The 72,089-nt window shown below is 43.7% G+C and overlaps 1 protein-coding gene across 1 annotated transcript; it reads right to left on the bottom strand.

The window, feature by feature from the left end:
* Positions 1-28,311: 28,311 nt before the first annotated feature.
* LOC124596208 (dehydrogenase/reductase SDR family member 11-like) lies at positions 28,312-58,293 on the bottom strand. Its single transcript, XM_047135262.1, has 6 exons — positions 58,148-58,293; positions 46,536-46,698; positions 40,242-40,371; positions 32,053-32,182; positions 28,868-29,014; positions 28,312-28,643 (listed from the first exon to the last, which is right to left on the bottom strand). The coding sequence occupies exons 1-6, from the start codon at positions 58,277-58,279 to the stop codon at positions 28,602-28,604; spliced, it is 744 nt and encodes a 247-aa protein (XP_046991218.1). The 5' UTR covers positions 58,280-58,293; the 3' UTR covers positions 28,312-28,601.
* Between the last annotated feature and the right edge of the window lie 13,796 nt (positions 58,294-72,089).

Below are 72,089 nucleotides of genomic sequence, written 5' to 3'. Positions count from 1 at the left end.
CCGGCGGCGTGCTTGTGCTGTTAGATTTTAAATGGGACAGCCCTTTTAGAACAAAGCGACCACTTCAGTTATACTGCACCTGTCCGTCTTCTGAGCGTTTCTGGAAATTCTCACATTGTCCAGGTGTGGCTTACGTGGAGCGCTTTTGTCCTGAGCGTCTGACAGCTAGTTGCCGGACTTACAGACAAGTGATTTTTTTTTCTCTGTGGTGGCATTTCAACACAGTGGTGTACATGACGTCAGATACTACAAGAGCCGAGCTGACGGCTTTCACGAACAGGATTCTGATTTTAATAAACACTGTTTCTTTTGCAGCATTGTAGTTGTAAGAGTTACTATATTTCATAAATCAGAGAATTGTATACCGGTTCTCTGAAAATGAGGTATCTATAAATTTTTAGAAAACATGCTATATTCAATTATGAAAACAAATAGCCATAACAACTGAGTCAGTAAATATGGAAGAATGCTCGGAATTTTTGGGTATGTGTATTGAACTGGAATTCTCAAACAATTAATTTCAGCTACTTTTTCTCTTTGTATAACTGCCAGTCTTGAAAACAAACGAATCAACTTGCTGACTTACTTTGCATATTTCCATGTCTTCTGGAATAATTTTCTGGGTTAACTGACGACTCAGAAAGAAACTATAGACTGCAAAAACAATAGTAGTAAGAATAATATGTGCTGTTCACCCGCTGTTGTCATGTAGGTACCTCTTCAAGGAATTCGGCATTTCAACTGCACCATCAAAAATATATATATTTGCTAATGAAACTAATAATAAATAATCTATCATAATTTGAGAAGAATAGCGATAGCGAAACCTATAGCACTAGACGAAAAAATGACCTTTATTACCCATTAGTAAATCTGACAGTGGTACTGAAAGAAGTTCAATACACAGCAACGAAAGTTTTTCATCATTTGCCCAATATCGTAAAATGTCTGACTGTAGCAAAAGTAAGTTTTAAATATAACTTAAAATCATTTCCCCTCGACAACTCCATCAATTATATGTACGAAATTCTATTTAAAAATTGGTAGCCTGAAAAAACCACTTGTTTTTGATTGCCCTCATGTCTCAAATCTGCCGCTGGTTGTAAGTCAGAAGGCAAGTGCGTAACGCGCCATCTACCATGAACTGGTGTTATCCTCCGGCTGTATATACGAGCGACGCGCACAGACGGGTGTGGCGTGTGTATGAGTCTAGCGGGGTTCAACGAGTATAATGTGAACTGGAGACAGTGGACTCTTGTTTGCGAAAGGCGAGGTTTTGCTGCTTACCATTATGCAATTCTGTTTTGAGGTTGGCAAGTAAAACTTGAAGAAAATTCAAAACACATTCATAGGACTTATCGACCTGGAAAAAGCGTTCCACGATGCCAAAAGGTGCAAGATGTGCCAAATAGTGAGAAAAACTGGGGTAAGCTACAGGGAAATCCGCGAAACATACAATGTGTACAAAAACCAAGAGGGAACAACGAGACTGGAAGACCAAGAACGAAGTGCACGGATTAAAAAGGGTGTAAGACAGGGATGCAGTCTTTCGCCTCTGCTTTTTAGTCTATGCGTCGAAGAAGCAATGACGGAAATAAAAGAAACGTTCGTGAGTGGGATTAATATTCAAGGTGAAAGGATATCAGTGTTAAGATTCTCGGGTGACATTGCTATCCTCAGTGAAAGTGAAGAAGAATTGCAGGATCTGTTGAATGGAATGAACAATTTAATGAGTGTAGAACATGGAATGAGAGTAAATCGAAGAAAGATGAAAGTAATGAGAAGTAGCAGAAATGAGAACAGCGAGAAACTTACCACATAATTAGCGATCATAAAGCAAATTAAGTTAAGTAATTCCGCTACATAGGCAGCAAAATATCCAAAAAAATGGTTCAAATGGCTCTGAGCACTATGGGACTTAATATCTGTGGTCATCAGTCCCCTAGAACTTAGAACTACTTAAACCTAACTAATCTAAGGACATTACACACATCCATGCCCGAGGCAGGATTGGAACCTGCGACCGTAGCGGTCACGCGGTTCCAGACTGAAGCGCCTAGAACCGCACGGCCACACCGGCCGGCAGCAAAGTAACCGATGACGGCCGGAGCAAGGAGCATACAAAAAGCAGAGTACCTCTGGAAAAAAGGGCATTCAGACCAAGAGAAGTTTAGTAGTATCAAACATAGGCCTCGATTTGAGGAATAAATTTCTGAGAATGTACTCTTGGAGGACGTTATTGCGTGACTGTGAGACATGGACTGTGGGAATACCGGAACGGAAGAGAATGGAAGCAGTTGAGATGTGGTGCTAAAGACGATTGTTGAAGATTAGTTGGACTGGTAAGGCAAGGAAAAGAATATATGGAAAACACTGTCAAGAAGAAGGGACAGCATGATTGGGCATCTGTTAAGACACCTGGGAGTAACTTCCATGGTACTAGAGGAGGGCCGGCCGGAGTGGCCGTGCGGTTCTAGGCGCTACAGTCCGGAACCGCGCGACTGCTATGGTCGCAGGTTCGAATCCTGCCTCGGGCATGGATGTGTATGATGTCCTTAGGTCAGTTAGGTTTAAGTAGTTCTAAGTTCTAGGGGACTGATGACCTCTGATGTTAAGTCTTATGGTGCTCAGAGCCATTTGAACCATTTGAACCAAACCAGACGGAAGACTGGTGACTGAAAAAATGAAACTTTGTACGGCAGGGAACTAAGTCTGTACTGAAGTTTATGAGCTTGGCCAGTGAATGGAAGGAAGAAGCCTTTGGTTAGATAATGATGATGGATGATTCATGGCATTGAGAGCTGGAGCAAGACATTTTGAAAGCCGGCACTTGTTGTGGCTGGTGCCTTCAGGAATGTGGGTCATGTTCTGCGTTCGGTGGCTACGAATTACAAGGTACTGAAGTGTTATGTTACTTTGCTCTCTTTAACGGAAGTCGGTGTCTTGAACGCTGTTTCGAATAACGGATGTCGAAGGCTATCTTTATAAGTCTGATATATCCGCACTCCCGGTAATGAGATGGTAGGACTTGGTATGCACTGCTACCGGTCATTCGGAGGATTTGGTTTCCTTCCTGGACATATATTAAGATTCAGGAGTTATTTCTGCACAGTTGTTATATGTACACTACGTTCTAGATCAACTATTACCACGCTCTCCCCGTTTACTGAATGCATTTGCTCCTATAATCGGGGTTGAACACAGCAGTCATTGCAATACAAATCTGTAATTTATTGTTGATCTAGATAGATTTCAGCTGCAGTATAGCAATCATCAACGCTAAATAGTAAGACACACAGGGATCAAACCTCTTAAGTGGGTACAAGCAGTTGTACAGCTTAAATATTACATGACGAGACAAACACGCCATTTAAGAGCGACAGACGTATCTCAAAACACACTGAGGCTGCTGTTGACTAATTTAACGCAGCCAGCTACAGTGTACCTCAGTGTGAAAATATTTTCGCAACAGAGAAAAAAATTGTAAAATACGCAATCAAAAAAACGTGCAACAGAAAACACAGAGTAGTGCAACAGCCCTCTGGCAGTGGCAAAAGACTCCGATATGGTTGCCGTCGTTGCGAAAACAGCCCAGCGCAGAATTGTTATGCCGTTGCTCCATAGCATTCACTGAAACCACGCACGAGATGCATATCTGCTAGCAGTTCACCACTAAATCTATCATACTGCTGAGTATCAGTGTCCTCTAACTCTGTCGGAAAGAAAGAAATCGGAGACAGAACCAAGCCAGATGCAGTATCAAGACACACTCAATGCAAGTTTGACCGCGACGAATATAGCAGGCATTATTGTTGTAAACAGCAAGTACGGTCAATGAATGGAGCAGTTTTGCTCTCAAGCTAGACACACAGCGTATACTGTTGACGTTCGCTCTGTTATGCAGTTTCTTCAAAGTAAGACAGACACAAAGATAAATTGGGGTAAGAAATCAAACTAAATGCAATTACTCTCTAACGAACCTCTGGGAACCACGAGTACCTTGTATCAAAATACTCAGAAAATATCAATGAACAGTCTCCGACATTTTGTCGTTGGAATTCAGGTTCATCACATAACCCCGTCGATCCCAAAAAGGTTTCGAGACTGGATTTGAAGTTCCTAATATATATATTGCTGAAATAACGCAGAACTTCTTGAGAGTGTTACTTGGCTTTTATTGTTTGACTGCGTCCACAATACACAATCAAATCAGCAATCACACAAAAACTCACAAAATAATTCCAGGAACCAACACAAAGCGATCAAATACAAAAACTAAGAATAATCAAGGAACCAAAGGAGTTCCGTGCGCAGTCATACTCCGCTGCGTTGGAACGTCTCTGCTTTTAGGGCGACCACTCGAAATCACTGTCGGTCGCCATACAGCCTCCCTGCTGAAAGTGCGGAGCACCCGAAACGTATGGGTACTTGAATCGTACCCGCCGACCTGCTCGTGTATGAGATACTTGCACGGGCGATGTTTGCTGACTAGACGGTGGAGGCACAAGAGAAATAGTTTCCTACGATGTGCTCGGTGCTGGCTTGTTTGTTGGGTGAGGTACTTCGTTACCGTCAGCAGGCATGTAAGCTGGCTTGACTCTTTCTATTGACACCACTGATGACTTCCCACTGTAGGAGATTTCAATCGTATGCGCGTTTCGGCGCAAAATTTCGTAAGGCCCCGAATACGGTTGTTGCAATGGAGGTTTGACGATGTCTGATCTCAACATAATGTGGGTACAACTGCTCTAGTCTTTGTGCATGAAAGTTGGCTAATGTTCATGCCTAGTGCCTGGAATTGTCCCCAGACGCGAAACTTGGTTGTCGTAACTGCGCTATGAAGGTAGGTGATGTATCAGACTCTCCTGTCTTAGGACTCCTGTCTTCAATTAAGTCCACTGGGAAGTGGATATTCTGGCCATACACCATTTCTGCGATAGACGTGCCGAAGTCAGGCTAGTAAGCATTGCGCCAACCAAGTAGTACCAAAGGCAGAGCCTGTGTCCATTTATCTTCATGACACACAAGAGCTGCTTTTAAAGTCTGATGCCTTCTTTCAACCATACCGTTGCTCATGGAAGGATAACTGGTTGTTTTGTGGTGGTTCATTCCACACAGCTTGGCTAACTGTTGAAGTAAGGTTGACTCACACTGTCCCCCTCTATCCGTGGTAACATGTATAGGACATCCAAAGCGCGCTATCCACACACCCATGAAGGCCTTTGCAGTCGTTTCTGCTGAAATGTTCGCTATCGGAACGGCTTCCGCCCAACAGGTATATCGATCAATTACCGTAAGAAGGCAGCGGAAACCATCTGAGGGCGGTAATGGACCCACCAAGCCAAAATGGACATAAGCGAATCTTTCGCAACTGTCAGGATAAGTCCCTAACGGAGGATGGGCGCGACGACCCACTTTGTCTCTTTAGCAGGCCAAACATTCTTGCGCCCATCTCCTGCATTCTTTGCTTACTCCGGGCCATAAGAAACGTTCTGTCACCAGGCGGACCGTGCTCCACATGCCAGGAGGGCCAGATCGTGTATCCTACGAAATGCTCGTCTGCAGTAGTCTGTTGGCACAAATGGGCGCTTTCTATCTGTAGAGACGTCGCACCAAACTTTGAGACTCGAATTCGGTAATCTAATTTGCACTAGATGCGGACCCGTATTCTCGTTCAGGAGGAAATGCTAGAACCCTGCATCCTCCTTTTGTGCCACTGCCAATTCGTGAAAGTTAATGGTTTGGGATATGCCATTTATTCGGGAAAGATAATCTGCCGCAAAATTGTCTGTCCTGCCGTATGCCGTATGTCGGTTGTGAATTGAGCTATAGATTCAACCTGTCTGTGTTGCCTCGGAGAACTGCGTTTGCCTCGCTGTCTGAAAAACAAACGTTAAGTGTTTATGGTCCGTGAAAACTTTGAAGTCTTTGACCTCAACTGACGTTTTGAAATATCTGATTGCCACAAAAACCGCCACATCTCACGATCTTATGCACTCCAATTTCTTTGCTGCGCATTTAATTTTTTGGAAAAAAATGCCAAAGGCTGCCACGGAAAAGTATCATATTGTTGCAGGACTGTGGCTATGGCTGCCTGACGTGCATCGACAACAGTTGCCAAAGGTGCGGTCGGATCAGGGTGTGCTAGAAGCGTTGCTTCAACTATACTTTTGTTTCACTGCCTCGAACGAGCGTCGCATTTTCATAGACCACTGTATACTGCGCTTACCTTTAGCGTTGGTACCTGCTAGTGCTGCTGTCAACGGCTCCTGTTTCTCCGTCTGGTTAAGTGCCGCCTGTAGAAATTTACCATTCCTAGAAATCTTCGTAATTTTTGGTATGTGGTCGAGGGTAATACTTGCTGTAGCGCTTGCACCTTCTCCGGCGTTGGAGTAATTCCTGCTGCGGTAACTAAATACCCTAAAAAAGTCACTTGGTTTTGTCCTAGGACACATTTGTTGAAGTTAATGGGCACACAATGATCACTGAGACGTTAAAAACCTGTGTCAGATGATCCTTATGCTCGGTTGTAGTTTTAGAAAATACTAGAATGTCGTCAACGTAAGCTAAACAAAAATGCAGGCCACGCGAAACCTCGCCGATAAACCTTTGCCATGTCTGGGCTGCATTTTTAAGTCAGAAAGGCTTATACTTGTGTTCGAACAGGTCAAACGGGGTAGTTTTAGCTGTCTTTGGAACGTCTTCTGCCGCCGCTGGAATTTGCATATAAGCTCTCACACAGTCCACTACACTAAACACATGTGATCCCGCTAGCAAATTGTTAAACCCTTGCAAATTCGGAACCGGGTACGCATCTGTTATTGTCCTTGCGTTTAGTGCCAGGAAATCACCACAAGGTCTCCATGTTTTATCTTTATTGGGTACTAAACGCAACGGCGAGGCCTATGGGCTGTCAGACGGACGGATAATGTTTTCTTTCAACATTTTCTCAAATTCTTGTTTTGCTATTAGTAAGCGGTCAGGTGGTAATTTTCGTGGCCGTGCAGACACTGGTGGATCTGGTGTGGTTTTGATGAAATGTTGCGTATTATGTTTCACGTCTTTCTTCTCTTATTGTGGTGTAAGAATCTCGGGAAAGTATTGAAACGGCTGCGTAAACTCATTTGGGACGAATGCTTCTCGCACCTGATTCATGGGATAATAAGGTACCTGGGTGCCTCTTGTACTGCAACCGGAAGTATTGTAGATTAGACAGCCGTTTCTTACATCAGGCAACAAGCTGAAATTCGCGAGGAAGTCTGCTCCTATTATTGGTTCTGCTATAACAGCACAATAAACTGACACTGATATCTCTTCCCCAGTCCGAAATCTAACAGCAGAGTTATTTCACCAAATGTCTTAATCACCGAGATGTTTGCTGCAGAAAACTGTAAGAGCAGGGACTTCACACGAACACATAACATCTTGTGTCTATGAGGAATCTGCACCGCGAAAGTTTGTCCGCCACAAAGAGACTGTGCGAGAATGAATTGTTTTGTTGGCGCTGTAAATAACTCTCGCAACCGGTCGCGCCTATTGTCGGTCGCTCGAGAAGTTTGGGTAATTGCACGGTGGTGAGCATCGTGTTGTACTTTCACCAAAACGCTCGTGATACCAACAAAATTAACGTCAATGTGGGCTCGGGCTGTTGCTCCTGGCTGGTGATTGAGAAAATGTTTTCCGACGTCTCTGACTTCTTTTTCTCTTTATCGTCAACTGCCGTTTGCTCATGCAGCACTGTTAACGCCTCTACTTGACATTACAGTTGCTGTACTGCGTTTGACAACTGTTGCAACTCGTCCTGTATATCTGTATGGCACTTCCGCTGTGTTGCTGCTGCCATCTCTGTCGACGCTGCTGTATAATGTCGTGGAAGCTCAGTGATTGGAGGTAGCGGAAGTGGAATTGTTTCCTGTACTCGGTCAGCCATCTCTGCCAGCTTATCTAAATTCAGTTCCATGAGCGGGTGTACGATGACTTGCACTGATACAGGTAGGCGACTTGTGCACAGCACTCGCAGCATTGAGTCTGGCATTTCCGTGTTCGCTGCGAGGCTTCTCAGGCAGTCGGAGAAATTCCGAAGCCGTCTTATCTCCCATCTCTTCACGATGCAATAAATGTAGGATTTGTTGCTCAACCGACTTGGAAACCCGTTCTATTAACGCTGATTTCATGTTTTAGTAAAGTTTGCAGATGGTGGGCTGACAATTATATCTTCCACCACAGATGCGTAGTTTTGCTCCAACTAGCTTACCACATAGGCGAAATTTGTTTTCTCGTTTGTTATTCCACTACACAGTAAATTCGCTTCTGCCTGTGCAAACACAAATTTTCGAGTTCTGTGGCCAAAACGGCGGTAAACGTAGAGCCACCCGCGAGATTAAACATGTATCTGATTCGCCGCTGTAACGAAACGGCATGAATGAATTTTCAATTGGAGTTGCTTGAACTCCGCTGCTTTCGTCTTCCTGCCGTCCAATTTCTGTACGTGATCGAGTCCCTTCCATTCTTGTGGCCACTTTTTCTTGTGAGCTAATTTTCGTGTTCGTAATATCGGGGTCACCACTGAAGTTACTATTATACACTACTGGCCATTAAAATTGCTACACCAAGAAGAAATGCAGATGATGAACGAGTATTCATTGGACAAATATATTATACTAGAACTGACTTGTGATTACATTTTAACGCAATTTGGGTGAAGAGATTCTGAGAAATCACAATCTAGAACAACCACCTCTGGCCGTAATAACGGCCTTGATACGCCTCGGCTTTGAGTCAAACAGAGCTTGGATGGCGTGTACAGGTACAGCTGCCCATGCAGCTTCAACACGATACCACAGTTCATCAAGAGTAGTGACAGGTGTATTGTGACGAGCCAGTTGCTCAGGCACCATTGACCAGACGTTTTCAGTTGGTGAGACATCTGGAGAATGTGCTGGCCAGGGCAGCAGTCGAACATTTTCTGTATACAGAAAGGCCCGTACAGGACCTGCAACATGCGGTAGTCGATTATCCTGCTAAAATGTAGGGTTTTGCAGGGATCGAATGAAGGGTAGAGCCACGAGTCGTAACACATCTGAAATGTAACGTCCACTGTTCAAAGTGCCGTCAATGCGAACAAGAGGTGACCGAGACATGTAACCAACGCCACCCTATACCATCACGCCGGATGATACGCCAGTATGGCGATGACGAATACGCGCTTCTAACTTGCGTTCACCGCGATGTCGCCAAACACGGATGCGACCACCATGATGCTGTAAACAGAACCTGGATTCATCCGAAAAAACTGAAGTTTTGCCATTCGTGCACCCAGGTTCGTCGTTGAGTACACCATCGCAGGCGCTCCTGTCTGTGATGCAGCGTCAAGGGTAACCGCAGCCATGGTCCCCGAGCTGATTGTCCGTGCTGCTGCAAACGTCGTCGAACTGTTCGTGCAGATGGTTGTTGTCTTGCAAACGTCCCCATCTGTTGATTCAGGGATCGAGACGTGGCTGCACGATCCGTTACAGCCATGCGGATAAGATGCCTGTCATCTCGACTGCTAGTGATACGAGGCCATTGGGATCGAGCACGGCCTTCCGTATTACCCTCCTGAACCCACCGAGTCCATATTCTGCTAATAGTCATTGGATCTCGACCAACGCGATACGATAAACCGCAATTGCGATATGCTACAATCCGACCTTTATCAAAGTCAGAAACGTGATGTTACGCATTTCTTCTCCTTAGACGAGGCATCACAACAGCATTTCACCAGGCAGCGCCGGTCAACTGCTGTTTGTGTATGAGAAATCGGTTGGAAACATTCTTCATGTCAGCACGTTGTAGGTGTCGCCACCGGCGCCAACCTTGTGTGAATGCTCTGAAAAGCTAATCATTTGCATATCACAGCATCTTCTTCCTGTCGGTTAAATTTCGCGTCTGTAGCACGTCATCTTCGTGGTGTAGCAATTTTAATGGCCAGTAGTGTATATTGCTGAAATAACTAGTGGTGTACATGTCCCGCTTTTAACCCGCCCATGCTTGCCCGGTGGCCAGGCGGGCAGGCCGCTGCGCGTTGTCAACAGAACGGGCAGGCTGCTTCACTCCCAGCCAAGCCAAGCAGAACCCAACCCGGGCAGGCTGCGGGAAACTTGCTTGCCTGCCCATATTACTGCTGAGCTGCGCTACGCAGCCGTTTAGTCTGCGCGACTCATTGTCGTATTATGAACGTTAATTAAAAGTTTTTATTTTACCTGAGCACCAAAAGACAAACCCCAACATTATATATATATATATATATATATATATATATATATATATATATATATATATTAATTTCAGGTCAAAAAATATTGCGTTTTATTTGTACATTCTTCCTTTACGCTTATATTTCGGGCTTATTATCTATATAAATAAAAATGAATTGCCAAATATGTTGATAAGCATAAAACTCGAGAACGGCTGGACCAATTTGGCAATTTTTTTTGTTGTGTTCGTAATTCTCAGGACAAGGTTTTTATGAAATAAAATTTTTGGAAAATCGACCGAAAAATTCGAAAATTTGAGAAAAACTGAAAGTGCGTTTTCATTGTGTCCGTGTGTTTGTATTGCATACAATCTTGATAAAATTTTGCACACTATACCTTGAAACCAAGAGGAAGGTCACAGTCTACATAAAATTTCGTAGGGTACATGGCAGAGGTTACTTTACCTAACGGAATTCGACAAATTGTACGTTTTTATTCCGACCTTGATGAAATTTGGCACACTTGATATTCAAAGCAGGATGAAGGGCGCTGTCTGCTTAAATTCTCAATGGTGCATGGCACAGGGCACTTTACACACTTCTACACCAACCTACAGTTTTAGTCCAATCTTGAAGAAACTTTGCGGACTTGACCATCAAGAGGAACATCACTGTCTACATAGTATTTCGGACAGTCCATGGAATAGAGTACCTTACAAAAGGTTTTGACATCGTTTGCGGGTTACCATGAAAGTTGGCTCCATGTTTCCATGGAGAAGGTTTTTGAATATTTCATGTGCGTTTATATATATATATATATATATATATATATATATATGTGTATATATATATATATATATATATATATATATATATATATATATATATATGTGTGTGTGTGTGTGTGTGTGTGTGTGTGTGTGTGTGTGTGTGCGTGTGTGTATATATGTATATATACATACATTTTTTAAACCAAATGTCTATGATCTTTTTGAAATTTGAGAGATGTCTGACATATTCACTGTCATCGTGTTTAACAATTCGCGCACAGCAAATGTCGCTTAACAGTTGCAAACCAGTTTTGGTTGAGCAAATGTGTTATATTGGATGCAAAACACCTTGATGTTAACGAAGTGAATTTTCAGATTCAAAATATGATACCTGGCAAATTGATGACATACAAGTCGGTTTATTCCGTTACTAACCAAGATGATGTAGTCAACTATCCTACGGAATTTTTAAATTCGCTGGATCTGCCCGGATTACCGCCTCCCAATCTGCAATTAAGTCGGATCGGCAATCATTATGTTGCGAAAGGTAAACCAGCCACGTCTTTGTAATGTCACCCGACTTGCGGTGAAGAAATTAAAGAACAACGTAATCGAAGCCACAATTTTAAAAGGAAAGTACAAAGGTTAAGACAGTTTGATTCCATGTATTACTATGATTCCTACCGACATGCCACTCGACTTTAAACGGTTATAATTTCCAGTGCAGCTTGCATTTGCCATGTTGATAGATAAATCGCAAGAGCAGTCGTTATATGTTTGTGGCATCAAGCTTGAAAATCATGTTTTTCACATGGCCAATTGTATGTCGCATATTCCCCTGTCGGGACACCTTCAACATCATTTGTTTACGCACCAGAAAACAAAACTATCAATGCTGCGTATCAAAAGTATTACAATAAATGCTGCCTAGCAATAAACTTTGACACTGCTTCACTGATCACCACAAAAGTTGACAGATATATATGAGTTTTCATAGATAGGTGAAGAAGAGATGAACTGAAGTGGCGGAGTCCAACAGAGAGAGGACGAGGAGAAGGATAGAGGGTGGGGGGAGATGGGCCAAGGCATGGGGAGGGAGGGCGGGAGGTGAACATAGAGATAGTGGGAGAGGAATAAATGGATAGAGAGAAAATAGGGGAGGGAAGATGGACTACGAGAGTATGGAATAAATAAATGCCCAGGCAACGCCCGGTTTTCAGCTAGTTGTCAGATATAAAAGGATTTCTTCGAGACTTCACAATCTCCCCCCCCCCCCCCCCCCCCCCCCCCCCCCCGAGCCCATGAACATAGTGTTTTTTGTTTTAGTAGAACGCAATGCAGTCTGTGTTGCAGGTTTCAACACTGAAATGGATGGATATTTGTACTAAAGAAGCGAACCTCCACCCCCCAAAAACATAAAGAAGATTGGTCCCCTCCCCAGAAGAATAAATTATCTACGCCCTTGATAACCATTGTACTGCAATGAGAACCAAATTAAGATTTTGGAAGTCTAGAATCTTTAACTTCAGTATGTTTCAGCGAAGTATTACATCAGTTATACAAATATTTAACTACTTTTCCAGGATGTATTTTACTGGTTCTGTGAATTCATTCAAAGTTGTCAAAATCATTCTAAATTGCCAAAATGCATTTTAACAAAATCGAAGCACTTGTTACGTATCCAGTTCGTCTAAAAACTATAGTACTGGGAATACAATGGCGACTCTGAGCCATTTTTCGCGGCGTCTACGTTTGCGTCATGAGAGACCACACTTGTAGTCTAGGTCTGCGTCATAGGGACCATAGTTCGGACCCTCATGATGCAGACTTAGACGACGAGTGTTTACTTGCATGATGCGAATCTAAACGACGACTGTAGACCCTCATTACACAGACCTAAACGACGAGTCTGAATTCTCATGACGCAGACGTAGACGCTGTGGAGAGTGGCTCCGAGTTTCCATCATATTCCTACTACAACACATTCGTGGAAAATGACGCTCTTCATTTTAAAAGCATTTGTAGTGTCTAGGTCTTCAGCATCTTGACCCTGCTTGTGGGATTCCCCTTAATATAGATTAGAATGGCTAATATATTTGGAACATTTTCTTTCAAAAACTGTTCGCTCAGAACATGTTTCAAGACTGTGTTTATACTATGAGCCATGCATGGAAGACGCTCATATATTTCGAGAGCTTTGACAATGTTCCTGCCCTTGTCTGTGACAAATGTAATTTTGGCAATGTCTTCACGAGAAACACCCATAGTTTCTAAGCGATCTTCTAATTCGTTTCGAATATTCGAGCCAGTTTTTGGGCAGTCAGGAAACGCAGAGCACATCAGTACATAGTTATTCAAACGCCAGTCTGAATTTATGTAATGCATTGTCACGGACATGTAATGCACCCCTTTGTAATTGTCTGTCCATAGATCAATTGTACTGGCACATATACCAGAACGAATCGCATGCACTATATCTGGGAGCATTTTGCTGCGTACTTTATCAGCTGAGATTTGAACTTTCCTAGCTACTGTCACTCGGGAAGGCATAATATTTTTAATATCAACTGAGCCATATTTTTTACCTATGTCGATCAGTGTCTGCCCTAAATTAAGAAATCCTTCTCCCTCTATACTACTAAATGGTCTCAGGTCCTTCACACACATTTCGACGCACTTTTCGGCCACTAAATCTTTGTCCTCTTTCAAGATATTTACGGAGTGAGGGAACTGCTTGTCAAATTTGCACACATGTCGTAACATACTCGAGGTTCCCGAATAAGTACTTAAGAGCTTTTTACATAGTTTGCATTGAGACACACCTACTGATTTATTTGAAGCGGCATCATAAGCACACGAAAACGTTTCCCGTGCGGCACTTGTGCTCTGTTTCGTTACCAGCATGTATTCGCCAGTTGTCAATTTTTTCTCAAACTCACTAAAGTTCGACCTATTCATTGTGTCGCCCCCACCTTTGCGATAAATGAACTGCGGGCTAACTACCTGGCTACCCTACTCACGGTAGCTTGACAGCGCAACCTGTTGTCAGGCGCAGCAAGCTGAGCGGGTCCCGTGTAGCTTGGCAGGCCTGCGGGAACCCAGGTAGCTCGGGCTTGCGGGAGCCCAAGTCGATTGCATTACCCACTACGCCTCAGTACACGCGCACTCTTGTGTTTACGTCGCGGCAGGCTGACCTGCATGAATGGTTGCAGAGGACCTAGGGGCAAGCAGGCTGCAAGGGGAATTTGTACACCTCTGGAAATAACCCAGAACGTCTTGAGACTGTTACTTGGCTTTTATTGTTTGACTGCATCCGCATAACACAATCAAATCAGCAATCACACAAAAACTCACAAAATAATTACAGAAAGCGACACGAAGCGATCAAATACAAAAACTAAGAATAATCAAGGAACCAAAGGGGTTCCGTGTAGAGTCTTACTCCGCTGCGTTAAAACGTGTCTGCTTTTAGCGCGACCACTAGAAATCACTGTCGTTCGCCACAGATCAATAATTATAGAGAACTTTAATGAAGTGGCTTTAATATTTCAGGTGTTCTACGCAGTCTCCTCCCACTTGAGTACAAGGCTCAGAAAGTTCAATCAACCGTGTGAAACTGTCAACAGAGTCCTTTTGGGATGTTGTTCAAGTCGTGTGTCACATTCACACCTTCTTCGGTCTTGGCGAACCATTAGAGAGTTGTTCTGTACTTTGCCTTTTGTGACAAGTTCGTATTGATAGCATGAAGTCTTGTCACCCAAGATGATTTTTTTTCAGAGAAAAATTTGTCCACGTTTTGAACTTCAATCACATCCCAGCAAGCGTCTATGCGTCGTCGATTTTCTTTGGGAGTCAAGGTGTGCGAGGCAAAGTTTTCACAAAATTTTCTCTTCTTCAAAACATTCTGAAGAATATCTTGAACGCTTGATTTATAGATGTTCCGTTGCAATATGTAAGACAACAGCGTTGTAACAGAACGGCCGTAGGTTCATTACTTAACGCTGCCCACTGCAAACTGGCTGGTCGATTGTGCATCTAACTGCGCTGACGCCGTTTATACGTCAGGAATGAATTTAGTGTCGGAACTTTTTATACAGAGAGCATGCTGCATGGGGGCTTAATTAAAATGCAATAATTTTAGTAGCAGTGTGTCTGGTTACGGAGTCTCGTAACCGGTTGGCCCTGAGTAGTATTAGTACGCAATCTGACTGCATAAAACAAAAATAAAGAATGACAAGAAATTTCCGTTAACACAATTGATTAATTAAGTCCCCTGCAACTATAAAAGCTACGAAACAACAAAGCACAAGTGTAACTGTTCTGTGTGTGGTAGTGTGACTCAACGTACATGTATCTGGCACGGTTCTTCCTCAATACGACAAGGTATTTTAAACACCATTTATAATGAACTAATTAAAAAACCAGAAATACTATAATTGCACATAGAAACCAGAATTACAAGTCTACTACATGAACACGAGACAGATGCTTTGTTGACTGAACCTGTGATCAAGAGGCATTGTCATTAAAGAAATGTGAAGTAATTATTTTTTTTCCTCAATATATATTGACGAAAAATACACTGTGATCATTGCAACATCTTCCATCTATACATTACACCATCCGAACAGCATCTACTCTCTCGCCCAACAGAACAACAACTGCACTCGACATCCTCTGAACTAGTACTGCTCTCGATATCCTCTCAACAAGTACTGCCCTCGCAACCTCTGAACTACTACTGCACCAGTGGAGGCGGCGGAATAATAATCTTTGGCGCAATCTCTGGCGCTGTGACTCAGTGTAGCCACCTTTCAATATACACATACACAAATCAGACTGCGTGGAGCCATTTACTGTATTCTGTCAGTCGTTCGTACCTGTTAGTTCCAAAGATAGTAGTTCTAGAAGATTACAAATATGAAATTTTAACGGAAAATTAAAGAGGAAGTAATTTCCAAGAATGATTGCCTATCGAAGTCGCTGGGTCCAAACGATACATATAGAACGTGCGATCGTAAATCGATCATGCGACTCCGGTGGCGGGCGTTGTGATCAATTATTTGTGATCCTCATTTTTATCTCCTTTCCGCCGTTCCCTTACTTGCTCTAAATTACATACCTTCGCGAATTATTTGTGAGTTGCTAGGGGAACCCAGGTGATTTATGTCGTTAGTAAGTGGGATGTCTGGTGTTCTTGACGTTTCTTCGGCGGATTGTCTCACATGGGAGAATCTAATTCAATGTTTAAGCAACGTAGAAAATTGTTCGACTTTTTGTCGCAAATATGGAGTACTACATCTACATTTATACTCCGCAAGCCACCCAACGGTGTGTGGCGGAGGGCACTTTACGTGCCACGGTCATTACCTCCCTTTTCTGTTCCAGTCGCGTATGGTTCGCGGGAAGAACGACTGTCTGAAAGCCTCCGTATGCGCTCGAATCTCTCTTATTTTACATTCGTGATCTCCTCGGGAGGTATAAGTAGGGGGAAGCAATATATTCGATACCTCATCCAGAAACGCACCCTCTCGAAACCTGGCGAGCAAGCTACACCGCGATGCAGAGCGCCTCTCTTGCAGAATCTGCCACTTGAGTTTGCTAAACATCTCCGTAACGCTATCACGCTTACCAAATAACCCTGTGACGAAACTCGCCGCTCTTCTTTGGATCTTCTCTATCTCCTCCGTCAACCCGATATGGTACGGATCCCACACTGATGAGCAATACTCAAGTATACGTCGAATGAGTGTTTTGTAAGCCACCTCCTTTGTTGATGGACTACATTTTCTAAGGACTCTCCCAATGAATCTCAACCTGGCACCCGTCTTACCAACAATTAATTTTATATGATCATTCCACTTCAAATCGTTCCACACGCATACTCCCACATATTTTACAGAAGTAACTGCTACCAGTGTTTGTTCCGCTATCGTATAATCATACAGTAAAGGATCCTTCTTTCTATGTATTCGCAATACATTACATTTGTCTATGTTAAGGGTCAGTTGCCACTCCCTGCACCAAGTGCCTATCCGCTGCAGATCTTCCTGCATTTCGCTACAATTTTCTAATGCTGCAACTTCTCTGTATACTACAGCATCATCCGCGAAAAGCCGCATGGAACTTCCGACACTATCTACTAGGTCATTTATATATATTGTGAAAAGCAATGGTCCCATAACACTCCCCTGTGGCACACCAGAGGTTACTTTAACGTCTGTAGACGTCTCTCCTTTGATAACAACACGCTGTGTTCTGTTTGCTAAAAACTCTTCAATCCAGCCACACAGCTGGTCTGATATTCCGTAGGCTCTTACTTTGTTTATCAGACGACAGTGTGGAACTGTATCGAACGCCTTCCGGAAGTCAAGGAAAATGGCATCTACCTGGGAGCCTGTATCTAATATTTTCTGGGTCTCATGAACAAATAAAGCGAGTTGGGTCTCACACGATCGCTGTTTCCGGAATCCATGTTGATTCCTACAGAGTAGATTCCGGGTTTCCAAAAACGTCATGATACGCGAGCAAAAAACATGTTCTAAAATTCTACAACAGATCGACGTCAGAGATATAGGTCTATAGTTTTGCGCATCTGCTCGACGACCCTTCTTGAAGACTGGGACTACCTGTGCTCTTTTCCAACCATTTGGAACCTTCCGTTCCTCTAGAGACTTGCGGTACACGGCTGTTAGAAGGGGGGCAAGTTCTTTCGCGTACTCTACGTAGAATCGAATTGGTATCCCGTCAGGTCCAGTGGACTTTCCTCTGTTGAGTGATTCCAGTTGCTTTTCTATTCCTTGAACACTTATTTCGATGTCAGCCATTTTTTCGTTTGTGCGAGGATTTAGAGAAGGAACTGCAGTGCGGTCTTCCTCTGTGAAACAGCTTTGGAAAAAGGTGTTTAGTATTTCAGCTTTACGCGTGTCATCCTCTGTTTGAATGTCATCATCATCCCGGAGTGTCTGGATATGCTGTTTCGAGCCACTTACTGATTTAACATAAGAGCAGAACTTCCTAGGATTTTCTGTCAAGTCGGTACATAGAATTTTGTCTTTCGAATTCACTGAACGCTTCACGCATAGCCCTCCTTACGCTAACTTTGACATCGTTTAGCTTCTGTTTGTCTGAGAGGTTTTGGCTGCGTTTACACTTGGAGTGAAGCTCTCTTTGCTTGCGCAGTAGTTTCCTAACTTTGTTGTTGAACCACGGTGGGTTTTTCCCGTCCCTCACACTCTTACTCGGCACGTACCTGTCTAAAACGCATTTTACGATTGCCTTGAACTTTTTCCATAAACACTCAACATTGTCTGTGTCGGAACAGAAATTTTCGTTTTGATCTGTTAGGTAGTATGAAATCTGCCTTCTATTACTCTTGCTAAACAGATAAACCTTCCTCCCTTTTTTTATATTCCTATTAACTTCCATATTCAGGGATGCTGCAACGGCCTTATGATCACTGATTCCCTGTTCTGTACATACAGAGTCGAAATGTTCGGGTCTGTTTGTTATCAGTAGGTCCAAGATGTTATCTCCACGAGTCGGTTCTCTGTTTAATTGCTCGAGGTAATTTTCGGATAGTGCACTCAGTATAATGTCACTCGATGCTCTGTCCCTACCACCCGTCCTAAACATCTGAGTGTCCCAGTCTATATCTGGTAAATTGAAATCTCCACCTAAGACTATAACATGCTGAGAAAATTTATGTGAAATGTATTCCAAATTTTCTCTCAGTTGTTCTGCCACTAATGCTGCTGAGTCGGGAGGTCGGTAAAAGGAGCCAACTATTAACCTAGCTCGGTTGTTGAGTGTAACCTCCACCCATAATAATTCACAGGAACTATCCACTTCTACTTCACTACAGGATAAACTACTACTAACAGCGACAAACACGCCACCACCAGTTGCATGCAATCTATCCTTTCTAAACACCGTCTGTGCCTTTGTAAAAATTTCGGCAGAATTTATCTCTGGCTTCAGCCAGCTTTTTGTACCGATAACGATTTCAGATTCGGTGCTTTCTATCAGCGCTTGAAGTTCCGGTACTTTACCAATGCAGCTTCGACAGTTTACAATTTCAATACCGATTGCTGCTTGGCCCCCGCATGTCCTGACTTTGCCCCGCACCCTTTGAGGCTGCTGCCCTTTCTGTACGTGCCCGAGGCCGTCTAACCTAAAAAACCGCCCAGTCCACTCCACACAACCCCTGCTACCCGTGTAGCCGCTTGCTGCGTGTAGTGGACTCCTGACCTATCCAGCGGAACCCGAAACCCCACCACCCTATGGCGCAAGTCGAGGAATCTGCAGCCCACACTACCAGACGAGGAAAGAAGGGACTGTGTAGAATGTGGTGGTGCGAAGTGTGTTAAACTTCGTAAGAACAGTTTGGATGCTGAAATACCGTTACGATTTCATTTCGACAGTGCGGAAAACGAACGAGTATTAGGAAGAATACATGGTTCGACTCCTCCAAATTATCCATCCAGACCACCGTAATGGACTTTCACGTGACAACACCGACGACGGGGTAAGGTAAGTCGTCTCCTTTGCAATTACAAGTATTTTTGAAACGCTCTTCTTTCGTCGTTGCTGTAGTGACCAACGTAAACATACTCATAACGCCCGCCACCGGAGTCGCATGATCGATTTCCGATCGCACGATCAATATACAGGGTGAGTCACCTAACGTTACCGCTGGATATATTTCGTAAAACACATCAAATACTGACGAATCGATTCCACAGACCGAACGTGAGGAGAGGGACTAGTGTAATTGTTTAATACAAACCATACAAAAATGCACGGAAGTATGTTTTTTAACACAAACCTACGTTTTTTTATATGGAACCCCGTTAGTTTTGTTAGCACATCTGAACATATAAGCAAATACGTAATCAGTGCCGTATGTTGCATTGTAAAATGTTAATTACATCCGGAGATATTGTAACCTAAAGTTGACGCTTGAGTACCACTCCTCCGCTGTTCGATCGTGTGTACAGGAGAGCAACGAATTACGTAGGGATCCAAAGGGAACGGTGATGGATCTTAGGTACAGAAGAGACTGGAATAGCACATTACGTCCACATGCTAACACCTTTTTATTTGTCTTTTTCACTTACGCACATGTACATTACCATGAGGGGTGAGGTACACGTTCGACGGGCGTTTCATAGGACGTGGAGGACGCATAAATTGGCCAGCCCGTTCTCCTGATCTTACACCTCTGGACTTCTTTCTGTGGGGTACGTTAAAGGAGAATGTGTACCGTGATGTGCCTACAACCCCTGAGGATACGAAACAACGTATTGTGGCAGCCTGCGGCGACATTACACCAGATGTACTGCGGCGTGTACGACATTCATTACGCCAGAGATTGCAATTGTGTGCAGCAAATGATGGCCACCACATTGAACATCTACTCTCTATTCCACTCCCTAATTGAAAACGGAAACCACGTGTGTACGTGTACCTCACCCCTCATGGTAATGTACATGTGCGTCAGTGAAAAAGACCAATAAAAAGGTGTTAGCATGCGGACGTAATGTGCTGTTCCAGTCTCTTCTGTACCTAAGGTCCACCACCGTTCCCTTTGGATCCCAACGTAATTCGGTGCTCTCCGATACACACGATCGAACAGCGGAGGAGTGGTACTCAAGCGTCAACTTTAGGTTACAATATCTCCGGATGTAATTAACATTTTACAATGCAACAAACGGTGCTGATTACGTATTTGCTTATATGTTCAGATGTGCTAACAAAACTAACGAGGTTCCGTTTAAAAAAACGTAGGTTTGTGTTAAAAAACATACTTCCGTGCATTTTTTTATGGTTTGTATTAACCAACTACACTAGCCCCTCTCCTCACGTTCGGTCCGTGGAATCGATTCGTCAGTATCTGATGTGGTTTACGAAATACATCCAGCGGTAATGTTAGGTGACTCACCCTGTATATCGTTTGGACCCAGCGACTTCGACAGACAGTCATTCTTGGAAATTACCCAGTTTTCTGTTCATTTTGTCCCCATTATTTTATGAATAAGGGTTAGGACAGGAATCGTATTTTCAGGCCTCGGGCTCCAGCAGTATTTGCCCAGAGACTCCAACGAAAGTGAAACCAATTTCTCCGGCAGAAAAGAGAGAAGCAGGTGCATCCAGGTGTTACTTGCTTTCTCGCCCTCTTTCCCGCCTTCCATCAGCACATCCAGGACGGCCACAAGGCTGAGCATTTTGGTAACCAAACATCGCCGTCTTTGTACTCATTTCAGCTCGTGTCGTTTTACGTTTCACCTTACTGTGTTTTACTGTAAATAAAAGCTCTAAAGATACATTTTGCTCTTTTATTGACATTTGTTGCTTCACCATTTGTTTCAGGGTCGCAGTCCCATTCTCACAGCTGGACATCACTTTCTTCTTACATTTGTCTCAACTAATATGAATAGGTGTGGAAATGTTACACTGCTTTGCAAAACTTAACGACGATACAGATAAAGTTACGTAACACTTGGTGGAAATGAATGAAATTGCGGGAGCGTGTTGCCAGACACATTCCTGTTGTGCACAAGTGTCAGCTTGACAATAGCGCCAGGTGTGGGTGGCCCCGCAACACGAGGCTGTTGAAGTTACGAGAAAAGTCGATGCGTGTCAATCGTGGAGTAGTTACGGTGCAGTGTGCTTGTGTTCTTCGTTACAACATGACCCGGCGACAACATATGGGTGACTTCACACAGGGAACAATGAATGGGAAACTGGAAGAAGCACCAAGTATCAGGAGTATATCTCATGAGTTTGGTATATTGCTCACAGCATTGTTTCACGCGCACAGGGGGCGCTCCGAACCACAAGTATCGCTGCTATGGGAGAAGAGGTGGTCGACCACGGTCAACTACATCAGCGGGTGCAGTTGCAACCACATTTAACAGGACTCCAAGGCACGATGTCTCACGCTTCAGAGTGGCACGGAGAGTGGATAGGGAGGTCACTTTGGCCGAGGACTAGTACGTTGTGTTCCGTTGACACCTGGTGGCGTTTGCGATGGTGCCGAGAGCACAGATACCGGGCCGTCGCGGAGAGTGGTTTCTCAGATAAGTGGAGATTAAGTTTGAGTAATGAAAGAAGGGTGCCAACGGCAGTGGTAACACCGGTTCCCGTCAGATCACCGAAGTTAAGCGCTGTCGGGCTGGGCTAGCGCTTGTATGGTTTACCATCCGGTCTGCCGAGCGTCGTTGGCAAGCGGGGTACACTCAGTCCTTGTGAGGCAAACTGAGGAGCTACTTGATTGAGAAGTAGCGGCTCCGGTCTCGTAAACTGACATACGGCCGGGAGAGCGGTGTGCTGACAACATGCCCCTCCACATCCGCATCCAGTGACGCCTGTGGGCTGAGGATGAAACGGCGGTCGGTCGGTACCTTTGGGTCTTCATGGACTGTTCGGGAGGAGAATAAAAGAAGGCTAAAAGAACGGACCTGCAAAATCACAGACCAATACCCTTAACATCGGTTTGCTACAGAATTCTTGAACATACTCTCAGTAAGAATATAATAAATTTGCTTGAGACAGAAAAGCTTCTGTCCACGAATCAACGCGGTTTTAGAAAGCATCGCTCGTGGTAAACGCTGCTTGCCCTTTTCTCACATGATATCCTACCAACTATGGATGAGGGGCAACAGGCAGATTCCATATTCCTAGATTTCCGAAAACTTTTGACACGGTGCACCACTGCAGACTATAAACGAAGAGACGAGCATACGCAATAGGTTTTTCAGATATATGAGTGGTTCGAGGATTTCTTGAGTGACTCGATGGTAAGTGTTCATCAGAGACTAGGATATCATGAGGAGCGCCCCAGGGAAGTCTGGTAGGATCGCTCTTATTATTTATATACATAAATGATCTGATGTACAACAGTCTGAGGCTGTTTGCTGATGATGCTGTGATGTACTGACTTCGCCAAAATATCTGGTCGTTGTGATGAATGGCAGCTAACTCTAAACGCAGAAAAATGTACGTTAATGCAGACGAGTAGGAAAAACAAACGCGTCGATTACGTATCTAGGCGAAATGTTGTAAAGCGATATGAAATGAAACGAGTATATAAAGATTGTAATAGAAAAGGCGAATGGTCGACTTTGGATTATTGGGAGGATTTTAGGAAAGTGTGGTTCATTCGTAAAGGAGACTGCAAATAGGACGCTAGTACGAGCCATTCTTCAATATTGCTCGAGTGTTTGGGATCCGTACCAGGCCGGTTAAGGGAAGGCCTCGAAGCAATTCAGAGGCGGGCTGCTAGATTTGCTACTGGTAGGTTCGAACAATACGCAAGTACTACGGAGATTGTAGTGTTTCTCCTGGGTGGCCTTGGGTTTTAAAAAAAAATGTAAGCTAAATTTTATAAACAACCGACAAGTTACGCCAAGGAAGAAGAGAGAGAACTACAATGGGCATGTTATTCCATGGACTCTTGCGCTTCTATGCGTGAACTATCTTTCCTTTCTCATTCGCTTATCTTATCTGCCTGGGTTCGGACCTAAGACGACGTTCTTGTGTAAAGCTCATCTTTCTCTACCAGCTAATAATGTAAGTTGTACATAAAACCAAAAAAAAAATATAATGGTTATTATGTCAAAAGAATTTGTGCATGCGGTCAACGAATTTGTAATCTGATACCTGGATTGCCCTAAGTAGATATGGGCCTTAACAAAGAATTTTCATTGTTAGGCGCTATCTTAGAAAATCTTTAACGTTTTTCTTTTAGCTCATCTACGAGACGTGCCGTCGGTTAGGACAATTAACTTTCTTTCAGATCCTACGAGCCCGGAGGAAGCTGCTAATAATTTAACAATTTTTACTTACAGCTTTTCTTTATATAACGAGATAACATCCTTGGCAGAAAAGGTCTGGTCACAGGATTCCAGTTCCATTACAGGATTTCATATGTAGATCCTACTCTTGTTATCTTATATTGGGGAATCGAGACGAAATCACGATACTGAGTTACGTATTGCAGTAGTTTACAGCGAACAGACTTGTGAAATATTCTCTGGTGCAATAAGCACACGACTTCTCACGAACCAGGAATAATATCTGTGCTGTTGGGTAAAGAAGGAAAGGACAATTAACTGTCGAAGATTAGGCAACTAACCTGAGAACTAAGCTAGTTTATTAATTACTGACCTGTGTCAGGCTAACTAAGAAGATATTGCACTATTAAGAGCATTCTTGTGAGTAAGTTGCAGAAAAGTGTTTTCAACCGCTAGTATTGAATCATTAAGAGTACGATTACATTGGCAGACTGCCGTATATTTTTTAGGTATCACTGTTTTTATATTTTTACATTACAAGATGCTTCCGGAACTCAAATTGGAAACCCTGGAGGGAAGGTGACGATCTTTTCGTGGAACAATGTAGAGAAAATTTAGAGAACCGACATTTGAAGGTGACTGCAGAACGATTCTGCTGACACCAAAGTACGTTTCGCGTAAGGACCGTGAAAGTAAGATGAGAGAAATTGGGGCTCGTACGGATGCATGGAGATAGTCGTTCTTCCCTCGCTCTGTTGGCGGGTGCAATAGGAAACGAAGCGACTAGTAGTGGTACAAAGTACTCTCTGGCACCCGCCGTACGACGGCTTGCGGAATATGTATGTAGATGTAGATTCCAGGCTTACCGTCATATGGCGAGAGGTGGGAAAGCTTAATGCAACCAGGAACATTGCCGGATATGATCGTTCTGGTGATCCGAGCGTTATGGTGTAGGGAGGTGTAATGTTGCATTGACATACTGACCTCGAGGTCTTTGAACACAGAACATTCACCAGTCAACGTTATTGTGACTGTACATCTTCCCCCTGTACGTCTTTTCAGGGTTGCACTTGGCCCTGACTTCACTCTTATGGGGTGACAATGCATGAGCGCATCGAATAGCGCAGATGGAAGAGCTCTTGGAACTAAAGGATATTCGGCGAATGGACTGCCCTGCCGGTTCTCCGACTTAAATCCCATCGAGGACGTGCGGGTTTCGTTGGAGAGACGTATTGTAGTACGTCCAGATGCAACAACGAGAATCCAGCAGTGTTCAACAGTACCAGTGGAGGCACGGAACGTCTTACCACGGGAACTCGTTATCAACCTTGTGGCATTTGGAATAGGACTTATGTCCATAGGAGCTTTTTTTACTTCAAATAATCGTTCCTGTCATATCTCTGAATATTTACCATTCCTCCTAGTACATGAATTTTGTATTTTGAACTTAGTCTGTAATACCAACACATGTCCAACACTCATACAAAAGTTATCCGTAGCCGAATAAGACTACTGTGCATGTAACGGCCACTCTTATTTCATAAACGAAGTGCTTTAATGTACTTTGTAATTTGTTAATCGTAATTACTTGTACCTCTTTCATTAGCTTTTAGTTTGTCAACAAAGTCCTTTGAATTTTGTTACTTGTACAGAAGTTGGTGTATGTTTCTATTATTAATGATTTGCTGGTCTTGGACCTGTTGATGATAACTTAGAAAATTTTATCCATGATAAAAATAATCTTCCTGCGTGGTTAAGACAGGTAAGTACGAGGGTAATCCCAAAAGTAAGGTCTCCTATTTTTTTATAAGTACAGAACTCTGTTTGTGTGGGAGTTGGTCACACTGTTATGAAGAGTGCTTCACGCGCTGTGAGTAAACATGCGCACGCCGCGCTGAGCGGTCAGTCTTGGCTTGGCAGCCGTTGAGAATGGAGCTCCCGTTGGGTGTTACTGCCAAGTGCGAATTGCACGCAGTTATTCGGTTTTTGAACGCAAAGGGCACTGCTCCGATTGAAATCCATCGCCAAGTGACGGAAGTGAGTCATACATTGATGTCAAAAATGTTCGTAAGTGGTGTAGAGAGTTTGCAGCTGGTCGGACCGAAATTCACGACGAACAAAGGAGCGAGAGACTGCCAGTTTCTGAGGAGACAGAGTTGAAGGTTGAGCAAAGCTTGCGTGAAGATCGGCGGATCACCCTGGATGATCTCTGCACGTTGGTTACTGAGGTTTCCCGAAGCACCGCTCACAAAATTTTAACGGAAACATTGGATTACTGGATGGTGTGCGCAAGATGGGTGCCACGCATGCATGCTGACTGAGGACCACATGCGGCAACGAGTTGACGCTTCTCGCGCATTTCTTCACCGCATTGCAGCCGAAGAGGACAACTTTCTGGACCCCAATTGTCACGGGTAACGAAACCTGGGCATATCACTTAACACCTGAGACCTAGCAAAAATCACGCCAGTGGCGGCATCCTTCTTCGCCAAAGCCGCGGAAATTCAAACAAACACAGTCTGCCGGTAAAGTCATGACAACCGTTATTTGGGATCGGAAAGGGATATTGTTAGTCTACTTTATGCTAACTGGAACCACAATTAACGCTGACAGGTACTGTGAGACTCTGAAAAAACTCAAACGGGCAATTCAGAACCGGAGAAGAGGAATGTTGAGCAAGGGCTTACACATTCCCCATGAGAACGCTCGCCCACACATCGCTCGACAAACCGTTGCTCTCCTGCAACAGTTTGAGTGGAACATAATCACCCACCCACCCTGTAGTCCTGACTTGGCGCCCAGTGACTATCACCTGTTCCCAAGGTTAAAAGATCATTTGGCCGGAAAGCGATTCAGCTCCGACGACGAGGTGAAAGAAGAGGTTCATAGCTTTCTGAACAGCATGGCGACTAGCTGGTATGACATGGGTATACAAAAACTACCACAGCGTCTACAAAAATGCATCTACAGAAATGGTGATTACGAGGGCAGTTCAATAAGTAATGCAACACATTTTTTTTCTCGGCCAATTTTGGTTGAAAAAACCGGAAATTTCTTGTGGAATATTTTCAAACATTCCCGCTTCGTCTCGTATAGTTTCAATGACTTCCGACAGGTGGCAGCGCTGTACGGAGCTGTTAAAATGGCGTCTGTAAAGGATGTGCGTTGCAAAAAACGGGCAGTGATCGAGTTTCTTTTGGCGGAAAACCAGGACATCTCAGATATTCATAGGCGCTTGCAGAATGTCTACGGTGATCTGGCAGTGGACAAAAGCACGGTGAGTCGTTGGGCAAAGCGTGTGTCATCATCGCCGCAAGGTCAAGCAAGACTGTCTGATCTCCCGCGTGCGGGCCGGCCGTGTACAGCTGTGACTCCTGCAATGGCGGAGCGTGCGAACACACTCGTTCGAGATGATCGACGGATCACCATCAAACAACTCAGTGCTCAACTTGACATCTCTGTTGGTAGTGCTGTCACAATTGTTCACCAGTTGGGATATTCAAAGGTTTGTTCCCGCTGGGTCCCTCGTTGTCTAACCGAACACCATAAAGAGCAAAGGAGAACCATCTGTGCGGAATTGCTTGCTCGTCATGTGGCTGAGGGTGACAATTTCTTGTCAAAGATTGTTACAGGCGATGAAACATGGGCTCATCACTTCGAACCTGAAACAAAACGGCAATCAATGGAGTGGCGCCACACCCACTCACCTACCAAGAAAAAGTTTAAAGCCATACCCTCAGCCGGTAAAGTCATGGTTACAGTCTTCTGGGACGCTGAAGGGGTTATTCTGTTCGATGTCTTTCCCCATGGTCAAACGATCAACTCTGAAGTGTATTGTGCTACTCTTCAGAAATTGAAGAAACGACTTCAGCGTGTTCGTAGGCACAAAAATCTGAACGAACTTCTCCTTCTTCATGACAACGCAAGACCTCACACAAGTCTTCGCACCCGAGAGGAGATCACAAAACTTCAGTGGACTGTTCTTCCTCATGCACCCTACAGCCCCGATCTCGCACCGTCGGATTTCCATATGTTTGGCCCAATGAAGGACGTAATCCGTGGGAGGCACTACGCGGATGAAGAAGAAGTTATTGATGCAGTACGACGTTGGCTCCGACGTCGACCAGTGGAATGGTACCGTGCAGGCATACAAGCCCTCATTTCAAGGTGGCGTAAGGCCGTAGCATTGAATGGAGATTACGTTGAAAAATAGTGTTGTGTAGCTAAAAGATTGGGGAATAACCTGGTGTATTTCAATGCTGAATAAAACAACCCCTGTTTCAGAAAAAAAATGTGTTGCATTACTTATTGAACTGCCCTCGTATGTCGAAAAATAGCTAAATGTTCAAGCTGTAAACTGATGTAAACCATTGTAGAAGTAAACAGGTCTATGTACTTATAAAAAAACAGGAGACCTTACTTTTGGAATTACCCTCGTAAATTCTTCTTAGTAAAGGAAACCTTATTCTGATTCTTCGTCTTTTCAGACAATTTTATTAATAGCAGGACTTTTATACACAGCACAACTCCACTCATACAGCGTAATACGAAACGTTTTCATCTTTGACAACCACACAAATGACAGGCATTCTGTGAAACAAAAGCATGAAACACGTACAAGGGCTTCAATATGTTCCACGTAAGATAGTAAACGTGGAATAAGCAGATTTCAATATACAACTGTATTTTTGTTGTATTATGTCAATGTGTTTTATAATGACACAGTTCACGAAGATCCAGCATCACAAAGCGTTACTTGTCTACAATAGCAACATCTGTAATTCTCCACTATTATTGTCCTTATGCAGCACTGCCGTTTGGACGTAAAACGATGTCATGAACCTGCAACATCAAAAGAAAGTGGGTCAATTGTTAAGCGCTGTAAAAGCGAAAAAAAACCTGCTTTGCGCAACAGTAGTGTCAGCTAAAAATTAGGACACTTACTACCGATCGGTTTATAAGAACGTAGTTCAAAACACGTGATACTTTCGAAATACATAAGGCTTCTAAGCCGTGATCGATGAACTAAATTATTTTGCGCTGAAAGAACTGTGAAAGAAGCTTACCTGTACTCGAGGATGCTGGGATAACATGTAAACCACGGCTTCTGCTACATCCTCTGGTTCCATGTATGGGGCTCTATCGTAAAGGTCTTTAGGCCAGAATTTCCCGTTGTTTAGCAGCTCTGTCTTCACAGTGCCCGGAGAAACTGCCTGTAACGGAATTTCGCTCTGTGAGATTGACAGCTTCTCTCTTCTATACAATGTAAAACTTTTCAATGAAATAGGAAATGTAGCACAACGTAATGGTAATGCTATGATTCCCTGTTGCTACATAAAGAGGCTTTGATGTGGCGGCCCATTCTCCTCATACACAACAGTCTGGTAACATCTTAGAATGGAGCATAGACTGACAGAGTAGCCAATAAAAACCAGGTACGTGGGACAGCAATAAAAAGTGCGCACCGTCTTCACGTTAGCAATTTTTGTAACACTCTCTGGAGTTCCGTCAAAATTATTATCATCACCTTTCCTTTTATAGTTATTATTATTGTATCTCGTACTATGATGGTGACGCACATTTCTTGTGAGAACGGTAGAGACGCCCATGTGGTATGCCATTCAACTAACCATAACAACAGCAAACAAAGTTCAGGTTCATGCAGATTCAAAGTTCAGATTCATTTTTATCCTCACCTTCTACATCAAAACTACGAAACGTATCTCACCAATAATCGCTTATTCGAACCCAAAAACTAACATAACTCATTTGGGGAAAAATGTTAATATTTCTGTCTCGTTGTTCAGTAAGGTAGCAATAACGCGTTGTTCATTATGCTGTGAACCCCTTGCGATAGATACTAATTCTCAAAGGTATTTTATTCAAATAGCAAGCAACAGTGTGGCTCAATGTTAAAGCACCTCTAAGTGAGTAAGCGAATTTCTCTTATCACAGATTGTAATATTACGCAGATAAAAATAAATATTCCATCACTCAAGCCTTTTGTCAGAGTCCATTACATATGATTATGAATCAATTTTCGTCGACGAAGAAGTCGCTGGAAAGGAAGCATGAATATACAGGTAGCATAGCTGGAGATATAAATCGACCATAACCGTTCCAAAGGAACCATCCCAGCATTCACATTAATCTCTTTCGAAAACTACATCAGCCCCATATCTGAAAAACTGCAACAGGAATTGAGCTCCTCTCTTCACGACATCTAGTCCACTGTCTTGACCACCGTGCCTCCTCCCACGGTAGAATCCATCTAAAACTGCAAGAGTCGTCCATTGCAACACTCTCAGCCATCAGCATGTCACCAAAGAGAGAGGACTGAGAAAATTGCAGACAAATGTTCTGGGTACTTCGTAAGGAGGGTATTTACTCCAGATCTTCTGGGGATTCCGTCATGAGGGGATGCGATTTCACTTTGCCGGCTATTCACGCATTAACACAGGGAAATAAAGTTGGAATACCGTCCTAAATGCATTACAAAAAATGTTTTTGAACTAATTAAGCGCGCTAGCTTACTAATGAAGGAAATGTAGGGTCGAATACATTTTTATTTATGCTGTTGCAATACATATTACTATCTCTTCGACTCTTAAAATTATATAAATTTTTCTTCGGCCTACGATTTACATTAATAAATGTCGAACTGACTTACAATAGAGAGGAAATTGTACAAATATACAACTTAAATGTTTGTGTAGTTCAAACAATGAATCAGGAACACAGGATGGTAATAATAATATGCTAAATATGGAAATTATGTAATACAAATGGAGGTTGCAAAATTAGTTACGGAACGTCTGAGAAGAAGAAATTCCGAAAGCTGGAGTGACGTTGCATTTGTTACACTGTACATCATAGTTACTCAAAAGGCGTTCTGCGGAACACTGACTTTCCGCGGGAAGTGAGTAAGTACTCCGTGAAAAACTATTAATAACATGAGGTTTTTTCGATATTGTTACGATATTGAATATTTTTAAACTTTTATTATAATTTCTGTATTATTAGCTATGGTTTAAAATTGAAGTACTCACTGAACAAAACAAGGTTTTCAATCTTCGAAATAGACAGTGTGTTCCATCAGAGTACCAAGATCCCCCAAGTGTTCCGGCAGAGGAAAAGTTTGGGAACTCACGGTCTACGTGAAAGAACACAGGTGGGTTAAAAATGCTAGTTCAAAAATGGTTCCAATGGCTCTGAGCACTATGGGACTTAACTTCTAAGGTCATCAGTACCCTAGAACTTAGAACTACCTAAACCTAACTAACCTAAGGACATCACACACATCCACGCCGGAGGCAGAATTCGAACCCGCGACCGTAGCGGTCGCGCGGTTCCAGACTGTATAAAAATGCTAGTGACCCAACATACTCTGTAATGGACAATGTAAAGTTTGGTAACTATCGTTACCAACAGTTCTTGAGAAACCAGACGCTGGCTGAAACTACGATAGTGTGGTAAGGAACATACGTTTGAATACTGTAGCTTCTGTTAGACTTCATAAAGATAGTGAGAAATTCAGAACTGAAAGAAGAGCTCGAAGATGCAATATCACGAAACCTACTCTCTATAGCCCTAGGTAAACAGCGGAAACCAAAAAGGAATACGTGTTACTAGGATGTGTCTGAAACACAATTGTTTTGCCTATAATAATATACTACTAGATGACGGACATTTTCCATTTAGGGTAAATGCAAAGTATTGCTGTATGGACAATAAAATAAATAATCAGAAGAATCCAAAAGTCCTTTTCTGCTTTTGGGAAATAGGTGTTGTGCCCAAAAGGAAAAGTTTATAATCAGTGTGTGGGACCAGTTCTGAATTATGAAATTGTATTTAGTTGTTCATCAAGTGAGAGAGATAGAGATGTTGGTAAGAACTATAAATGAACAGGAAACGATGAAATTCATCAAGAAACAAATTAGAAACAGTAATGAAACTGAATGAAACATGGGAGTCTGTTAATGACAGTCCTGTTCTTACCGGTCTAAACACCAACTATTCGTGATATCCTATTAAAAAGATGGCCAAACATGCTCACATTCGATAAGGCTAAGGCAGACGACATGTTAAGAGTAAATACCTACACGTCTCTCTGTTACCATTCTAGAAAGTATGGCGATAAACGTACTTATTGAGTCAAATAATCTGCATTGTTTCTAGAACAAGAGATTTGATGCTATTTATGCCTGCTTGGTCCCGTTAAGGTACAATTTAGTAACAGATGTTGACTTACCCCCACGCGAATCTTGCTCTTTTTGGCGACGAGGTCCTTCCTGAGGCCTTCGAGCAGCACGTTGACGGCGTGCTTGGTGGCAGAGTACATGGCGGTTTCTGTTCCGAACGCTGGCAGGTGTGCAGTTAAGCTGGAAACAAGGACAGGAAACTGTGAGACTACCTGCAGTCCCGGACAAACAACAGATACAAGATGTAACGTACTGCGCATACATAGCAAAAGAAATCCACTACTGTACAGCTACACTATTGATGAGAAACAGCTGGAGACAGCGTCTACCGTAAAATACCTAGGCGTAACTGTCCAGAGCTACCTTAAGTGGAATGACTATATGAAACAGATAGTGGGAAAAGCAGACACAAGACTCCGATTCATCGGAAGAATCTTAAGGAAATGTGACTCATCCACGAAAGAGGTGGCTTATAAGGCGCTTGTTCGCCCTATTATTGAGTATTGTTCATCTATCTGGGATCCCTACGAGTTAGAACTGATAGGGGAGGTAGAGAAGATCCAACAAAGAGCGGCGCGTTTCGTCACGGGATCGTTTAGCAGGCGAGAGAGCGTCACGGAGATGCTAAACAAACTCCACTGGCAGACGTTACAAGAGAGGCGTTGTGCATCGCGGAGAGATTTACTATTGAAATTTCGGGACAGCACTTTTCGGGAGCAGTCAGACAACGTATTACTTCCCTCCACATACATCTCGAGTATTGACCACGAGGAGAAAATTCGAGAAATTAGAGCCAATACAGAGGCTTCATTCTTCCCATGCACTATTCGCGAGTGGAACAGGGTTGGAGGGATCAGATAGTGGTACAGAAAGTACCCTCCGCCACACACCATTAGGTGGCTTGAGAAGTGTGATGTATGTGTATATGTAGATTCTTAATGAAGAGGAACCTATGTGCGGCAAATAACATCCAGTCAAGGAGAGTGTTAACGAACTGTCAAATTGCAAAATGCTAACTTTCACGGCAATGTCACAGACAATAAAATGTTCTGGGCTTTTAAACCGAGATGGAAAGGATTTCACTTTTAAACCCAACGTTTCGTCCACATCTGCACAGGACGCTTTCAAGGGCTATCGTAGTTTCTTTGAGTGTCCGATTCACACCTTAGCTTGCTGCTGACTGCAGTAAAATTTCGTCTACGCCAGCTCCCACGCAGTGGCGTGACGTCACATGTTTTGAATACCAGCGCGCAATTGGCCGTTGTCGACTGCCGTCGTCTGCTATTGCCATCACCCCATGATGGAAGACTGGTACACATCTTCTTCAGCACAAGGATCCAAATGTCATTCCATTTCACGCCCTCGTCCTTCCTACTGTAATCCCTGGGGTATTTTAAATCTCTATGGCTTCTGTGTATAGTCTTTCGTGGTATCCGCTCGTGGCTGCCAGTACTTAATCCTGTCAAAATTAATGTGGTGGTCTCTTGGCTGCAAACATGTTCTGCAAGAGCTGATCTGTCAGTCTCCCCTCTACTGCAATTGGCCTACACCATTGTCAGTTTTTGATTAGAGCATGTAATATTCTCTCTTGTCAGCCAGCCTATAGCATAGAGTCCAAATCAGCTAGCACAGTGAACCCTCATACTAGAGCAGGGCTTAACAACTCGCTGATTTTGAGAGTGAGCACTCTTGCCTGCTCACACTCTTGCTCGCGAACACAGCAGTTGAAACGAGGCAGAGAGTGAGGAAAATGGGCATGCACTGTATGGTTGCGACAACACAGGAGAAGCTGCAGCTGCAAAATAGAGGAGGGTCAGTTTTGACACCGGTGGCGAGTCGGCACTGTATAACGCTGACAAAATCTTCAGTTTCGATCCTCAGCGCGTGGAATGTTGCATTTTTTACACAAATAGATGGGTTAACTAAATATTTTGTATATCACAAGACTCAACACTTTCAGGAAGTCAGTTTGCAAAGGCACTACATGTCTTACCAGGTTCACGAATACGGATACCAAAAATTTCGAAGGACCTGAGCGTGTATAAGAAGTTGTAAAACATTAAAGTAACCTCTGGGATGAGGAAGAAGAAGAGGAACAGAAATTAAGCGAATGTGCCGTTCGGATGACCTACAAATTTTCGCTATTTTTCACTTTCACTACTAGCAAAGTCCTTGCACCTTTTCATAGATGGTGATTTAATAAATGAATACTTGGTAACTGTAGCTGAACATTTATGTCCACTTCAGATTGAACAACCTCGCGTGGTGTCATTCAAAAATGTCAATCATGCGTCCCACACAGGTTATAGCAGAGAAGGTTCATAGCCACCATGCAAAATCTTCAGCGCTCTATAAAAGTGTAGATATGGCAGGCACACAGTTGGACGTGGCATTCTTGACATCGTTGAAGGAAGTGTATCAAATGTAAGTTTCTCGCGGAATTTATTACTTTATGTGTCTACCGACGAAGCGGCCAGTCACGTTGGTGAAAAAAAATTAGGATTCGTAGCGCTACTGATGGGAAGATAAAACGCTTCCAGTACTCAAATTGCGCTAATCTTTACCTTGAAGTGAATGACCTACAATAAGACAGGAAATATAAAGACAATCTATACTTCTCCAAGCACTACACTCAGGATCGATTTCCTCATTTACACAACGCTCCACGCGGCTCCCCACCGTGTTCCCCGCGACGAGGGGGTGGGGGTGGGGGGTGCTGGGGGGGGGGGGGAGGTGGAGTGGTGTTACAGTACTCACTGCTGGCGGTCTTGCGCTCACCATCTGTTCACGGAGCAGAATTAGAGGATCAAGTCTGAGATATTTGTCCGAATTTCCAGATTTATCTTTGTCATCATATCAGGCGGATACCGAGATGGATTTTATTCATTCTCTGTACTTTGCTTTATTGCTTGATTTTGGTACTTATTATTTTATATTTCTTCCCTCTTGAATACCCCTCGGATAATTTTCTGATCTATTCCAGTCCGCTCTTGTGCTGGCACTCCAGCGACCTCGTCGAAGACACAAACTTTTTCATTCATATTACAGAGCCAAGAGCGTCTTGGTTTCGTCACATTTGTTGAGCCACGTCAAAAACCGTTCTGGAAAATCTGAAAGGAATAAGCGATCAAATTTAATAAAAACATCCTAGTTTTCGACTTGAATGACCAGTTAGAACAACGATGAGTTATTATTCTTGTAATTCTGAACTACATCTGCATTGCCACAGGTACTTGCCAGTTAATATTAAGGAGCACTTTATATGAGAGTACTGTGTAGACAGTCTTGAGAATCCTAAGAAATATCCGATCTCTCCCAGAAAATCTTGACGATCTGTGGCTGTGAAAACGCACTGCTCATCTGCATATGGTGCATCTGACCTAAATTAGTCCTAATTTTCAGGAAACAACCTCATTCAATAGGAAATTTCGTAGGTGATACAAATAAAGATTCGTGTGATTGACTGTATTACACTAGATACGGAGGTCATTAAAAACCACAAAGTATAGCAGGTCATTCCTTTACGTAATAGAATCAGGTGGCAAAAGTCATGAGACAGCGATATGAACACATACAAATGGCGGTAGTATCGCGTACATAAGGTATAAAACGGCAGTGCATTGTCGGAGCTGTCATTTGTACTCAGGTGATTCATGTGAAAAGATTTCAGACGATGGGAATTAACAGACTGAACGCGGAATGGTAGTTGGAGCTATACGCATTGGACATTCCATTTGGGATATTGTTAGGGAATTCAACATTCGAGATCCACAGTGTCAATAGTGTGCCGAGAACACTAAATTTCAGGCATTACCTCCCACCACGAACAACCCAGTGGCTAATGCCCTTCATTTAACGATCGACAGCAGCAGTGTTCGAGTAGAGTTGTCAGTGCTAACAGACAAACAAAACTGGGTGACATAGCCTCAGAAATCAATGGGGGACGTACGACTAATGTATCCGTTAGGACAGCGCAACGAAACGTTGCGTTAATAGGCTATGGCAGCAAATGACCGATGCGAGTGCCTTTGCTAACAAGCACGACATCGTCTGCAGCGCCTCTCTTGGACTCGAAACCATATCGGTTGGACCCTAGGCGACTGGAAATCATAGTCCGGTCAGATGAGCTACGATTCAAGTTGGTAAGAGCTAGTGATAAGGTTCGAGTGTGGCGCAGACCCCAGGAAGCCATGGACCCAAGTTGTCAACAATGCACTGTGCAGGGTTGGTGGTGGCTCCATAAAGGTGTTTACATGGAATGGACTGGAGCCTCTGGTTCGTCGTCCTCTTGGAGACAATTTGCAGCCATTCATTGACTTTTTGTTCCCATACAATGATGCAATTTTTGTGGATGGCAATGCGCCATGTGACTGGGTTACGATTGTTCACGATTGGTTTGAGGAACATTCTGGACTGTTTAAACCACCAGATCGCCCGACTTGAATTCTATCGAAGATTCATGGGATGTAATCTAAAGGTCAGTTCTTGCACAAAATACTTTACCGGCACTACTTTCGCAATTATGGACGACTATAGAGGCAGCATAGCTTAATATTTCTGCAGGGAACTTCCAACAACTTGAGTCCATGTCAAGTCTAGTTCCTGCACTACACTATATTAGGAGGTACTCCATGACTTTTTTCACCTCAGTGTAAGTACACGTAGCTACCACAGCGTGAATTTGCGTCTTGCAAACTTGTACCTTAGTATGAGAACAATTAACACATCATGGAACTGTGACTTGGAAGTAATTCCTTGATTTGCTGTCGATCTAACGATCTAATGTGAGAGGATGGAGGTATCAAATTGTGTGCTAGCAAGAGATTCACTACGTGGAATCCAATCTTCCGTAGACAGAGTTCACACAGCATGTAATGGTGAAACCGGATTTCAAATTGCAATATAGACTGTATTTGAGAAGATCTAAAGTCTATTCAGAGGGTCCCGAACGGAAGTAATTTCAACATTACATAATTTAAATGAGGAAAAGAGCTCCAGTTTAACATAAAGTATTTTCGAGGGATACCCACAAAGTTTTTAACTGTCATTTTGACGAAATAAAGTTACGTAATTAATTTCTCATTATTAGCACGTTGATGTCTGCAGTTCTGATGCACATTGAAATTCACACTTCAAGTACTGTAGCATTCCACTACAGGAGCCAAAAGAAAATGGCGCTGCTGTTACTTTCTTGTCATGTGTGTCAGTGAAATCTGCTCCACATATCTTCACAGGCATAGTCGGCGCCCCAGAATCAACGTTCACGAACTAAAGTAGACACCTTGCAGGCTCAAAAAGAAGTAGCAGATGGAAAAATTATCCGAGTAATTACGCAAGACATCGAATATAGTAAGTAAAACTAAACTAAACTCCGCCCGAACAGGCCGTGAAGACCCAACGGTACCGATCGGCAGCCGTGTTATCCTGAGCCTACAGGCGTCACAGGGTGCTGAGATGGAGAGGCATGTGGTCAACATAACGCTCTCCAGGCCATATTTCGATTTACGAGACCGGAGCCGCTGCTTCTCAAACAAGTAGCTCCTCAGTTTGCCACACAAGGGCTGAGTGCATCTCGCTTGCCAACAGCGCTCGGCAGATCGTATGGTCACCCATTCAAGTTATAACCCAGCCCGACAGCGCCTAACTTCGGTGATTTGACGGGAAGCGGTGTTATCATTGCCGCATGGTCGTTGGCAGAAGAGCAAGTACTCGCAATAGCTGTAGCAACGAGAAATTAGAGACATAAAGAGTCAATCTTATTAGCGCAGGGTCTAAGTGAAGTGTAAGATTAATCATTCAGGACATTGTCATAACTAACATCCACTTTGCTAGAGCAGCCCATAGAAGTCAATATCTCTGTCTACATGATTACTCTTCAAGTCACACTTCAATTCTGAAGTATTCCACAAACGGAATACTTTCACAAGATCGCAAATATATGTAATTAAACTTCATTTACTTAAACAAGCAAACTTCGAAAAAAAAAGTAGTCTGCTGTTTCTGATGCAACACGTCAAAAGAAAGTAAACGTTTCCCAGAAATTTTTCTTAGTAAAGCGAAGGAAAGGTTCATCGCAACAATTCAGTAGCTGAGTGGTCAGCGTGACGGATTGCCGTCCTCTGGGCCCGGGTTCGATTCCCGGCTGGGTCGGAGATTTTCTCCGCTCAGGGACTGGGTGTTGTGTTGTGTTCATCATCATTTCATCCCCATCCGGCGTGCAGGTCGCCCAATGTGGCGCCGAATGTAATAAGACCTGCGATTTGGCGGCCGGACCTGCCCCGCGAGGGGCCTCCCGGCCAATGACGCCAAACGCTCATTTCATTTCATCGCAACAATTGTTCTCCAACGAAACGAAAATATAATCTTGAGAACGTAGATTACGTTCTCTTGACCAGTGGAAAGTTTATGTCTAAATAAAGTACGTCTTCATAGTTCGATCGAGCAGCAAAACGTGCCCACGGAACACAGGTCACGAGAGCGCAGCCGTCTGGATGGCGAATGGAGCGTCCAATCCGAGGCGTTGTTCAAACGGTGATAGTATATTAGTCGCTGGCAGGCGAGGACGAAACTGACTCTAGCCGGCTCCGAGCGACCCGAAATAATCGCGGGGCGGAAGGTTACAATCTTCCTATCGGCTATCGAAATCGATCCCTGCTGCTCTCGTCTACGGGCTCTCGCTGATTACCGGGAGGCCCTAATGAGGGGCTGAGCCGGATACCACGGAAACGAACCTGAACGCCTGAGTCGAGCTGACGATAACCCGCTACGCAAAGATGTGTTGCGGGTTGGCGACATGATTACTCTGCAATTCACATTTAAGTGCTTGGCAGAGGGTTCATCGAACCACAATCATACTATCTCTCTACCATTCCACACCCGAACAGCGCGCGGGAAAAACGAACACCTAAACCTTTCTGTTCGAGCTCTGATTTCTCTTATTTTATTTTGATGATCATTCCTACCTATGTAGGTTGGGCTCAACAAAATATTTTCGCATTCGGAAGAGAAAGTTGGTGACTGAAATTTCGTAAATAGATCTCGCCGCGACGAAAAACGTCTTTGCTTTAATGACGTCCATCCCAACTCGCGTATCATATCTGCCACACTCTCTCCCCTATTACGTGATAATACAAAACGAGCTGCCCTTTTTTGCACCCTTTCGATGTCCTCCGTCAATCCCACCTGGTAAGGATCCCACACCGCGCAGCAATATTCTAACAGAGGACGAACGAGTGTAGTGTAAGCTGTCTCTTTAGTGAACTTGTTGAATCTTCTAAGTGTCCTGCCAATGAAACGCAACCTTTGGCTCGCCTTCCCCACAATATTATCTATGTGGTCTTCCCAACTGAAGTTGTTCGTAATTTTTACACCCAGGTACTTAGTTGAATTGACAGTCTTGAGAATTGTACTATTTATCGAGTAATCGAATTCCAACGGATTTCTTTTGGAACTCATGTGGATCACCTCACACTTTTCGTTATTTAGCGTCAACTGCCACCTGCCACACCATACAGCAATCTTTTCTAAATCGCTTTGCAACCGATACTGGTCTTCGGATGACCTTACCAGACGGTAAATTACAGCATCACCTGCGAACAATCTAAGAGAACTGCTCAGATTGTCACCCAGGTCATTTATATAGATCAGGAACAGCAGAGGTCCCAGGACCCTTCCCTGGGGAACACCTGATATCACTTCAGTTTTACTCGATGATTTGCCATCTATTACTACGAACTGCGACCTTCCTGACAGGAAATCACGAATCCAGTCGCACAACTGAGACGATACCCCATAGGCCCCGCAGATTGATTAGAAGTCGCTTGTAAGGAACGGTGTCAAAAGCTTTCCGGAAATCTAGAAATACGGAGTCAGCTTGAGATCCCCTGTCGATAGCGGCCATTACTTCGTGCGAATAAAGAGCTAGCTGCGTTGTACAAGAACGATGTTTTCTGAAACCATGCTGATTACGTATCAATAGATCGTTCCCTTCGAGGTGATTCATAATGTTTGAAGGCGAAGCCGAGAGACACGCCAAAATGTTTGGCAGAGGTTTCATAAAATCACTTTCTGACTATTTCTCTACGATTGCACTTCCGAAGAGGGCATGGGAAAAATGACACTTATGTCTTTCCATGAAGGTTATGATTTATTAAATTAGAATGGTTACTTCTCCCCGTGTAGATTGGTGCACTGTAAGGGGACAAGTTGAAAGTTTGGATTATACTGGACACGGGCTTACCTGCTGATGTGGATGATGAAGCCGTCGTCAACGCCCCTGCTCAGCATGTCCTGCACGGCCTCCCTGGTACAGATGCACAGTCCCAGCACGTTCACGTCCAGCATGCGCTTCCACGATTCCGTAGGTGCGGCTGTCCACATCAAGACGGAAAAGAGTCAAACTTTAATACTCTCAGGCGAGGACAACAAATACTAGTTAGAGTGTTCTCAGAAAAATACTCTGCTGGCCGTGTACACTCTAAGACAAAAAAGGACTCAGCACAAAGGAATTATCCCGATGTGATGTAAGTCTACAGACAAACAAATGATTACAGTTTCAGAAAATTTAGATGGGCTATTAAGAGAAAGAACTTCACAAATTAAGCAAGCCAATAACGCGTTGATCCACCTCTGGCTCTTATGCAAGCAGTTATTCGGCTTTGGCTTGACACTGATCGACAGAGTTGGTGGCTGTCGTCCTGACTGATATCATGATAAGATGTGTCCAATCAGCGCGTTAGATAGTCAAAATCTCGAGCTGGTTGGAGGGCCCTGCCCACAATGATCCAAACCTTCTCCATTGCTGGTCAATGTAGGGTTTGGCACTCATGAAGACAAGCAGCAGAAAATCTCGCCGTGCGCGGGCAGGCATCATTTTGCTGAAATGTAAGCCCAGGATAATCTGTCATGAAGGGTAACAGAGCGCTTTGCTTAAAGGGTACTGCGGATGACAACCACAGGGGTCCTGCTATGAAAGCACCTCAGAACATCACTCATGGTTGTCGGAGCTGAGCTGGTGCGCTCCTAGCGCCTTTCTCCATCGATTGTCATCCCGATCGTTGTGAGTCGATTTTCGATGCCAGCTTGTCTTCTTCGCATCTTTGGCGGGTGGCTTTTTAACTGCGGCGCTCGCGCTCTGCAGGGGCTTGCGTTCGGGTATCAGCTGTGTGAGCGACAGTGGCGTGTGGCGCTGGCGAGTGGCCGAGTCGTACGACGAAGGAGCGTGGGCAGCCGCTGCAGCGTGTTTAGCCGTTTGAATGCAGATCCGCTGACGATGGTGATTGGGATTTCCTGGAGGTTTGAAGGACAGATTTCCTTCGCGTCTGTTACATGTTACTCAAAGTGTACGAACTGGAGTCGTCGAATTGTTTCTTGGTGGGTTCTGTTCACGTTAATTGAATACCCGAGTGCACTGAAAACTATCTTGAGTGTTTCAGTTATTTGTCACTGTACTTGGATGCGCGCCTGTTATGTTGATGCTATTTAAGGGAGTGCTAGCTACGCACAACAAATAGCCGTGCTTAATGCGTAGCTAGAGGTCATGCCAAACAGTACACAAGTCTGTGCCTGACGTTCAAGAGCGGGCCGAAATAATTTTCCTATTTCCTGTTCCTTTGTTATTATTTTATTTCTTTGTTCTAGAGAACTGGCTAATCAAATTTTAAGAGCCGTTACCTGGCAAGTGCTCACCTAGATTAGTCCGGTACAATTAAAGGTTTATTTATAACCAGATGGGCAGATATGTTTGTCTATCTGATGTGCCAGAATGTTTTCTGCCGCTGATGTGTTTAAGTTTCAGATAATTGGCAGTGGTCGGCGCGAGCAAACTCTGATCGGGGTATCACGGTGGAAGAGGGAGATTTAAGGACCTGCATCCATGTCTGTGGTTACGTTGTTAGTGTCCTGCAATTTCATCTTTCCAGTGGGGCGTTGTGGTTTTCTGGAAGCTTAATTGTAGCCAAAAGTTGAGTATAGTTCCATTTTACCTTCTCGTCCGTGAATCTCCTCTGTCTGGTAGCACCTTTCGGTCTGCTCGCGCCCATCACTAATTTTCAACGTGAAAATTGTTAGGCTCCATGTTAAGACTATTTAATATCCTATTATTATATTCTGGCCATGAAATGTATGTGAACCTCATACCTGAGAGTAATACTAAAGAGTAGCTTAGTCGAGTGCATTAATCTGATAACACTTTTAATTTGTTATAATTGCTTAAAATCAGTCCATGGAAGCAGTTTTAGGATTTGATAAGGGTTGTGTGAAAGCCAGTTCCTATGTAACTCATGAAGCATTCAGTTATGTCAGTTAAATTTTATTAATCTGGTTTTATGAACATTGTTTTTATTAGTGAAAATTGCTTGAATAAATTTTGAAAGATCTAGGTCTGTTACATTTAAATGCAGCAATGTTCCAACCTGAATACTGCTGCTGGTTCTATAAGCCAGATGCCTTTTATTATAATCGTGTTACTCTTGGTTTCATTAACAACATATGTTTGTACTAAAGTGTTTGGCAACTACAGCCTGGTTGTGTGTTTAATTTCGATGTGACGCATCAGGAGCGTTTGTCTGTACATGTACATCACATCTAACGATTTCCGTCACACTTGGATAATTCCTTCGTGGTGCGTCGTTTTTCTTATCTTAGAGTCTAATTGCTTTATTAAGAAGGTGGCATGCAACGAACATCAAAGTCTCATGAAGTGTGGTATAGCTAGGATCAAACCCCTCCACATTCTTAATACAAGAAAAATTTACTCATTGGGTTACTCATCCAAAAACCGCATTGGAGTGTTGGCTGTGTAAGTAGAATAAAAGTCTACCAGCACGCATCAGATTGGTCGATGTGTAAATGGCGTATCGAGACTAAGATCTATCGTCCCACAACGTTGTTGTTCTCATTGATTGGGATCCTTTGCGACTTCCGTGTGAATCTGGAGCCTTTGGGATCAGGAGAACTATACTCAACGCCATGCAGAGTAGCAGGAGCTGCTAGCGATTAGCGCCAGAGAGGAAAGACATGCAGGTCGTGTAGCATGGTCCAGACGCGCCACGAACCTTGAATCAGGAAATGAGAATGTTCACTGCAAGACGAATATCAACACGGACAGTCCAAAGATGCCTGGAGCACCACAGGCTGTCAACATGGCGACTGCTGTTGTGTATTACTTTGACACAACAGTAGAGAGAGGGCCCACCACAGCAACACTGGATTCAGGTGTGGCACCACGTCGTCTTTTCTGGCAAGTTCACAACGGGCATGTGTGAGGAGGCTTCGAGGAAAACGAACGTTGGCAGACTGCAATCGTCATGTTCATATAGGCACAACTCTTAGCGTGTTGGTACGATAGGCCATTGGCTACAGAATACTGTAACCTCTTGCTTGTGAAGATGAACAACCATCAGCTCTATAAAGGAATAACGACAATGAAAATTTGTGTCCGACCAGGCCTCGAATCCCTATTTCCCGCTTATCGTGACCGGTCGCCTTACCATTAGGCTATCCAATCACGCGTCACGGCCAGACCCAAACTTCCATACGTCGTCAACCATGTGTCTACAACCTGCATCACCTCTGGTTGGCATAGCCGATAATTGGAGGGCAGGCCACTACATTCCTTCCAAAATTTCTTCCATGCTACACAGCTTTCCTGTCATCTACTATTGTCATCTACTGCTGTCATCTGAACGCATATCTGCCTTTAGTTTTTTCGAAAGACGCGAGAACGTTACATTCGGGCTCAGAGGAAAGTGGAACATGGATTACGCGCTGGTCGCACAGGAAACAAATAAAATAAAATTACCTTGACTGACAGATATAGGAAAATAACCCGACTATGTAACAACCTAATAATTGACAATCAAAGCTTTATGTGACGAGCTGGCATATAAAAGTGTACACACTAACATAAATTCGTCTGCTTTTCAACACGACAGAATTGTTATAAGCTAAATGTTGTTACTTTTTCATTCGATGGCACATATGTGTAGCACAACGGAGGTAGGCTACACGTCTGCAAATATTATGTACGGGTTATATTTGCATTGTCCTACATAATAATTACGACAGTGAAAAGAATACTTCAAACAAACGTGACTAAAATTGAAGCGTCAGCTGTATCCAGCCAACAAAGACCACGAAAGGGTGAATAGGGGAAAAATTCGCGTAGTCACAAATTTTTGAACGGTGGTAGGGGGAAGTGTAATGAACAACATACTAAAAATGTCGACATGCGGGAAGTGAGTGCAGGGTGGGTGGCGTTTGGAGGTCACTTTTTGACGTTTTTCTTGAATAACTCGAAAACTGTAGCGTCTAGCGAAAATGTTTTACAGTACAAAATTAAACTAAAATTTCCTCAAAAAAAAGGTCGTATTAATTTTTTTCTCTAGAAGTAACAGTTTCTGCGTTGCAGGGGATGGAAAAATAACAAGTGTTATAATGGTATAAAATTAATGATTATAGTTAAATGAAGTATGTTAAGGCTAAATATTAAATGGCTGTAGCATATCTAAGTACAGCAGAGCCGTATTGAGGGATAAATTGTGTTCTGGGGATGTAACTGGTGGTAGTGGAAGGGAGCAGGGATGGATAGTAGAAGTATGTGGGATGCTGGGTCGCCAGAATGAAGTCACTTACTTCCCTCATATGTGCATCTGCGAAATGGAGGTCGAGGTAGTAAGTTCCCACTCTCTCTAGACCACTACGTCGCAAGACACAACTACACGCTGTTTCATAATCATGCTGGCTCTTCCGCAGCACACCTCGTAAATCGCTGGTTTCGCAGTGTGTAGACACACCTGGAGAATGTTTTTTGTTTTCACAAAATGCGTTAGCACTAATTGGGATAGAGATATTAGCAACTAATAAAACTACACGTACGAAAAGAAGCAACGCAAATCTCTGCCACACTGCCTTCTACTGCCAGTAGGGAAACTGACTGTTAGTCATCCTGTAGGACTGTTGCGGCTTTCTTCTGGAAAAGGTCAGTTCTCCAACACGAGAGCTGCTCGCTCTTCAATTTACAGAATAATCGACTATATCATCCCCAGTATTTCCTGTCTAGTTCTCTTATGACAGTAGGCACCTATTGAGAATCACGTCCAGTGGACCACCATAGATCTCGGTGGTCGCAGTATAATTATTGTCTCTGAATAACAATACAATCTCTATTTGTCTCAATACGTATTCTTTTCAGTTACCTTCTGTACCACGTTATAGCAATTCTTTCTAAGTGTGGTCCAAGTTTCATGGAGCTGTACTAGTTAGCAGTAACCCGTCATGTGAATGTTACTTTGATCCCTAAGTTTTGCACACAGTGAACTTTTTTTGTGCTACCAACACTTGTTGCCTAAGTGAGGAGTTATCTCAGAATATTGTACATTAGCAAATCAGTGAAAGAAGATATGCACGTTAAGGTAACTTAAATGATTTATATCTCCGCGAAGTTGCCAATTATTCTTTTCGTAAAAGTGGCTGAACCTAAACATTTTAGCAGGTTACATACTCTTCACAAATGTATTCCCGTTCTTTTCGGAGTGTTAACGCCCAGCACTATGCAGATGCTCTCCAGGTACAATAATGTCTTACAGTTTCGAACTGCTCTGATGAATTATTTCGCTGAGCAAAGCTTCTTTCACGTTGATTGTCCACCATTATCTCTGTAGCTGACTGCGAAGGACCAAGCTTGGCATGTCTTCCACACATACGCACAATTTTTTTTCCGGGAACTGGGATCTACTGCAAAAGAGCCTTTAAACGATTTCATGTAGAGTACGGAACACCACTTAAACATGTAGTGCTATCCATAACCATCACTCTTTTGCTGTCGACGAAAGATATTTTTTGGCTCAGTTTCTTTTCTTGTAAACTTTATATTCGGTCTCACCACTTTCTAATTTCTTGATAAATACACTGTAGTATCCAAAGGGTAATTAGCCTTTACTCTTATTTCTGCGAAGTAATGTCCAACAACAATTTCCTCATTTCATGATCATGATGAAATTTTGCATACCACTGAAAATAAAAGCGAGATGCCAAAAATCAAAGTTCAATCTCCGAATATAATTATGGTCGGTCAGTGATGCATAGTGCTATATCCAGCTCTAATGTAAATAACTAATATAAAAATGTATACACAGCTTTATCTTAAGAAACTTCTTACAGTCTATTTACGACAATTTATCTATGATCTTTCGGGCAACTGCATAAAACTGTAAGGTTCTTTCTACGAAGCATACTCAGGTTCTAACACTAATGGGATATGCCTACAGCGACACTTCATGCTTTTTTTTTTGTCTATGGCAGCAGTAGACAAAAGAAACTCCCTGTGACATCTCATCGGTTATCAGATATTATAAAATGCGCCAGACGTATTAATACAAATATATATGATGCAGTATGACAGCATTAAAAGCTTATATCGGAAAGCATAGCATTTATAACACACCAAATCCACTGATATTGCCAAACTGAATACAAATATGTTTTGCTTCACTGAGATGCCGAAACAAACTCATAAACTGCGATATTTACTTACATGATAGGTCGCTCTCTACGACAAGTCCAGCGTTGTTAATGAGGATGTCGACACCTTTCAGATTGTCCTTAATCCATTTGAAAGCAGCAAGGATGCTTTTCTCGTTGCTGACATCTCCTTCTAGAGCGTACAACTTTCCAGGAGCATCTTTTAGTGCCAGTGCCTACACAAAAATAAGATTACCAGTAAAAAATTTAATATTACATGAACATCGTGGAGTTACTGTTTATGGTTAGCAGAAAGAAACAAGTGTCAGAGATGATATTAAAATACGTAGAACAAGATGGTGGTGCTTGTTATCATATCCAAAACTATCTTGCCAGTAATATTTATATAATAACGAATTGCAAAAACCTGTTCCTTTATAGATACAATTAAATGAAATTTATTTGTGTTAAATGCCTTGCTGTAAGTTATAAATTTTTCTGTAAACTGAACGTAGTGGTATCATCTGAAAAGAAGAAAACAGTATCATAAATTGAAGAAACTGAAAGTGCTGAAAATACTTCTTGTTAGCCTGGTCGGTTACTTCGCTGCTAGTTGTCATTGCACAAATCCCAAGATTCGGGACCAGATCTTTGCTCGATTCTTCTCGCACTTAATGTAGCGCCCAATCCTGATGACACTTTGTAAATGTGCAAAATGTCAGTGTGCCCTGTGGTTCCAGTTCCACGACCATGTCTGGTAAAGCATATATTCTAACCAAACTCTAACGTGGTGATTATTTACAGAAAGACTACAATGATGTGGAATTTTAGTGAACAAAATATTAAAACTGGTTTGAAAACGAGAACGGAACATCCACGAAAAAACTTCAAGTATCTCATCGGAGCCATACTCGCTTACTAGTTTTTCTTAGCTTACATACGCAGAGAAAATGTTAACATGTTGAGCTTGCTAAGTAATTAGTCGTTCTACCGTGTACGTTTTCTTTTCGTCGTCATGGTTTGCAGATTTATATTGCTTTGCAGCTTAACAGTATTTTTTATCTCCTCAATTGAGTAGGTCTAGTAGTTTTTCTTGTTTTGTATAGGCCTATGCTATTCCCACAGCATAACTAATGTAAAATCCCAGTCTGTCTCTTTACAGACCTCGGAACTTCCACGCAAGGAACGGGAAGGATATCGGCCGTACCCTTCCAAAGGGACCATCGGAAATCACACCGGAAACCTACATCTGTGTGCCCATGTGGACATCTAAACCATTCCCCTCCCTGTGCAAATTGTTGGAACATGGCCTCTACATTTCTCACTATGGAAGGCGTGTACTGGCAGAAATGAAGAAATTTTAAATATGTGCAATGTTCATAACTCTTACATAGTCGGCCTAAATAAAAGTTTATCGTGTAGGTAACACAGTTGGAAAACCTTCAAGCGAGACAGGACCTGTGGCGAGGAGATGTACTCACAGTACTACCAAGGCAGGGAAAAAGAGACAACAGAGGAAACGAGGCTAGAACCTAGCGCCCTGTCTATATTTAGGTAATCAGCTGCTGGACAACAATGTTGGACAAGATGGCGGCGAATGGCTTCGTTAAATACATCCCTGCAACAAAACTGTATGCCGATCACTAACCTGTTGCCAAGGGTCTAGCGCACGTCGAAAAAGGAGTTTAATTTTCAGTTGACATCAGGATCATTAGAGACCGGGTACTGCCTCAGCTGAACGAGGATGGAAAAGGAAATCAGCTGTGCCCTTTTTCAGGGACCACGTATTCTACTGAACTGGTTTAGACAGATCTTGAATAGGCTACATTAGGTACGCACAGGTTGCCTGGAACCATGCTCCTTTCGAATTCAACTGTATAGGCCAGGCACTTAGTCTTAGTTTACAGAGGGGCAAAAAGTTTTCATCAATCGACGACCAAAATTTATTCATTTGCAAACCTGTTTAGAATATTATAACTCTGTTTTCGATGCAAAAATTTGTGTCAGTAACTTGATGGAGCTGTAATAATCCAAAAGTAGCCTGCAAATAAATAAATTTTCGTAACTGCTTCCTGAAAGAAAGACTCTCCTTATATAAAGAAGCAATCAGATCAAGACTACAAAGGAGATACTTAGCATTTGACTTAACAAAATATGTTTGCATTAAAAAATTGTTTTGTAAATGCAAAAATTCATCACTGCGAGACATAGATGCATTCAGAATGCACATATGTAACATAAATACTAATTTTATGATCAATAAAAGAAAAGTAAGTAATCAGGGAAAAGAAAAGAAATATTGTGAGGAAGATATTAACAAGTACACGAACTGTAGAAGTATTTAAATTAAGAAGTCACACAGAAATAAACAATAACGTACAATAAAGTTATAGTGGTAGAGGTGAAGAATGAGTCCTAGCAGAATTCCAGGAAAAATCGTACAGAATTTAGAAAAATTAACCCAACTGGCTTAGGAAAATGCATGAAGACCTATAAGAAATTGGTACAAAGAAGCAAGAACTGAAGACTGAACAAAATGCGGAAACAAGTATTCCCTCAAGTAAATGAGTCCCAGGAACACTGAAGATGACGCACAGTAGAAGCGAGGATAGAAAAGGTGAGCAGACAAAGAACTATTGAAGAGAGCATAAAGCTAGCTTAATTGCTTACTGCCAATAATGAAAGAAGAACAGCCTAGCGCGGTCCCAAGGTCTAAATTTAGATAGAACATAACTATATAGTCCTACGTTAGTTTTTTCGTACAACAAGAGTCTGTGGAGTTTCACGTATTGTCTAAACTCCTTCCTCCATCCTATTGTAGCATACTGAACGGAATCGAGGACGAGGCTATATCCATGTATTAAAGCGCATCCGATGTTACACGAAAGTTGCCTAAGCGTTCACCTAATGGCGTGCTATCGACCATGCTTCACAGCTTCAGCAGTGCTCGGCCCGCACCGACATAGTTATTTCGGGAAGAAAAAGGCAGAATGTGGCAACTTGGCGTATTTAGCAGGAGAGGGTTTTAACTGATGATGATGATGATGTTTGGATTGTGGGGCGCTCAACTGCACGGTCATCAGTGCCCGTACAAAGTCCCAATTTTTACACAGTCCAGTCTAGCCACTGTCACGAATGAAGACGATGATAATGAAATGATGAGGACAACACAAATACCCAGTCCCCGGGCAGAGAAATTCCCCAACCCGCCCGGTAATCGAACCCCGGACCCCGTCATCCAGAGGCAGCAACGCTAGCCACTGGTCCACGAGCTACGGACGGTTTTAAGAGAGTCTATGTGTCTTTGACATTAGAAGTGAATAGTATTATATCGGCACCAAATGCGATACAACACTACTCGAAATGTGCTGTATGTTAAGTGTGTGGGACGCCGACAACATTGATGGAAAATAAAAAGAAAATATGAATTCTGCATTCACGATACAGGAGAGGAAGGCATGCCATTGAAACCTCAATACTGGTCACAAGTATTTTTTTTTGTACAGAAAGTTTTTTTTTAAGAGCTTTAGTTATCTGGATATACATGCGACAATGGAAGCGTCTCTAATACACAATTAAATTGAGATTTCTGAATAAACGTAGTATATTGTCTACAGTGAAAAACTGTTATTTACTTTTAACAAAATTTTGTATTTTTGTTGCAATATTTTAGTGATCCCTCTCCATGAACCATGGCCCTTGCCGCTGGTGGGGAGGCTTGCGTGTCTCAGTAAGACAGATAACCGTACCGTAGGTGCAATTACAACGGAGGGGTATCTGTTGGGAGGCCAGACAATCGTGTGGTTCCTGAAGAGGGGCAGCAGTCTTTCCAGTAGTTGCAGGGGCAACAGTCTGGATGATTGACTGATCTGGCCCTGTAACACTAACCAAAACGACCTTGCTGTGCTGGTACTGCGAACAGCTGAAAGCAATGGGAAATTACAGCCGTAATTTTTCCCTAGGGCATGCAGCTTATTGTATGGTTAAATGATGATGGCGTTCTCTTGGGTAAAATATTCCGTAGGTAGAATAGTCCCCTATTCGGATCTCCGGGCGAGGACTACTGAGGAGGACGTCGTTATCAGCAGAACCAAAACTCGCGCTCTACGGATCGGAGCGTGGAATATCAAATCCCTTAATCTGGCAGGTAGGTTAGAAAATTTAAAAAGGGAAATTGATAGGTTAAAGTTAGATATAGTGGGAATTAGTGAAGTTCGGTGACAGGCGGAACAAGACTTTTAGTCAGGTGAATACACGGTTATAAATACAAAAACAAATAGGGGTAATGCACGAGTAGGTTTGATAATGAATAAAAATATAGAAGCGCGGGTAAGCTACTACAACAGCATAGTGAAAAAATTATTGTAGCGGAGATAGAAGCCCATGCCTGCCAGAGTAGTACAAGTTTATATGTCAACTAGCTCCGCAGATGACGAAGAGATTGAAGAAACGTATGATGAGATAAAAGAAATTTTCAGATAGTGACGAAAATTTAATAGTCATGGGGGACTGGAATTTGACAGTAGTAAAAGTAAGAGAAGGAAAAGCAGTAAGTGGATATGGAATGGGGGTAAGGAATGAAAGACGAAGCCGTCTGGTAGAATTTTGCACAGAGCGTAACTTAACCATAGCTAACACTTGGTTCAAGAATCATGAAAGAAGATTGTATACGTGGAAGAGGCCTGGAGTCACTGGAAGGTTTCAGGTATATTATATAAATGTAAGACAGAGGTTTAGGAACCAAGTCTTGAATTGTAAGACATTTCTAGGGCAGATGTGGACTCTGACCACAGTCTATTGTTTATGAACTGTAGATTAAAACTCAATAAAGTGCAAAAAGGTGGGAATTTAGGAGATGGGACCAGGATAAAGTGAAAGAACAGGAGGTTGTAGGGAGTTTCAGAGAGAACATTAGGAAACGATTGACAAGAACAGGGTAAAGAAATACAGTAGAAGAAGAGAGTAGCTTTGAGAGATGAAATAGTGAAGGCAGCAGAGGATCAAGTACGTAAAAAGACGAGGGTCTGTACAAGGGCGATGTCCTTGAGTGCATTATTATGTAGATGGAAGAGGACGAAGATAAAGATGAAATGGCAGATACGATACTGCGCGAAGAGTTTGACAGAGCACTGGAAACCTAAGTCCAAACAAGGCCCCGCGAGGAGACAAAATTCCATTCGAACTACTGATAGCCTTGGGAGAGCCAGCCCTGACAAAACTCTACCATTAGGTGAGCAAGATGCATGAAACAGGTGAAATACCCTCAGACTTCAAGAAGAATATGCAAATTCCATTTCCAAAGAAAGCAGGTGTTGACAGGTGTGAAAATTACCAAACAATCAGTTTAATAAGTCACAGCCGCAAAATACTATCACGAATTCCTTACACAAGAATGGAAAAACTGGTAAAAGCCAACCTCGGGGAAGATCAGTTTGGATTCCGTAGAAACTTTGGAACACGTGAGGCAATACTGAAACCAGATGGCAGTTATAAGAGTCGAGGGGCATGAAAGGCAAGCATTGGTTGGGAAGGGAGTGAGACAGGGTTGTAGCCTATCCCCCATGTTATTCAATCTGTATATTGAGCAAGCAGTGAGGGAAACAAAGGAAAAATTCGGAGTAGGTATTAAAATCCATGGAGAAGAAATATAAACTTTGAGGTTTGCTGATGACATTGTAATTCTGTCAGAGACAGCAAAGGACTTGGAAGAGCAGTTGAACGGAAAGGATAGTGTCTTGAAAGGAGGATATAAGATGAACATCAACAAAAGCAAAACGAGGATAAAGGAATGTAGTCGAATTAAGTCGGGTGATGCTGAGGGAATTAGATTGGGAAATGAGACGCTTAAAGTAGTAAAGGAGTTTTGCTATTTGGGGAGCAAAATAACTGATGATGGTCGAAGTAGAGAGGATATAAAATGTAGACTGGCAATGGCAAGGAAAGCATTTCTGAAGAAGAGAAATTTGTTAACATCGAGTATAGATTTAAGTCTCAGGATGTCTTTTCTGAAAGTATTTGTATGGAGTGTAGCCATATATGGAAGTGAAACATGGACGATAAATAGTTCAGACAAGATGAGAATAGAAACTTTCGAAATGTGGTGCTACAGAAGAATGCTGAAGATTAGATGGGTAGATCACGTAATTAATGGGGATATACTGAAAAGAATTGGGGAGAAGAGAAATTTGCGGCACAATTTGACTAGAAGAAGGGATCGGTTCGTAGGACATGTTCTGAGCCGCGCGGGATTAGCCGAGCGATTTCCGGCGCTGCAGTCATGGACTGTGAGGCTGGTCCTGGCGGCGGTTCGAGTCCTCCCTCGGGCATGGGTGTGTGTGTTTATCCATAGGATAATTTAGGTTAAGTAGTGTGTAAGCTTAGGGCTGGCTCTGAGCACTATGGGACTCAACTGCTGTGGTTATCAGTCCCCTAGAACTTAGAACTACTTAAACCTAACTAACCTAAGGACATCACACACATCCATGCCCGAGGCAGGATTCGAACCTGCGACCGTAGCAGTCCCACGGTTCCGGACTGCGCGCCTAGAACCGCGAGACCACCGCGGCCGGCTAAGCTTAGGGACTGATGACCTTAGCAGTTAAGTCCCATAAGATTTCACACACATTTGAACATTTGACACGTTCTGAGGCATCAAGGGATCACCAATACAGTGTTGGAGGGCAGCGTGTAGGCTAAAAATCGTAGAGGGAGACCAAAAGATGAATACACTAAGCAGATGCAGAAGGACGTACGTTGCAGTAGGTACTTGAAGATGAAGAAGCTTGCACAGGATGGAGTAGCATGGAGGGCTGCATCAAACCAGTCTCTGGACTGAAGACCACAGCAACAACAACAATATTTCAGTGATAAGTCCTCTAAAAGAAGTTCTGTTTTTTCACCCATATTGATCGTTTACTTCACTGCCGCCGTATTTAGCGCAATGACTGCAGAGAAATCAAGAGTGTCCAATTTCCTTTTGGTACTCGATGTCTAGATAACTTGCTATCAGTAGAATATTGATGTGCGCCTTGCGGCACGTATAAACACACGGGTTTTTCCTAGTTCGCTTTAAGACGCACTTTAAGTGACTTTAAATGGATGCTTACAGTTTAGGACAGGCATGGCCAAACAGCGTTCCGCGAGCGCAGCGGCGAGTGCGGTTGAGGGGTGAGGAGGAAGAACAGAATGAAGGCTGCAGACGGACGTCGCTAGAGCAAAGCATTTACCTTGTCATACAGCAAGCAGTTTGCTGACAATACTACTTGCGTTAAACTAGATTTACGTTCTGTATCAGTAATACTATAGCGTCTATACCTATGTCTAAAAAATGAAAAGTGGAAAAGCCATATCGCTCAGTGCCGAATGGAAATTGCCTCACTATTCGTGTAATATTAAAGCCGTGCAAAATACTTAATATGGATAAGCACTTACTGGAACATCATTACAACACCAACCACAAAGACAATTTGATGCTCTTGTCTTCTGACGAATGACAACGAATGCTGAGTGAACTGAAGGCAGCCATTACGGCATAAACTGAGTTGAGGGTAAGCAGAGTGCTGACAATATCTTTTGTAGTCAACATGTGAGTTAACAAGCATTTCGCTCTCGTTTAAGTATATGGCCGAAAGAGACAGCCTTCAGGGACTGTGAAACGAACCCTGTCGCCCAGAACAGCGTGCCACAAAGGGCGCAGATTCACCACGAGATGGGGAAATTCACAGGCGTCTATTGTCTATTGAGGCCTAAGCGCTGTAGTGTGCGAGTGAGACAGACGAGAACCTGCGTCATAGGGAAACCCAGCAGAAGCCAAGGAGACGTAGCAGTGTTAAATATGGCGGACCTAAGAACGGCCATAAAGGGGAAACATTTATGGAAACCATTTAATTCTGTAGCAATTCAGGGAATCAAGCCACAGTATTTTTAATCTGCCATCCTCCATAAATTTTCATGGTGATCCCAATAAAACTTGAATACTGATCATATCTATAATAGTTTAGGATTCACTGTTAAAGTGAAATTAACAAGTTTTGTAACAAAGATCTGAATGCTAAAATCTGAATGCTTTGATCGATCTTAACGATCAACATTTCATATAGAAGCGCATCATTAAAATGGCAAATGTTGTAAATATCAACTCTGTAACTTTATTTGTTTAAAAGATATAGTAAATTTAAATGATTAATATTTTCAGTTAAGCATCAGATCATCTTTTTCTCCAAACAAAACACATTGAACGACGACAGCATGACACCTTATTGAATCATTAGGTAATAGAATATTTTTTGTAAAGTTTAGTTACTTTTGTTTTTTATTTATTTATCAGAAAGCACATTGGTGCAAGAATACTGGCAGAGGCTTTCAAAGCTGAGAAGGAAATTGTGTTGGTTTTATGTAAAAGAATTTAACGTTTATTATGTAATGGATATTATTGTTACTTTATTAAGAACGTGAAAGTGGTCAAGCTTTGATTATTTAAATATATTAAAATGTAATGTGATGTAGAATAAGCTGTAGCGAATCAGATGGGCGGCTTCAGGAAAGGGAACTGCCCTAGTCAGTTGAGCGAAGGTGTCCGGCACACGGGAAACGCGGCCGGGTACGGGCAGAGGGCAGTTCTGGTCGAGACACCAAAGGGGACAGTTCGGATGGGGACGCGAAAACGGGCATTTCGGCTAGAAGACACCAAAGTAAACAGTGCAGGAGGAGGGGAAGGTCGGTTTTTAGGGAGCTAGGAAGTGAAACAACTTAGAAAATTTCGCGTTGTGTGGTATCGCGGGACTTAGTCTCTGAGCGGTGAGCAGCCGCGCGCCTGGTGTGAACTCCAACTTCTCGTGTAGTTAAGGAGGCGGACTATTGGACTTGTGTTTCGCGATGAGATTGTGAATGATCAAACTGTATCAAATAGGTATGCGCTCGAGTGTAACAGTAACTCTAAATACGACTACTTTCGCTGTTAGTTTTCTTTCTGAATAAACATTATTCTAACCGAATCGCAACTGTGTGGCCTACATGATTTATGGGTCGTTAATTTGGTTCCCAATATTATTATTACTGTCATTATATGTTATGTTAATTTTGTATTTCGCAAACTTGCCATCAGCCAGACAATTTAACCAAAGGGTCACAAATGTCTAAACTAGGGCACGTAATGCGACACTTGCGGTTCAACCCCTAGACGAGTTTGAGCCGAGACATTTCGACGAAGAGGAACCGCATGTGAGCCTGAACATCTTTGGGAAGTTAGCTCACAAACATAGAGTATTATTTGAATTCCCCAAGTGTCTTAATACAAGGGCAGAATCATTTGGTGACATATGGCGGTCAAGACTGATGCGATCAAACAAAAGTACTGCTATGGAAAAATCAGCTTCGTGTTCATGATATGGAACATTTCCTGCAAGTCAAGGCAATCACTCCTGGGCCAGACATGACTATCTCAAACACTTCATCACAATTTCCCAAAGAGATACCAAAACATTGCATGACTGAGGACAGATTTCGATTTATTTGTCAGATCGTTCTCGCTTTTGGCTGCTAATGTACCTCGTCACTTCCAGCCGCGCGGGATAGCCACGCGGTCTGAGACGCCATGTCACGGTCCGCGCGGTTCCCACGTCGGAGGTCCGAGTCCACCCTCGGGCATGGGTGTGCCTGTTGACCTTAGCGTAAGCCAGTTTAAGGTAAATTAAGTTGTGTGTTAGCTTACGAACCGATGACCTCAGAAGTTTGGTCCCGTAGGATCTTACCATATCATTACTTCCAACTTGAGCTGACAGATGTACAGTATAGCACCCTTCTCAGCAACCTGTTTATCCAATCCAGGTATTTACGAGACTTTTATAAAATGTCACCCCAAGAGTAATGTCCTCGATAGTACAGACAAGCCGCTAAAGTATTTCAGTGTTTTCAGTGTTTGGTACAACACATGGGTGCATAATTTTTTTATGCAATTGACAACAATGTAGCAACATTCAGGTGTGACTATCACGGATCATGATTTCCGGATTTATTACGTGTTATAAAAGTTGTTGCTTTGAAAGAAAAAAGTGAAAATAAGCACATGTGATGAAATCCTGCTTATAAAAGTAGTTGTACTGTGTTGCAAACGTTAAATATTGGCCACTAAAATTGCTACACCACGAAGATGACGTGCTACAGACGCGAAATTTAACCGACAGGAAGAAGACGCTGTGATATGCAAATGATTAGCTTTTCAGAGCATTCACACAAGATTGGCGCCGGTGACGACACCTACAACGCGCTGACATGAGGAAAGTTTCCAACCGATTTCTCATACACAAACAGCAGTTGACCGGCGTTGCCTGGTGAAACGTTGTTGTGATGCCTCGTGTAAGGAGGAGAAATGCGAACCATCACGTTTCCGACTTTGATAAAGGTCGGATTATAGCCTATCGCGATTGCGGTTTATCGTATCGCGACATTGCTGCTCGCGTTGGTCGAGATCAAATTACTGTTAGCAGAATATGGAATCGGTGGGTTCAGGGGGGTAATACAGAACGCCGTGCTGGATCCCAACGGCCTCGTATCACTAGCAGTCCAGATGACAGGCATCTTATCCGCATGGCTGCAACGGATCGTGCAGCCACGTCTCGATCCCTGACTCAACAGATGGGGACGTTTGCAAGACAACAACCATCTGCACGAACAGTTCGACGACGTTTGCAGCAGCATGGACTATCATCTCGGATACCATGGCTGCGGTTACCCTTGCGGCTGCATCACAGACAGGAGCACCTGCGATGGTGTACTCAACGACGAACCAGGGTGCACGAATGACAAAACGTCATCCAGGTTCTGTTTACAGCATCATGATGGTCGCATCCGTGTTTGGCGACATCGCGGTGAATGCATATTGGAAGCGTGTATTTGTCATCACCATACTGGCATATCACCCGGCGTGATGGTATGGGGTGCCATTGGTTACACATCTCGGTCACCTCTTGTTCGCATTGATGGCACTTTGAACAGTGGACGTTGCAGTTCAGATGTGTTACGACTCGTGGCTCTACCCTTCATTCGATCCCTGCGAAACACTACATTTCAGCAGGATAATGCACGACCGCATGTCGCAGGTCCTGTACGGGCCTTTCTGGATACAGAAAATGTTCGACTGCTGCGCTGGCCAGCACATTCTCCAGATGTCTCACCAACTGAAAACGTCTGGTCAATGGTGCCTGAGCAACTGGCTCGTCACAATACACCTGTCACTACTCTTGATGAACTGTGGTATCGTGTTGAAGCTGCATGGGCAGCTGTACCTGTACACGCCATCCAAGCTCTGTTTGACTCAATGCCCACGCGTATAAAGGCCATTATTACGGCCAGAGGTGATTGTTCTGGGTACTGATTTCTCAGGATCAATGCACCCAAATTGCGTGAAAATGTAATCACATGTCAGTTCTAGTATAATATATTTGTCCAATGAATACCCGTTTATCATCTGCATTTCATCTTGGTGTAGCAATTTTAATGGCCAGTAGTGTATATTCCTAAGTTTATCATGTGTGTAGCTTTCAGCATACAGTCACCTCACTGATACACCTGCTCGGAATAGCGTAGTGCTGGGGGAAGCCGGAGAGGTGAGCAGACTCATCTCCCCAAATCTTTCCCGGGCCTGGTCTAGGGCTACAGGAGCGGCGAGCAGCGGCTAGTGCAGCTTACCTTGACCTTGTCGACTCTCCTAGCCAGCCCCACCACGGTGAGTCCGTGCCGGAGCAGACTTTGTGTGATGGCTGCGCCGATGCCGACGCTGGCGCCTGTGACCAGAGCGACGCGGCCTGCGTACCTGTCCATGGCTGCTGACTTACTCGCTGCTAGCTGCTGACTGCTGACTGGTGAGCGCACGCAGCACGAGTATAAATAGTCCCCGTCAGTCTTATGTCACAGAGATACCGTTCGAGATACGCTCTTTCTCTCTACTCGAGACGTATCTATTACGCCACCCTGAAGACGTTATCTGTTTGTCCCGGTATGACACGGAGCCAGAAGTTGTACAAGGAAATTTCATCAAGCAACGTACGCTCAACCGTCATACCACTGAGCGATCGTCGTTATGCATGCACTGGATATGGCAATGGAAATGTAGAAAGGATGAGCCGGATTCAAATCTCTCTCTCTCCCTCTCTCTCGCTCTCCACTCATCCAGACTGTGATTCATCACCGTTGACCCCGTGTCGGAATGGTGTTATATTTTAATAACCTTCTTCTCTTCACTAAGTGTGGCACAAACGTTACACCAAAGCTATCTGCATTTTCGAAAGTTGGCACCAGGAAGGAAAGTTCCGTCGACCACAATAGCAATAGAAAAGGTAGATGCCAAATCCACAAAACCAGTTGATTAGGAATACTGGGAGGAAGCGAATGTGACCTTCCTAGAAACCACAGTAAATCTAAATCTCGATGGCCAAGCATGCATGTGAACTCCACTCGAGCGAACTGAATTAACTTTAACTTCCGTAAGCAGAAACATCGCGACATATTAGAAATCTTTAATGATCATACTCTTTGGCAAAAACAGTGAGATGGAAGTTTCTTTCGCTTGTTCAAATTATATTAAGTGCTTCAACTGAAGGATTGTGAACCTAACGTTCGAAATTACTAATAGTCAGAAGGAGAGTACAAGCACACGGAAGCCGCTGGTCTGAGATCATCTCTTTGGGTAGAAAAGAACAATGATTACTCAGACAATCATTTAAATGTGAAAAGAATATATGAATGGTGACTCCGGTCAGTCTGAAATATTGATGAAGAGGAGAACAGATCAGCCGAAGCGTCGCTTAAAATTTCTTTGTGGCATTCGTTCTAAAGTAATTTAGAAAAGTTACAGAAAATATGAATCAGAATCGTCGGACGGGAATTTTAATTCCGCTGACTCTGAATAAAATTACGTTGTGTTAATAATCACGGTTTGTATCCCTAATGAACTCTCATCAACGGAAAATTGAAACCTTGCCATAGCAAGCAAAAAACGAAAAAAAAACAGCACGGTGCGTTCTCTATCTGTAGAGATAACCAACAGTTGTTTACAGTGAGGCCATGGGTGTCTCAACAATTTTAAGAGGATTTCTGATTTAAGCTGTTGTCTTTTTCATAGAAAACTAATATATATCTAATTGTCCTGTAGGATTGAAAAATAAGAGAAGCATTGTGTTTAATATACCGTTGACGACGTGATCATTGGAGCCGGAGCACGAGGACAATCTGAAATACACTCCTGGAAATGGAAAAAAGAACACATTGACACCGGTGTGTCAGACCCACCATACTTGCTCCGGACACTGCGAGAGGGCTGTACAAGCAATGATCACACGCACGGCACAGCGGACACACCAGGAACCGCGGTGTTGGCCGTCGAATGGCGCTAGCTGCGCAGCATTTGTGCACCGCCGCCGTCAGTGTCAGCCAGTTTGCCGTGGCATACGGAGCTCCATCGCAGTCTTTAACACTGGTAGCATGCCGCGACAGCGTGGACGTGAACCGTATGTGCAGTTGACGGACTTTGAGCGAGGGCGTATAGTGGGCATGCGGGAGGCCGGGTGGACGTACCGCCGAATTGCTCAACACGTGGGGCGTGAGGTCTCCACAGCACATCGATGTTGTCACCAGTGGTCGGCGGAAGGTGCACGTGCCCGTCGACCTGGGACCGGACCGCAGCGACGCACGGATGCACGCCAAGACCGTAGGATCCTACGCAGTGCCGTAGGGGACCGCACCGCCACTTCCCAGCAAATTAGGGACACTGTTGCTCCTGGGGTATCGGCGAGGACCATTCGCAACCGTCTCCATGAAGCTGGGCTACGGTCCCGCACACCGTTAGGCCGTCTTCCGCTCACGCCCCAACGTCGTGCAGCCCGCCTCCAGTGGTGTCGCGACAGGCGTGAATGGAGGGACGAATGGAGACGTGTCGTCTTCAGCGATGAGAGTCGCTTCTGCCTTGGTGCCAATGATGGTCGTATGCGTGTTTGGCGCCGTGCAGGTGAGCGCCACAATCAGGACTGCATACGACCGAGGCACACAGGGCCAACACCCGGCATCATGGTGTGGGGAGCGATCTCCTACACTGGCCGTACACCACTGGTGATCGTCGAGGGGAGACGGAATAGTGCACGGTACATCCAAACCGTCATCGAACCCATCGTTCTACCATTCCTAGACCGGCAATGGAACTTGCTGTTCCAACAGGACAATGCACGTCCGCATGTATCCCGTGCCACCCAACGTGCTCTAGAAGGTGTAAGTCAACTACCCTGGCCAGCAAGATCTCCGGATCTGTCCCCCATTGAGCATGTTTGGGACTGGATGAAGCGTCGTCTCACGCGGTCTGCACGTCCAGCACGAACGCTGGTCCAACTGAGGCGCCAGGTGGAAATGCCATGGCAAGCCGTTCCACAGGACTACATCCAGCATCTCTACGATCGTCTCCATGGGAGAATAGCAGCCTGCATTGCTGCGAAAGGTGGATATACACTGTACTAGTGCCGACATTGTGCATGCTCTGTTGCCTGTGTCTATGCGCCTGTGGTTCTGTCAGTGTGATCATGTGATGTATCTGACCCCAGGAATGTGTCAATAAAGTTTCCCCTTCCTGGGACAATGAATTCACGGTGTTCTTATTTAAATTTCCAGAAGTGTATATTGAAGAGCTACTTCGGTTTTGTTCTGTTTTTACAAATTAACCATTCCGGCCTTGGCAACAAACAGTTTAGAGAAAACGATAAAAAATCTAAATCTGAAAGGAAGAGTAGGTTTTTCCTCGGAATCTTACCAGTGGAGTCGTTATTTAATCGGTGGTGAACAGAACTGTCGAACATATTAAATACCCGGCACGACTCAAGACGATCCATATGCACCCAAACGTCTTTAATAGTTTTCACCAGGAGACTGCCGTTCCTCCAGGAATATGATCTTTTGAAAATCCACAAGGATTTCGTCCCATAGTGAGCGATATTGGACGGCCCACCTAGTTCGTAGCTACAGGTTTTACATCATTTCTGCTCCGTTCATCGGCAAATGCGACCACCAAATCGGGAACTCAGAGGACTTTACAGTTCGTCTAAAAGCGCCCAAGCTCAACCATTGGCTCTTTTAGTTAGTTTTGATGTTGTGTCTTTATTTACGAAAGTCCCTTTACAAAAGTCTTCGGCATTCAGTAGTAGCATGGTATAGGAGGGCATTACAGTGCTTTTTAACGAGTGATTACTACAATATACTTTTCATTCAGTTTTCAGTACTTTGAGCAACTAGACGGTATCGGCATGGGAAAACTTCTGTTTGTTATTTTATTTAGGACTGAAGAAAAGCCGGCCGGGGTGGCCGAGCGGTTCTAGGCGCTACAGTCTGGAACCGGGGCGACCGATACGGTCGCAGGTTCGAATCCTGCCTCGGGCATGGATGTGTGTGATGTCCTTAGGTTAGTTAGGTTTAAGTAATTCTAAGTTCTAGGGGACTGATGACCTCAGAAGTTAAGTTCCATAGTGCTCAGAGCCATTTGAACCACTGAAGAAGAGGCTTCACTATTGACATTCTCAAAACCTTCCTGATTTGGTGATACATTTGATGTAGCTTCATGGAAAAGAGCCGCGAGGGATTAGCCGAGCGATCTAAGGCGCTGCAGTCATGGACTGTGCGGCTGGTCCCAGCGGAGGTTCGAGTCCTCCCTCGGGCATGGGTGTGTGTGTTTGTGCTTAGGATAATTTAGGTTAAGTAATGTGTAAGCTTAGGGACTGATGACCTTAGCAGTTAAGTCCCATAAGATTTCACACACACTTGAACATTTTTTTTTCATAGAACAGAAACATTACCACTTTGCTTCAACATTAAGTTTACTCGTTCAAAATATTCAGTGTACCACTGGGACCCCTTTATTGAGCATACCATGTATCGCAAGTTTACTTACACCGACTCATATTCCCACGCTGCAGGTTAGGGATACTAAAAACCGACAGGTTAGAACCGTTACCGGTATTTTAGTTCTGAATAACCGGGTAATTTTTTCTTCTCGGCTATAACAGATGTCTTTTTAGTTTTCACTGATAACCGAGTAAAAGTAACCGAAACATCAATTAGCCATAGCAACAACGCTAAAATTTTTCGTTTCTAAACACACCTTTCTTAGGAAAAGAAGTAATATTATACTTAAAATTTGCTTAATTTTGAAATCTAGTGTTGTTACAGAAAATGAGAAAAACAATTAGTGTTATTTTAATAGCAAAACCGACAGAAAAGAGCAGCAAAATTAAGAATCGGTACAGCATTGCTGAGACAATAGTCTTCCTGTTTCCGTGTGTCGTGGCTTAAGACACGCGTGTACGTGTAGTGTCCAAGACTTGTCCCTACCTGGCCTATAAGGCAGTTTCTCGCTGTCGTCGCCGGACATCCGTGGTATTGCACAATGGCACTTACCCTAATCTGGAAATATTTTTACTGAGTGACATAACAATGTATTGTATTACTGATTTTTCTTCATCATTTTTGTACATAGACAAGTCATTTTTCCCTCGTTCTGTTTGCGAGCGGAACAGGAAAGGAACTGGCTAGTAGTGGTACGGGGTGCCTTCCGCCACTGGCCGTAAGGTGGATTGCGGAGTCTCGATAAGGATGTAGGTATAGATGTAGGTGCAGATGTAGTTGTTGAAGTCAACATTATGAGAAGATGAGATGAGACAACATGAATTTATGTGATGATTATTATACATAGTCTTTTTTTTTAAATTCAGACTGTGATGGAAAATGGAAATAAACGTTTAGCGTCATTGGCCGGGAGGCCCCTTACGGGGCAGGTCCGGCCGCCTTGGTGCAGGTCTTATTGCATTCGACGCCACATTGGGCGACCTGCGCACCGGATGGGGACGAAATGACGATTAAGACAACACAACACCCAGTCCCTGAGCGGAGAAAATCCCCGACCAAACCGGGAATCGAACCCGGGCCCCTCAGGACGGCCGTCCGTCACGCTGACCATTCATCTATTTTTTTTCCACTTTTTTTTTTAAGTAGGTCAGGGGGCAGAGTGGGCAGGGGTCGTACTTGGAGGCCTGGCCACGGTGTCCCCGTCTCCTGACAGGATAAGGGAGAGGCAGCAGGAAGGAAACATTGATATTGTAATTTTTTTTTAGTAACAATAATATTTTATTTATTCATTTAATTTTAATGTCCCAAAAGACAAATCATATATAAAAAAGAAGGGAAATAAATATAGGGCCGAAGTGACATCCTCGTCACTTCACTGGGAGTAAATCCTATCCCTCGAAACAACGTAAACCTGGGACTCCCCACCGCTTCGGGGGGTTATGAAACATGCTGCCTAGAAAGTTCGCAAAATGCGTTTTATATTTAGAGTGGCGTCTGATGATTTCGTGTTGTTCTAGTAGATAATGCCAATAGTCCATGACCGATATCAAGGTCCGCGAGAGCACGTAGTGTGATGCGTGTCCTCCAATCCATCGGATTGTCGATGTTTTGTGTGAGGGGAAAAAGATAGGGCCAGGGAAAAATAAAGCGTCCGTCGTGATCGTGGATTCGTCGGTGCGTCGGAGGAGGGCCATGATGCGTTGCGTCAGCCGCCAAACATCCTTTGCCTCACCGCACTGCAGAGAATGTTCGTCGGTGTCCTGCATGCCACATATAAGGCGGAGCGGGGAATCCACCATGCGAATGTCGTACAATCGTTGGCGGTTGACTGTCTTTCGGTTGATTAATGTATACCATGACGATCGCGCTGCTGTGGTGAGGAGTGGTGTGTGGACAGCTCGCCAAATCTGTCGCCAGTTTCGTGTTGGGTATTTAAGTTCGACAACATTGCTGCCATGATGACGCCGCAAGTATCGATATATCTCACGGGTAGTGGGGATTCTGGTAGAAGGTATCTGTAACTGAACATAACTAAAATCAACAAAAAATCGCGCCACGTGAGAAAACGAGGGCGAGATGGTGCCTACTGCTACCGGTGGTTCAAAGGACGTGGGAAGAAGCACATCCAGGATGGCCGACGTGATGACGTGTTGCCGCTGGTTCCAAGTTCGTAGCGTCGCTCGCAGGTATAGAGCTAGAGCCTTGTTCCGCACATCCGTGAGGTTAAGTCCTCCAGAATGGTGTGGGAGAGTTAAAGTCTCGTATTTGATCTTAAACAACATTCCTTGGCTGATATAGTATCCAAAGGCCGCCATTAATCTGTCAGCGATACCATGTGGCATTGGCAGTACCTGTGCCAAGTGCGGCAGTCGCGAGGCCAGGTGAACATTAGTGTAGTCCACCCTTTGGAGCAGGTCGTGCGTTCGGAGTGAATTGTTGCGTATGTGCAGTCAGACGTTCTGGAGGAGACGTCGATAGCTCGCCGCCGCTGATTGCCGTAGCGATCGGGTGAACAAGACACCTAAGCATCGCAAGATGTCCACCGTCGTAAACGCAGAGCGTCCAGCCCTCGACCGATGTGCATGATCTTGGTTTTATTCATGTTGACCCTGCTTCCCGCAGCTACCCCGTACGTAGTAAGAAGGGTAACCACCTGACTTACTTCGTTCTCCGACCGGACGAGTATCATCAAGTCGTCGGCATATGCACGACACGTGAAGGAGCTCGCACGGAGTCGGACGCCTGTTAGAGTCCGTCTAAGAGTCTGCATCAATGGTTCGAGCGCTATTGTAAACAGTATCATCGACAAGGGACATCCTTGCCTAACTGAGCTGCGACCAGGAATCGTTCCTACCTCCCTGCCATTGACTCTCACCGTCGAAGAAGCGCCGCGAAAAAGGCGCATGAGGACGGTAATAAAATCCTGTGGTATCGCCATGCGTCGCATGGTCGAGTCAAGGAAATCATGGTTGATCCTGTCAAAGGCACGATCAAAATCCACCGATACGAACCCCGATCGTGTGCGACAAGCTTCCGTCAGGGAAATTACGTCACGGTATTCGCCGAGGATAGAATGTATGTTGCTCCGAACCCCGAGACAAGCCTGGTCTGGTGGTATTGTTTTGGATATTATCTATCGGGCGGACAGACTGTGATTGAACCTCATGAAAGGCACACGAATGGACACTCTTAATAAGAACGTGAAGTACAATGCTTCATTTGCTTTAAAAAATTATTGTGACATTAAGGTGCCTGCAAATGATTCCTTTAGCAGTGGACTTAAACCCACTTATTTATTTTTTGGAGTTACACATAAAACACCTAATGTCTCCTCATATTTTCCTTTTGCTGGGTCATAAACGTCTTTAATGATCAGATGGCCTCTGTCTGTTTTAAACCGAACATTTATAATTCTTTCACTTGTATATATAAAACAGTATATGTTTGTGATTCAGTATGTTCTCAGTTTATTTTAAGACACCAGTCCATGTTCTGTCTTTTTTTGTACCTATGTATCTTACATTCCTTGTTGCATGGAAGACAGTTTGGTCGTCGTCTTCGAAGTACGACGGGATGTACCTTTCGAAGATTTTGTGGTTTTCAATGACGTACTTCATTATGTGCTTACATCTATGACAGGATTAACTAAGGCGTCTGTATTTCTTACTTTGAGTTTTCTCTGTGACAATGGAACACATTGCATGAGGGAAATCTGTATATGGTGGTATAGACACGTACTTCGAGCAGCCCAAGATACAACAATAAAACGCAGGATTTCGTTGAAAGTCTATGGTAAACGACTCATCGGGAAACAAAGGCAACGTTTACCAGATGTTCTCCATATAGACCTCAGCATAGCGAGCCTCCAACCTACCCAAGTAGAAGGTCGTGTGGAAATAGAGAGCCAAAAGAACGGATAGGCTACATTGCGGGATAAACGGTGGGAAAGGAGGAGAAGAAGAAGGATGGTCCATTGTGATGTATTTTTTTCCCAGTTTGTGAATCTTGGATTTATCTCTTTATTTATTTATTTAACTTGGTATGATCAGAGCCCTCAAATCCTCTCTTAATCTAACGAGGCATTCTGTATATTACATACCACATTTTTTACGATAACCATGTTATATCTGATATAGAGGGTTGGTCACGTAATACGTAACACCCTTTTTATTTCGTGAACTGCTACACATATAGAAAAGCGGTTTTCAGCAAATGTTGGAGTGTCGAGGGGCACATAGTTTTTCGTTTAGTTGATGTTTTTAGCGCTGGTATCAACGGAGATATTGAAGCAAGCGCCTTTTTCTTTTTATGTGGAATCGTACATTTCTTACAACTGCTTTCGATAGCTCTGGAGACGAAAATTACAGTGTTATAGCGTTTGTTAACGTTGAGGTGAAATCTGTCGTAAAAAAAATCGAGAAATGTCCTAGAATAGGAGGGCACAGTGGTGGAATCGGCATTATAAAAAAGGAGAAGGAAGAAGACTGCAGCTGACAGGGAACACATAGAAGCTGTTCTGGCTACGACGCTAATGAATCCGCACAGTGGTACGAGACGTATTGACAAGAAATGTGAAATCAACGAGTGTGGGTTCGAGGGAACAGGAAGCACACTGGACAGGCAAGGAAATGACAGACGTAACGAAAAAAAACTGTCCTCTTGTCATCATCACAGGCTAGCAGCTTCTGGTGTTGTCTCCATGAAAGTCGCTACACTGGGTCAGCCTTGAGGGTATCAGCTATTATGCATTTATTGCTGAGTCCTGTCCTGCAGCCGAGCTGAGCTCAGGGAAGTTACTCTGTCAGCGGGAGCCGGCACTTTGCTGTGTTCTGAAGTGTGTCTCCAGGAGATAATGTCACGGTTTCCTAAAGAAAAATCAGAGCCTAGCCTCGGGTGCAGCTTTTACTTTCAGAGAACCTCTGATGTGACGCTACTTTCTGGGTGCAAAACGCGAAACTTGCGAAATATGTTTGTGATGTCATGGACATGAAGAAGAAGCGACAGCTTTTTGAAGAAGGAGGATGAGTCGAGAAGTCATTGGCGTTTTATCACGACGTGTTGCTCTTGGCGGGATTTTTGTGCATGAAGGAAACTTGCCATTGGCCGGATGAGTGCTCATATTTCACTATTGGTGGAGATGCCCTGTTTGGCGGGAAGGAATAGCAAGCTGTATTTTTCAGCTAACAAAATTTTGTACACTGGAAGACGAGGAGCTGTGCGCATCTTGTGCACATCACTAGCGTTTGTTTGGAGATGGAGAGCCCTGCGAATTTGGCAAATACACTGAAGCGCACAAATAAACTGGTGTAGGCATGCATATTCAAATACATATAAAGAAGGATCCTTATTGTATGATTATATGATGGCGGAACAAACACTGGTAGCAGTTACTTCTGTAAAACATCTGGGAGTATGCGTACGGAACGATTTGTTGGTAAAGCGGGTACCAGGTTGAGATTCATTGGGAGAGTCCTTAGAAAATGTAGTCCACCAACAAAGGAGGTTTCGAGAGGGTGTGATTCTGGATGAGGTATCGAATATATTGCTTCCCTCTACTTATACCTCCCGAGGAGTTCACGAACGCAAAATTAGAGAGATTCGAGCGCGCACGGAGGCTTTCCGGTAGTCGTTCTTCCCGCGAACCACACCGTTGGGTGGCTTGCGGAGTATAAATGTACATGTAGATGTAGACGCTCTGTCCATACCGATACACGTCCATCTGCTCGGTACAATTTGAAAGGATATTCGTCCGAACAGGCAACATGTTTCCAGTCATCAACAGTCAAATGTCAGTGTTGACGGGCCCAGGCGAGGCGTAAAGCTTTGTATCATGCAGTCATCAAGGGTCATCAAGTGTACACCAGTGGTCCTTCACCTCCGAAAGCCCAAATCGATGATATTTCGTTGAATGGTTCGCACGCTGAGGCTTGTTGATGGCCCAGCATTGAAATCGGTTGCAATTTGTTGAATGGTTGCACTTCTGTCACGTTGAACGATTCTCTTCAGTCGTCGTTGGTCCCGTTCTTGCAGAATCGTTTTCCTACCGCAGCGATGTCGGAGATTTCATGTTTTACCGGATTCCTCATATTCATGGTACACTCGTGAAATGCTCGTACGGAGAAATTCCCACTTCATCGCTACCTTGGAGTTGCTGTGTCCCACAGCTCGTGCGCCGACTATAACACTAAGTTCAAGCTCTCTTAAATCTTAATAAGCTGCCATTTTAGCAGCAGTAACCGATCTAACAACTCCACCAGACACTTTTTGTCTAACGTAGGCGTTGCCGATCGCAGCGCCGTATTCTGTCAGTTGACATTACATTTGTCTATGTTAAGAGTCAGTTGCCACTCCCTACACCAAATGCCTATCCGCTGCAGATCTTCCTGCATTTCGCTGCAACTTCTCTGTATACTACAGCATCATCCGCGAAAAGCCGCATGGAACTTCCGACACTATCTACTAGGTCATTTATATGTATTGTGAAAAGCAATGGTCCCATAACACTCCCCTGCGGTACGCCAGAGGTCACTTTAACGTCTGTAGACGTCTCTCCATTGAGAACAACATGCTGTGTTCTGTTTGCTAAAAACTCTTCAATCCAGCCACACAGCTGGTCTGATATTCCGTAGGCTCTTACTTTGTTTATCAGGCGACAGTGCGGAACTGTATCGAATGCCTTCCGGAAGTCAAGGAAAATGGCATCTACCTGGGAGCCTGTATCTAATATTTTCTGGCTCTCATGAACAAATAAAGCGATTTGCGTCTCACACGATCGCTGTTTCCGGAATCCATGTTGATTTCTACAGAGTAGATTCTGGGTTTCTAGAAATGACATGATACGCTAGCAAAAAATATGTTCTAAAATTCTACAACAGATCGATGTCAGAGACATAGGCCTATAGTTTTGCATATCTGCTCTTTTCCAATAATTTGGAACCTTCCGTTGCTCTAGAGACTTGCGTTACACGGCTGAATCCATGGACCCTGCATGACAGCAGGGGACTGTTCAAGCTGGTGGAGGCTCTGTAATGGTGTGGAGCGTGTGCAGTTGGAGTGATATGGGACCTCTGATAGGTCTAGATGCGACTCTGACAAATGAAGTGTACGTAAGCATCCTGTCTGGTCACCCCACACGTCCATAATTGCTACAGAGTGGCTCCGGTAACACTCTTCTGCGTTTGAACACTTCCGATGACCACCAAACTTCCCAGACATGAACTTTATTGAGCATATCTGGGATATCTCGCAACATGATGTTCAGAAGAGATCTCCACCCCCTCGTACTCTCACGGATTCATTGACAGTCCTGCTGGATTCATGGAGTCAGTTCTCTCCAGCACTACGTCATACATTAGTCGAGTCCATGCCACGTCGTGTTTCGGCTCTTCTGCGTGCTCGCAGGGACCCTGCACGATATTAGGCACACGTACCAGTATCTTCGGCTCTTCAGTGTATCTTAGGAGACATGCAGGGTCCAGAGTTTGTGATGGCGGAAGCTCGACCCTCGTCCTGTACCACAGACGCACATGTACAACGGCGGAGGTCTGTGCGTCTCATGCTGATGAATTAAGGTGACCATAATTAGTAGTACTGGCATTGTGGAAAAACCCTTGGTCCATATTTCCACAGGTCATTGCAATCATCTGTCTCAAATCCAGCATTGCTTTAGTAGATGCATGAGTTTTTCAATGTAACTCTCAGACCAACAGTCACTGTATTGCTCTACATCAAAATTTGTGAGTAATTTTGCCTCCGTCTCATGGGTATTGTTTTCTTGTTCGTCCAAGGAACGCTGAAAACCAATAAGTTTACGTGGTAAAATTCACTAACGTGACATTTGTAAAATCAATTGATACTCTTTCATATTCAGATCCGTTTGACGTGTTTTAATTAAATAAACTAATGTTTCAAAGCAAAGCTTATTTCTGTTTACCACCTACCATTCATATCAAATTTATTTTTTTATAATTCTCCACTTTAGGATCCACAGCTAGGGCTGTAAATTCTTCGCATTATCCTTTCCATTGTGCACAATACTCACAGCTTGGGTCTTAAAAGCGTGCCTGACTCAATTAATAATATGGGTCAGCACTCCGTCTTCAGGCCACGAGTGGCCTACCAGGACCATCCGACCACCGTGTCATCCTCGGAGGAGGAAGCGGGTAGGAGGGGCGTGAGGTCAGAACACCGCTCTCCCGGTCGCAAGATGGTATTCTTGACCGAAGCCGCTACTATTCGGTCGAGTAGCTCCTCAATTGGCATCACGAGGCTGAGTGCACTCCGAAAATGGCAACAGTGCATGGCGGTCTGGATGGTTACCCATCCAAGTGCCGACCACGCCTGATAGCGCTTAACTTCGGTGATCTCACGGGAACCGGTGTATCCACTGCGGCAAGGCCGTTGCCAATATGGGTCAGGTTAAACATTTCTACATGCAGGAAGTTTTGCAAGCTTACTAACTGCAATCATATTTTTTGTAAAATTGTTGGCATAGCCCTACAACCATAAAGCATGCAGAGCCTTTATTTGCTCTCCATACACTGCAGTTACGAGGGCTGTCCAGAAAGTAAGTTCCGATTGATCGCGAAATGAAAACCACAGTGAAAATCAGAAATGTTTTATTTGTAACAGTTAGCTACACCTTCCAGCTACTTCTCTACGTAGTCGCCGTTCTGACTTAGACATTTGTCGTAGCGTTGTAACAACTTTCCAATACCCTCATCATAGAAGACAGCCGCCAGTGCTTTCCGCCAATTCTCTACGCTGGCCTACAGCTCGTTGTCTGTGCCAAAATGTTGTCTTCATAGCCAGCGGTTCATGTGAGCAGAGATGAAACTCAGAGGGAGATATTTACGGGCTGCATTGTGAGTAATCAAACATTTCCAACTGAAAACGCTGCAGGAGCATCTTCATTGCCCCTGCAGAATGCGGCTGAGAATTGTCTTGAAGAAGAAACCGCACGATGGTTATGTAATGTTGGCTGCATAGCTTCAGGCGAAATTTCTCACCAGGCCCTCGTACTTGGCGGGAGACACAAATTTCTAAACATCTTTACGCACTCTCTGTAAGCTCAGAAATGAGAAGAGCGACGTGATTCTATCTAGGGTCATACTAGAGACACTGCCCAACACATCTGTGCAAAGCTTTATCGGATTTTCATAGTCGTTTCCATTTCGCAACGATCGGAACTTACTTTCTGGACACCGCTCGTATATTAACTGAATCTTCCGTCGGTTCTCGGTGGAACAACATTACAATAAATGAAAAGCGCTAGTTTACTTTTGTTCTACAGATTACTTTTACTGTGTTAGCCGGTTTGCTTTTATTCTACAGTATTACTATTATCGTGTTAACCGGTTTTCGGCCTACAACGCCATCTTCAGACATTCACATGTCAGAGTCTGAAAATGGCCTTGTAAGCCGAAAACCGGTTAACACAATAAAATTAATACAGTAGAAAAAAACAAACTTTCGCTTGTCATTCACTGTAGCGATATCTATAAGACTGCTGTCTGCCGTCATAGCTCGAAAAAAGTTATTTAAATAAAATGTATTGAACCCTGTGCTTTGTATTTCGTAGCTCTCAATGCACCATACCACAGTCCAGTTGCCCAAATATGTCGCACAGTAGGGATAAACGTTTAGGCTTCATTCATTCTTCACGTTGTCGAACAGAAAGTGACGAACAGTGTCCAAAGTAAATAATGCCAGCGCACAGCCTCACATTCCTCTTACTGGAATAAAAGCGGCTCGA

Source organism: Schistocerca americana, chromosome 2, assembly GCF_021461395.2.
Source record: "Schistocerca americana isolate TAMUIC-IGC-003095 chromosome 2, iqSchAmer2.1, whole genome shotgun sequence".
Classification (NCBI taxonomy): Eukaryota; Metazoa; Arthropoda; class Insecta; order Orthoptera; family Acrididae; genus Schistocerca; species Schistocerca americana.
The sequence above is the reverse complement of the archived record's forward strand: the minus strand, read 5'-3'. Positions and strand labels throughout refer to the sequence as shown.

Excerpts from the sequence above, each read along its gene's own strand:
- LOC124596208 (XM_047135262.1), bottom strand. The coding sequence starts at position 58,279 with ATGGACAGGTACGCAGGCCGCGTCGCTCTGGTCACAGGCGCCAGCGTC. Across the intron at positions 46,699-58,147 it reads GGAGAGTCGACAAGGTCAAG|GCACTGGCACTAAAAGATGC; the intron begins GTAAGCTGCACT and ends ATTTTTGTGTAG. Across the intron at positions 40,372-46,535 it reads CGTAGAGAGCGACCTATCAT|CCGCACCTACGGAATCGTGG; the intron begins GTAAGTAAATAT and ends TGATGTGGACAG.